The sequence below is a fragment of the Hordeum vulgare genome, chromosome 3H (genome assembly GCF_904849725.1).
Source record: "Hordeum vulgare subsp. vulgare chromosome 3H, MorexV3_pseudomolecules_assembly, whole genome shotgun sequence".
NCBI lineage: Eukaryota > Viridiplantae > Streptophyta > Magnoliopsida > Poales > Poaceae > Hordeum > Hordeum vulgare.
In genome coordinates this window covers 305069887-305141975 of record NC_058520.1, presented here as the reverse complement: position 1 = coordinate 305141975, position 72089 = coordinate 305069887, and the positions used below count along the sequence as shown (strand labels likewise).

Genomic DNA, 72089 nt, shown 5'->3' with positions numbered 1-72089 from the left:
GCTCTCTCCCCCTCTCCCAGTGGCACCGAAATGCCGTCGTGGCCATCATCGTGACATCGATGTACACCAACAACTTCGCCGCCGTCATCACAAACTATCTCCCCCTCTTTGCAGCGGTCTAGCACCCCATCTCCCTGCTGCAATCTCTACTTAAACATGATGCTCAATGCTATATATTATTTCCCAATGATGTATGGTTATCGTATGATGTTTGAGTAGATCCGTTTTGTCCTATGGGTTGATTGATGATCCTGATTGGTTTGAGTTGCATGTTTTATTATTGTTGTTGTCCAATGGGGCTCTCCGTGTCCGCAAGAGTGAAGGATCCCTGCTGTAGGTGTTGGCGTTCTGGGAATGGAGGTACCCAGACCTGCCTCCTTGCGGCACAGGGTTGGCCCGCTTCATCGACCAGAAACCAACAGGCCCGACACCAATCAAGGCAAGGCCCTCGCGAGGGACCAAGCCTGGTGAGGAGGAACAACTTCAAGACCCGCAGGGGACCTCCTCAGGACCCCTCCAGAGCGGCGAATATTCCGAGGCAAGACCCAACCTCAGGAGTCAAGGATGGCGCGGGAAAGGACAGGCGAGCAGCGGACGGCAGGACGAAGCAGTTTCCCCTTTAGTGCAAAAGGGGTAAAGATGTACGCGGGTGCGGAAGGCATCTCCCAAAGGTTCCCATTCTGGTGCAACTAGGCCATCGCCACCTGCCGACAGGACGGACGTCACCCCTGGACCCGTCCCTGCTGCGCTGACGGCCACTTTTGCAAGCGAAGACCACCTTTGGGGGAGGGGAGCATGTTCCCTTGTTCCCCTTCAAAGATTGGGTGTTGTGGGATCCCTTCCCGTTGAAACGATAAGGGAAAAAACCTGATCCGATCCACTCATCCACATACCCACGCCACACAAAGGCCACTAGGCTTCAGAGGCCCTCAAACACTTTATTCGTTCATCCGCCAACCTCCACGAGAGGCAATCCACCAAAGTAGGAGTAGGGTATTACACTTCTCAGCGGCCCGAACCTGGGTAAACTGCCATGCTCTGTGTCTTTCTCACCATCGAGTGAGTTCTTTGCGATGCATAGCGAGTAGCAGGCTAGGCGAGGTGAACCCGAGAGAGATCTTCGTACATGCCCCTGTGTTCGAATCTTAAGGGTTTTGTGGAGCCCGAAATCTGACATTTGGTGCGCCACGTAGGGGCCATGTCAGGGTCTTATCCGAGCCTCATCATGCCCTGCTGCTCCGATGGCCGTCGCCAAACAAGCTTCTTCAAGTCTCGTCGAGCTGGCCTCCAACCGTCATACCACAGGAGCCAGAACCACGTGTACCGGCGTTATGGTACTAGGAGGCTCATACCAGATCGTCAACATCGTCTCCACCACCGCGACCACCAGCGCCGCCAAGGCCCAGGGAGGCTGGGAGGCTCCCCCAATATCCACAACGCGCCACGTCAACTTGGGCGACCTTAGCGTGCATGACGTGTTGCAGATGGCGACTGAGATGCTCTGATAGCGACCAACGCAACGAGGATTCGACGCGTGGGCAGACCACATCATGGAGCTGATCGCCATCGCTCAGAAGGCCATCCGACCCTACTCTTCATGGCCGCAAGCGGCAGGGACCCTCCTACGTGGGATGGGGCCGAGAGAGACGCTTCGCATGCTGCCCTCCTCCTCGTCCAGATTCCGGCGGCCAGCCTCAAGGTGCAGCATGCGTGTAAGCACCAGAGGTGCGACGAGAACGGCAGGATGTTCGATGCACACGCCGGCGCGCATCAGCAAGAACAGGTTAGCCCCCGACAACCCGGAGCGGCCAGACGGGAGCGTTGCCTCAGGCGCAACCAGCAGCGGGCGACGGAGGCATCGGGCGGGAGAACCACGGTGATGGAGACACGCCAGAAAAACAAGGAAGGAGTCTGCACCGAGCAATGCCAGGGCCACCCAACGGCGGCAACATGAACAAGCGACTTCGCATGGAGGCCCATTGCAGGAAGAACTTTGAGCAACACGACCGGGGGACCTCCCCTGCTGCCGAGAGGGACCGCCACCGTCGCGCTGCTGAACGGCTTTGGAGGTCGATCGAACGTCTACACGGAGCCTTGCGTACCATATTATGTGACACCACTTGACCCTCCCGACGAGGAAGAGCCTCACGCGTCGACCCTGGACGGCAGTCCTCCTAAGGAGTAAGGGACGCCTTGGGGGTTCCCCCTGAGCCACACCCTAGAGATCCCGATGGCGGAGTACGGGGCCCAAGTGGCGCTGGCAAGGAGGCACCCCCAAGCCACGGGGCATGACACCAGCCGCTGCCCGCATGGAGGAACTGCAGAGGACCGGAACCCTGCCCTCACGAGGAAGAGTTGGAGAAAGCATCGAGACACAAGTGGCGCGGCTTGCCCGAGGCGACTATGGTGCTGGTGTGGGCGCCAAGGGCCGGGCCTCACGAGGCGCCCCTCAAGGGCGAAGAAGCTATGCGACGTAATTTTTTGGTTCACTACTCTAGGGAGCGTCTGCTGCCCACATGAACTTCAAGTGTTCAGGGCACGCCTCTGCCCATCATATCATTTACGCGTGCTTTTGTAACTTCTGTGCCATCCACTTCGTGATCTGACATCTTTCCTTGCTTCCATCTTTGGGCGATCTACCCCCTCCCCGCTCGTGGGCTCCTGCCGGTGCGCGTCGCCCCGTCGCGGGAACTGGGGATGCCCTGTGGATCCCCAGGGCCACAATCAACAAGATGAAATGGGGGCCGCTTGAGCGTCAAAGGGGGCTCCTGAGCATCGAGCCTTAGGGGCCTTCCCGTTCACAAGGCCACCTGCCACCCTTGATATCGTCCATGGACATTCTGTCATTATCAGGGGTGGCAGGGCTTGACCCCATAGCTCAGATCGTCCATTCGATCGCAAGCAACAACGGTTGGGAAATGTGCGGGACCGGGTATTGGCGACGCAGACTCGCTCGAACGTGAAAGGGGGCTCCTGAGCATCGTGCCTCAGGAGCCTTACCGGTCACAAAGCCACTTGACCACCCTGGTGCCGTCCAGGCACATTCGGTCGGTATCGGGGGGTGTCGGAGGCGCCTCACGATGGCAGGGAAATGTGCGGGACTAGGACCTGCCGACGTAGACTAGTAGAAAAGCCCTCAACCAGCCTCAGGAGAAGGAGGAAACATTGCGAAGCCGGAGCACCTTCGCGTTCGCCTACAACCCCCACGGGACCTACACCAACTCGCGACACCTCTGCATCGTCCTTCAATCCTTCCGGAACCTACTTCATCCCGTGACACTCTCACGTAATAATGAGCCGAGGCTGTATAGGCCTCCCTCCCCCCCGAGAATGCGGAAGGGGCCCACCCCACGCCTAGTGGAAGACCTATGCTCTGCGCTGGGTGTAGATGGGGGCAATCAAAACATCCCACCAATGACTTTCGAAATCAAGCGCCTATGCCTCGGGGGTAGGGACACTCGTGAGGCCAAAGCTTTCTCGCGACCTCCATATATACACTCCCACTGTGAGACTCTCATGTAATAACGAGCCGTGGCTGTATACGCCCAGGGCTCCCAGGACGCGGAAGGGGTCCATCCCATGCCTAGTGGAATCCCTATGCTCTGCGCTGGGGAGAAGACGTAGGCAATCAACTCAGTCCACCAATGACTATGCTCGCAACTGGCTAGGAAATCAACAAAGTCCGTGAATGACTATGCCAGCCTAGGTGCCACACGCGGCGTTTGCTTGCTTCTTCCTGCATTTCGAACTATCTTCTGCCCGACTTAAATCTGTCAATTTTAAGAGTTGATGTTTGAAAAACGAAAAAGGGGGGGAACTTTCTCTTGCGCTTTCTCGTTTCGCAAGTTTTGAAGCCTCTTTTTCTGGATGACATTTTCTGAGGAGCAAAACGCTCCACACTGCGCCTAGGGGCCAAGGAGCGAAAGCAAGGACTTGCCGTCCGAGGGGCAAACATTTTTCTGCGGTCTACCCCCGCTCGGGGGCTCGGCTCAAAGGAAGATACCACCACAAAGAGTCTCAGGGGGCCTCATGGCGCCCTGGGGCGATGACCAAGGGGTCTCCACCCTGCCCCACCGACCAAGCAGGGGCTACTCACGAGGAGCTATGGAACAGACCGGCGCCAACTCACGAGCTAAGCACCCTACTATCTCAGACAGAGACCATGTGGTTTTGCGATGAACCAAGAACGAATTAAAAGCATGCGTACTAACGAGAAAATGCAGGGCCTAAGGTCTAAGCTGCGGGAAAGAACGAGGCCACCGACCAAGCGTGCAGCGACACAATCGTTGCCTCGGGAGGATGGGACCTCCTGAGGACAAAGGCTGCCGTTGCCCTGGAGCAACGACAGGATCATCAATGGGCCCTATGAAAGGAAGCTGAGCCGCAACGACTACCAGTGAGCAAGCTGCCGATTTGAGAGCGAAAGGAAAAAGGGAGAACGACGAAGGTAACACGCAAAAGTGTAATGCCCACCAGGGCAAGGTTCATGGTTCACTATTACAGGGACAGGAGGACAAAAGCGAGGGGACACCTAGAGGGAGAAGTCGCTGGCGCCGCCCTTCGCGCTGGCAGGCTCCACGTCGGAGCCCTCATCCTCACTGGAGACACGCACCTGGACGTAGCGCTCCACCATGGCGTCCATGCGCGGGCGGACTTTGTCCCGGAGAATTAGCCAGGACTCAACAGGCACCGGCTCGATCAAACATTGGGGATCAAGCTCCAGGACGAGGCATCGCAGGTTGGAGAAGACGAGCGTCAAGGCAAGGCCCATGAGCTCGCTCACATTGGACGCGTTGTCCTTCTCCATGTGGGAGACGCTAGCCTCTAGCATCTCCACCACCTTCTGGAAGAAGGCGAGGTAGCCCCCGTCGTGTCTCATGTTCGGCAGTGCAGGGCATCTCCCTCGAACCGGCGTGTCGCGCCTGCCGCCCGGCCGGCGATACCCTCGAACTGTTTGGCGTGCTAGGACGCCAACATCCGAGAGTACGCCGCCTCGCCCTGGGTGACCTGAATGGCGTTGGCCGCCTCCTGAACCTGCCTCTGCAGCGACACTAACTCCTCCTTGGCCTCCGCTTCGCCCTGGCAGGCGACCTCGACGCTCTCGAGCTGGGCCCGCAGCCCTTCCACCTCTTCCTGAAGCTTGCCAAGCTTGGGCTTCTTGGCGGCGGGCTCTCTGGACAGAAGGGAAGATCAACCATCAAGTCGTAGATGGGACAACAAGGAAAGGGAGTGCAAGCGAGGAACTTACTCATCAGCCAGAGTCCAACAGCGGAGGACGCGCGGCTACCCCGAGGGTCCTTTGCCACTGCTCCCGAGGGCTGACGAGGGCGCGAGCAAAGCCGCGCGCTTTCCCCGGCCAGAATCACTTCCTGGAGACGCCATGGAAGACGACGAAGTGAAGGCGAGGAGAGTTTTTTCTCAACGGAGCAAGGGAGAAGAGAGCAAGCTCAAGATCACATTGCCTCCCCCATGCCAGGGGCGAGGCTAATTTATAGGCGAGCTGCGACCACCAACCGTCGGGGGAGCGCGAGCGTCGCATGCCCCTCGAGGGCCGCGAGGTGGGCCGACGAGAGCGTTGTTGCCCATGTTGCTTCACCCGTCAACCAAGTGGTCATGTCCGCGAGGGCCGTTGGGTGTGGCCAGGCCGCATCAGTACCATTCAATGAGAATAATGCTGGCCTGCACGGTTCTTGGAGATCGCGCCATCATGGCCTGGTGCGCCTCGGACGCCTCGAGGAGTGAGAGGGTCGCCGCATGACGACTGGACACGTCTGCCGCCTGGCTCGTAGGCAATAAGGCCCCGCGACGCTTCAGGCCACCCTCAAGGCTTCACTGAGAAGCCATCCCAGGCGCCCCTTGGGCCCGGGGGCTACTGTTGGTAATCTGGGAATGGGGGTACCCAGACCTTCCTGCCTGCGGCCCAGGGATGGCCCACTTCGTCGACCAGAAACCAACAGGCCCGACACCAATCAAGGCAAGGCCCTCGCGAGGGACCAAGCCTCATGAGGAGGAACAACTTCAAGACCCGTAGGGGGCCTCTTCAGGACCCCTCCGGAGCGGCGGAGATTCCGAGGCAAGACCCAGCCTTAGGAGTCAAGGATGACGCGGGAAATGACAGACGAGCAGCGAACGGTAGGACGGAGCAGTTTTGCCTTTAGTGCAAAAGGGGCAAGGACGTACGCGGGTGCCGAAGGCATCTACCAAAGGTTCCCATTCTGGTGTAACAAGGCCATCGCCGCCCGCCGACAGGACAGACGTCACCGTAGACCCGTCCCTGCTGCGCTGACAGCCACTTTTCCAGGCGAAGACCACCTTTGGGGTAGGGTAGCATGTTCCCCTGTTCCCCTTCAAAGATTGTCCATTGTGGGATCCCTTCCCGCCGAAATGATAAGGGAAGAGGACACGGGCCGCTGCTATATATAGAGGATAGGCTACTTCATAGAGAAAAAACCCGATCCGATCCATTCATCCACATACCCACACCACACAAAGGCCACTAGCCTCCGGAGGCCCTCAAACACTGTACTGGTTCATCCGCCAACCTCCACGAGAGGCAATCCACCAAAGCAGGAGTAGGGTACTACACTTCTTAGCGGCCCGAACCTAGGTAAACTGATGTGCTCTATGTCTTTCTCACCATCGAGAGAGTTCTTTGCCATCCACAGCGAGTAGCGGGTTAGGCGAGGTGAACCCGAGAGAGATCTTCGCACACGCCCCTGTGTTCGAATCTTAAGGGTTTTGCGGACCCCGAAATCAGATAGTATGGTGTTGCAATGTGTTCATGATTTGCCTATGGTGGGTTTCTTGAGTGACAGAAGCATAAACCCGAGTAGGTGGGTTGTTGCATATGGGAGTAAAGAGGACTTGATACCTTATAATGCTATGGCTGGGTTTTACCTTAATGATCTTTAGTAGTTGCGGATTCTTGCTAGAGTTCCAATTATAAGTGCATATGATCCACATAGAGAAAGTATGTTAGCTTATGCGTCACCCTCATATGAAATTGCAATAATGATTAGCGGTCTAGTTATCGATTGCCTAGGGACAAATAACCTTCTTGTGACAAAAAGATCTCTACTAAGACTAACTTAGTTGTTTCTTTATCTAAGAAGCCCCTAGTTTTATTTACATATTCTTTATTTTCTTGCAAACCTATCCTATCACGCGTACAAAGTACTTCTAGTTTCATACTTGTTCTAGGTAAAGCGAACGTTTAGCCTGCGTAGAGTTGTATCGGTGGTCGATAAAACTTGAGGGAATATTTGTTCTACCTTTAGCTCCTCGTTGGGTTCGACACTCTTACTTATCGAGAAAGGCTAAAATTGATCCCCTATACTTGTGGGTTATCAAGGCGCTGGTCATGCCCATCGTTGACAAGGTAAGCCAAGTCAAGAGGGTCGAAGGCCAACGGAGGGACTAGTTGCTCCATTTCTTCTTGCTGCTGCTTATCCATGTAAAAGACAATTTTATCGTAAGTGAGGATCGTGACAAGCGACCATCTATGTAATATAACTCGTTATGTTTTGAATGTATGTATGCTATTTCCCTTGTCTGATTTCTTTCCATATGGTTTACACCCTACACTGTGTTGGAAACTTGCCGGTGTGCACAACCCCATCGCGAGCGCTTTGAGGAACGGGTCCTTAGTAGCTTGCCGGAGGTGCCGCTGCCGGCAAGATACATTGGCACAATCAACATTGCCGATGCATGCAGCCTTGCCGCGAGCGCTTCAAGGAAATGGTTCTGTAGTAGCCTGCTGGAGGTGTAGCTGTCGGCAAGGTGTCTTGGTGCAATCAGCGCGACACCTTAAGTTGTTGAGCGGACTCGAAACAAAGCAAGGGCGCAACTGATCATGGCAAGGTTCCTTCGCGTGCAGGTTTTCCATACAAAAGTCGAAATTGTCTAAGGAAAATAACCTTACGGCTCAAAATACTTAGAGTTTCTGCAACTTAGCTTTTCATTGCTATACTCCTTTCTATTGAGCACGACTTGATCATCGCTTTGTGGTGTCCATACCATCACGCCCAACAAACTTGTACGCGAGGGAACCTTCTATCCTTTGAGAAAAGAAAGAATAGAAATAGAGGCATGGAACCTTGGCAGTTCGTTAGTTCTTGCTGGGAGTAAGCGTAACACAAAATCTTAGACAAGCATGCATATAAATGAACATGGAAACCGACAAGAATTGTGAACCACTAAGCTTTATTGAACTACGCACAGGGTCTGTGCCTGGCTTTGTACAAAAGATTACATGCCTTGCCGACAAGACTTGTACATAAGGTGGTTGACGGGGGCCCTTGGCAACCGCGGCTTATGGCTTGAACTTACGAAGATACTCGATGTTCCAGGAGTTGCTCACCGAAATGACATCCTCGGTCTCCAGGCGGACTGGGCGAGTCCTGGTGACTCGTACTACCCGATAAGTGCCTCCCCACTTCAGCGTCAACTTTTGGAATTCTTGGCCGACTGAACGTGCCGGAACAAGGTCGCCTTCCTCAAGACTTCGGGCTTGAACCTTGCGGCTATGGTAGCGGCGCAAGGCTTGCTGGTACCGAGCGGCTCGCACAGCAGCCTGAAGACGATCTTCCTCAAGGAGCGTTGCGTCATCTTGCCGCAGCTGCTCTTGCTGAAGCTCATCATAAGCGAGCACTCGAGGTGATCCGTATATGAATTCTATGGGGAGAACCGCCTCCGCCCCATAGATTAGGGACAAGGGTGTCTGGCCGGTGGCTCGATTTGGTGTCGTTCTGATTGACCAAAGAATCGCCGACAGCTCATCAAACCAGTGTCTTCCGCACTTGCGCAGCTTGTTGAAAGTTCTTGTCTTGAGGCCTCGCAACACTTCATCATTTTCCCTTTCCGCTTGTCCATTGCTTCTTGGATGAGCGACAAAGGAAAAGTAGATCTTTCCGCCAAGGTCTTGGACGTATTGCATGAAGGTGCGACTCGTGAACTGTGTTCCATTGTCGGTGATGATCCTGTTTGGAACACCAAAGCGACAAACTAGTCCCTTGAAGAACTTGACGGCTGATTGTGCTGTCACCTTCCTCACTGGCTCCACTTCTGACCACTTTGTGAACTTGTCGATTGCAACGTACAAGTACTCAAAGCCCCCGACAGCACGGGGGAAGGGGCCGAGGATGTCGAGCCCCCAAACCAAAAATGGCCAGGAGAGAGGGGTTGTTTGAAGAGCTTGGGCTGGTTGATGCAATTTCTTTGAATGGAACTGGCATGCTTCACACTTGGTTACTAGTGCTGTTACATCCTGGAGGGTTGTGGGCCAAAAGAAACCTTGCCGGAGTGCCTCGCCGGCAAGGGCTCTTGACCCTATGTGAGAGCCACATATGCCTCCATGTATCTCTACCAACAACTCTAGTCCATCCTCCCAAGGAATGCACTTCAATTTCACTCTGTTTGGTCGCTTCCTGTATAGGATGTTGTCCACAAACTGGTACATGTTGGAGTGAGGGCTACTTTGTCCGCTTATTCCTGCTCTTCGAGGAGCTCCCCTATCTGGAGGAACTTGACGATGTGTTATGCCCATGCCAGAGCATGAGGCTCGACGACAAGGACTAAAGGAATGTCCTTTGCTGCGTGAGCATTGGGCTCTACGGCAAGGACAGAGGCCCTACCGGAGCCTCTTGCTCCTCGGCAGGCTTGGCGCTGTCCCCGGCAACTTCTTTGCCAACAAGATTCTTGTCGACGACTTCTGGCAGCTCTCTGCAGGAAAGTATTGGCCGGAGTTCAGCTTCCCACTCTTGTCTGGCCTTGTTGATGGTGCTACGGATGGTTGAGTCAGGAGGAGCACAAAAGTCCCTGATTCCAAAGGTCACTTGAGGGTAGCACGCTTTGATAGGTCATCGTCAATGGTATTTTTAGCACGTGGGACGTGCTTTGTTTGGAGACCATCAAAGTGCTCCGCCATCTTCCTCACTTCATCTACGTAGGCTTCCATCAGTGGGCTCTATCGGCGTTCTGGGAACGGGGGTACCCAGACGTGCCTGCGTGCAGCCCAGGGCTGGCTCACTCCATCAACACAAGTTCCATAGGGAACATCGCCACCTCGAACAAGGCCCTCGTGAGGGGCCAATCCTCACGAGGAGGAGCAACGTCAAGACCCGTAGGGGGGCCTCCTCAGGACCCAACCAGAGCGACGGATATTCCAAGGTAAGGCTGGGCCTCAGGAGTCAAGGGTGACGCCAGGAAGGGGCAGGCGATTAGAAGATGGCAGGATAGGACTGATTCCCCTTTTGGTGCAAAGAAGGCATGAGCAAAGCGGGACCCGAGAGACATCTTCTAAAGGTTTCCCTTCTGGTGCAACAAGAACCTGGTCGCCCGCCGACAGGGGACGTCATCCCTGCGCTCACCTCCGCGGTGCTGGCAGCGGCTTTGCAGGTGAAGACCACTTTTGACATGGAGGGCATGGTCCCTTGTTTCCCGCCGAAACTGGCCGTTATGGAATCCCTTCCCACCTATGATAAGGGAAGAGGACCCTGGCCTCCACTATAAATAGAGAGGAGAGGATACCTGAGAGAGGGAGAGATCATCAGAACCCTAGAACAACTCACCAAGCCAGTTGGCCTCCGGAGACACACAAGCATTGTACTATCTCGTTCCTCAACCTCCAAGAGAGGTAATCCACCAAAGAAGGAGTAGGGTTTGACGCCTCATAGCGGCCCGAACCTGGGTAAATTGTTGTGTTCTGGGTTCTCCACACCTTTGAGTGAGTTCTTTGTCGTTCCATATAGTAGCAGGCTAGGCGGGGTGAAGCAGGGAGGAATCTATGCACACGCCCGTGTGTTCAAATCCTTAGGGTTTTGCGGAGCCTGAAAACCGACATTTGGCGCGCCATGTAGGGGGCGTGTGAAGGCTTTATTCCAGCATCCTCCGTCCCAGACCGCTGCACCGATGGCCGGCGACCAACCGACTTCTCCGAGCCTCGTCGAGCTGATCTCCGACCACCACGTCGCAGTGGCTGGAGGCTCGCGTACCAGCGTCGCGTGACCAGGCGGCTTGTACCAGGCCGTCAACATCGTCTCCACCGTGACGGCCACCCGTGGCACCCACGCGCATGGGGGCTGGGCGGTGGCCCGGGCACCCGCGATGCACCACATTTTCTTGGGGGACCTCAGCGCACATGACGCGTTGCTGATGGCGACAGAGCTTCTCCGCCAACAACCGACTCCAGGGGGCTTCGACGCTTGGGCGGACCACGTCATGGAGCTAATCGCCATCGCCTAGAAGACCATCTAGCACAGTACATCATCAAGGCTACACACGCCGAGCGCCAGCGGCTCACACCGCATGCCGCCCCCCGAACCTGCAAGCTTTGGGGCCATGCCCGCTCTGGCGGGACCGAGATAGACGCTCTCCGTGCTGCCCTCCACATCCTCTAGGCCGCAGCAACCTGCCCTGAAGCGCACCACACCGACAACCACCGGGGACGAGAAGCCAACGGCGAGACGATCGATGCGCATGCTAGCACGCATCACCAAGACCAGGTCGTCCCTCGAGAGCCTGCGGAGGATAGACAGGAACGCTCCCTTCGGCGCAGCTAGCAAAGGGCGGAGGCGATGGCACAGGCAAATTACGACAACGGAGACACGAAGGGACATCAAGGAGGGAACCAACATCGGACGTCGCTAGGGCCAGCCCACGGCGGAAACAGGAACCAGCGACTCCGCGCGAAGGCTTCTCGTAGGAAGATCTCCGAGCAGCGTGGCACGGGGGATCCCCCTCCATCGCCAAGAGGAATCGCCACCGTCGCACTGATGGCTGGACGCGGGGGATGGGCGAGCGCCTACATGGAGCCGTATGTTCCAGAGTACGCGGTACTGCCTGATGCCCCTGACAAGGAAGAGCTTCTGGCGTCCCCCCGGGGCGTCTACCCACCTCAGGAGTGAAGGGTGTAGGGGGTCTCCACCCTGGACCGGGCCTAGAAGGGGTCCGGATAGGGGGGCACCCTCAAGCCGCAGGGCGTGGCACCAGCCATCTTCCCCGCGGGAGGACTACGTGAGGCCGAACTCACGGGCTTTGGGAGGGCGAATCGAACACCCCCACGGGACTCTAGCCGCACGGGTCATCCGCGACGACTAAGATTCAGGTGCGGGCGTCGGGGATCAGGCCTCATGAGGCATTCCTGAAGCACAAGGGGGCTTCAACTATTCGGCGAGGTAATTTTTTGGATCTACTGCCTTAAGGAGTGTCTGCTTACCGCAGGGACTCCAACTACCTAGGTCATACTCCTGCAAGTTGCTTCGTTTTCAATTTCCATACAACCACTTGGCAACCTAACCCACTGCTCTGCTAGCGCTGCGGCAACCGCCCTACCACAACGCACCGCCCCATCGCGGGAACTAGGGAGCCGTGTGGCCCCTCAGGATCGTGGTCAATAGGATAAACTTAGAGTCCCTTGAGCGTCCAAGGGGGCTTCAGAGCATGGTGCTCTAGGAGCCTTATCGGTCACAAGCCACCTGCCACCCTTGATATCGTCCTCGGACATTCTGTCGTTATCACGGGCGGTAGTGCTTGACCCCGTAGCTACGGCCGTTCAGTCGGTCACATGCAACGACGGTCCGGAAATGTGCGGGACCGGCTTCTCGTGACGCAAAGTTGCTTCAGCGTCAAAGAGGGGCCCCCGAGCATCGCGCCTCAGGGGCCTTACCGGTCACAAGGCCACCTGCCACCCTTGATATCATCCACGGTCATTCGGTCGTTATCAGGGGTGGTAGGGCTTGAACCCCGTAGCTACATCCATTCAATCGGTCACACTCAATGGCGGTTCGGAAATGTGCGGGACTCGGTCTCAGAGACGTAGAGCCGCTTGAACGTTAAAGGGAGCTCCTGAGCATCGCGCCTCAGGAGCCTTACCGATCACAAAGCCACTTGACCGCCCTAGTGCCACCTAGTCTCGGTCGGCATCAGGGGGTGTCGAGGCCTTGCCTTGTGAGGCGCCTCAAGACGGCAGGGATATGCGCGAGACTGGGACCTATCGACGTAGAGTCATAAAATCCCTATAATAGGCCTCCCGGGAAGAAGCGCAACCAAGCAAGATCCGCACCGACCCATCTCACCTCTACATCGTCCTTCAATCCTTTCGGAACCTACTTCATCCCGTGACACTTTCACGTAATAACGAGCCAAGGTTGTATACGCCCAGGGCCACCCGAAGACGCGGAAGGGGTCCACCCCATGCCTAGTGGAAGACCTTTGCTCCACACTGGGTACAACAAAGTCCCCAATTACTCTAGAAGCTCAGGCCCCAATGCCTCGGGGGTAGGGACACTCGCGAGGCCAAAGCGTCCTTGCGACCTCCCACATACACCCCCACCGTGACACTCTCACGTAATAACGAGCCGAGGATGTATACGCCCAAGGCCCCACAGAGGACGCGGAAGGGATCCAACCCACGCCTAGTGGAAGAGCTTAGCTCTGCGCTGGGTACAGAGACAAAGGCAATCGGCATGGCCTGCCAATGACCATTCATGCAGCTCGCAAGGAAACCCATATAGTCCACCAAGGACTATGCCAACTTTAAATGCCGGACGCGACACTTGCTTTCTTTTGGATTCGGACAATTTTTCACTAAGTTTGAGATTGCTAATTCCTTAAGTTGGTTTTCTTCTGGTCTTAATGCCCGATGTTGAAAAACAAAAAGGGGGAAATCTTTTTCTGGCATTTCTTATTTCACTAGATTTGAAACCTCCCGTGTGGAGGGAATGTTTGGAGACAACCACTCCGCGTCGCCTCAAGAATTCAAAGAGAATTAATGCAACGACTTGGCACCTCAGGGGCAACGTTTTTCAGTGGTCAACCCCCGCTCGGGGGTCCGGACCAAAGCTTGATATCATCACAAAGAGTCTCAGGAGGCCTGAGGCCCCCCTCGGGACAATGACCAAGGGGACGAGGTGCGGAATCGCTCGGGCGCCAGAAAGGGGGTTCCTGGGCGCGCCTCAGGAGCCTACCAATCATCAAGACTGGGGCCTGGCCACGCAGAGCGGCTTGAGTGTCAAAGCGGGCTCCTGAGCAGTGCACCTCATGAGCCTTACCGGTTGCAAGGCCACCTGGCCTTCGGGTCAGGGCTTTTCCCCGCGAGGAGCAACCTTGGTAACGGGTTGCGCCTTACGGGGGCAGGGAAATGTGCGGGACCAGGACCTGCAGACATAGAGTACCAAAAGGGTCTCCACCCCTTTCCACCTACGAAAGAGTAGCCCCTGAGGAGGGACTACGCAAGCAACCGACACAAACCCACAAGCTAAATGCCTCACATGCCCTAACCCGGACCCTCTCGCTTTTCGATAAACTAACGATGAATTGAAATATGTGCGCTAACGAAAGATGCAGGGCCTAAGGATTCGGCGGCAGCAAGGAGCGAGTCTAGCACTCAAGCATGCGGCGACACGAGGGGTGCCTCAGGGAGGAGGAACCCCCGGAAGGTCACGCCACCCTCGCTATGGTATTTGCGGTGACGGCCCCTAAGCTTCGCAGCCCCGCTACAACGACCACCATCACGCAAGCCATCACCTGAAAAGCGAAAGAAAAAAGGAGAGCCGCAAAGGTAATAATAGCAAAATCTTAACGCCCAGCAGGGCAGAGTTCTTGGTTCACCATTACAGGAGAGCATCAAAGGAGCTTGGGCCACCAAAGGGAGGGGCTGCCGGCATCACCCATGGCGTCGGCCGGCCCAGCGTCAGGACCACCCTCCTCACTCGAAGTGGGTACCTGGACGTACCGCCCCACTAGGGCGTCGACATGCGGAAAGACATCATCCCGGGGAAGGCGGTGAGGCTCAGTGGGCGCCAGCTCCACGATACGCCGGAGGTCGAGCTCCGGGGCAAGGAGAGACACGTTGGTGAAGACGAGCGTCAGGGCAAGGCCCAGAGGCTCGAGCGCGCTGGACATGCTATTCTCCTCCACGCGGTGGATGCTGACCTCCAGTGCCTCCACAACCTCCTGGAAGAAGACGAGGTAGCCCCCGTCGCTCCTCACGATGGGCAGCGCTAGGGCCCTCCCCGCAAACCGACGCGTCGCGGCTACCGCCTGGTCGGCGATGTCGGCGAACTATAGGGCGCGCTGGGACGCCATCAGCCTGACATATGATGCCTCGTCCTGAGCAACCTGCATGGTGTCGGCCACCTCCCGGACATGCACGTGCAGCAATGCTAGCTCCTCCTTGGCCTCTGCCTCGCCCCGGCGAGCGGCATCGAGGGGGCCGGAACTCTCTCAAGCCTGGCCGGGAGCTCTACCACCTCCTCCTGGAGCCCATCGATTTTCGGCTTCTTGGAGGAGGGCGTGGTGAAGAAGAAGGAAGATCAACCCTAGGACATCAAACGGAGCAACAAACAAAGTAAAGACAACGAATGACTTACTCTTTAGCCATCACCCTGCGGGAGCGGAAGCACGAAGGTCCTGGAGGCCCTCCGCCGCTGCCCTCGGCAGCGGACGAGGGCGCAGGAGGCACCACACGCTTTCCCTGGCCAGAGCCATCTCCGGGGATGCCGTGAAGATGAAGAGTGAAGAAGGGGAAGAAGTCTCCTTGCGTCAGATGGGTGAAGCAGAGGAGGAGCCCAAGTTTGCGGTGCCTTCCCCCACAGCAGGGAGGGTGTAATTATGGGCGAGCCCTAGTCACCAACCGTCATGGGAGCGTGGGCGTCGCACGCGTGGCAAGGGCCATGAGGTGGGCTGATGGAAGCGATGCCACTCACGTCGCTTCACCTATCCATCGATCGGTCACATCCGTTGGGGCCGTTGGGTGCGGTCGCATTCAATGGGAAAAATGATGGCCTACGCGACTCTCGGGAATCGCACCGTCGTGGCATGGCACCACTGGGCACCTCGAGGAGCGAGAGCATCGCCGCACAGCTTCGGGACACGTGGGTCGCCATAACCGCAGGAAAATGGGGCCCACTACATTTCAGGCCATCTTCAAGGCTTCACCAGGAAGCCAACCCAGCGCGCCTTGGGCCCGGGGGCTACTGTCGGAGTTCTGTGAAGGGGGGGTACCTAGACCTGCCTGCCAGCTGTTGGGGAACTTCGCATGGGAAACAAAATTTTTCCTACGCGCACGAAGACCTATCATGGTGCTGTCCATCTACGAGAGGGGATTTCCGATCTACGTACCCTTGTAGATCGCACAGCAGAAGCGTTAGTGAACGCGGTTGATGTAGTGGAACGTCCTCACGTCCTTCGGTCCGCCCCGCGAGCCGTCCCACGAACCGTCCCGCGATCCGTCCCACGATCTAGTGCTGAACGGACGGCACCTCCGCGTTCAGCACACGTACAGCTCGACGATGATCTCGGCCTTCTTGATCCAGCAAGAGAGATGGAGAGGTAGATGAGTTCTCCGGCAACGTGACGGCGCTCCGGAGGTTGGTGGTGATGTAATCTCGGCAGGGCTACGCCCGAGCTCCGCAGAAATGCGATCTAGAGGTTAAACCGTGGAGTTATGTGGTCGGGCTGCCTTGGAAAAGTTGTCTCAAATCAGCCCTAATTGCTCCATATATATAGGAGGAGGGAGGGGAGGCTTGCCTTGAGGCTCAAGGAGCCCCAAGGGCTGCGCCACCAAGGGAGGAGGAGTCCTCCTCCAATCCTAGTCCAACTAGGATTGGAAAGTGGAGTCCTTCTCTCCTTTCCCACCTCCTTTTTTCTTTCTCTTTTGATTTTCTATCCATGGCGCATAGGGCCTTCTTGGGCTGTCCCACCAGCACACCAAGGGCTGGTGCGCCACCCCCAAGGCCTATGGGCTTCCCCGGGGTGGGCTGCCCCCCCCGGTGAACACCCGGAACCCATTCGTCATTCCCGGTAACTCCGAAAACCTTTCGGTAATCAAATGAGGTCATCCTATATATCAATCTTCGTTTCCGGACCATTCCGTAAACCCTCGTGACGTCCGTGATATCATCCGGGACTCCGAACAACATTCAGTAACCAACCATATAACTCAAATATGCATAAAACAACGTCGAACCTTAAGTGTGCAGACCCTGCGGGTTCTAGAACTATGTAGACATGACCCGAGTGACTCCTCGGTCAATATCCAATAGCGGGACCTGGATGCCCATATTGGATCCTACATATTCTACGAAGATCTTATCGTTTGAACCTCAGTGCCAAGGATTCATATAATCCCGTATGTCATTCCCTTTGTCCTTCGGTATGTTACTTGCCCGAGATTCAACCGTCAGTATCCGCATACCTATTTCAATCTCGTTTGCCGGCAAGTCTCTTTACTCATTCCGTAATACAAGATCCCGGAACTTACACTAAGTCACATTGCTTGCAAGGCTTGTGTGTGATGTTGTATTACCGAGTGGGCCCCGAGATACCTCTCCGTCACACAGAGTGACAAATTCCAGTCTCGATCCATACTAACTCAACGAACACCTTCGGAGATACCTGTAGAGCATCTTTATAGTCACCCAATTACGTTGTGATGTTTGATACACACAAAGCATTCCTCTGGTGTCAGTGAGTTATATGATCTCATGGTCATAGGAATAAATACTTGACACGCAGAAAACAGTAGAAACAAAATGACACGATCAACATGCTACGTCTATTAGTTTGGGTCTAGTCCATCACGTGATTCTCGTAATGACGTGATCCAGTTATCAAGCAACAACACCTTGTACATAATCAGAAGACCCTGACTATCTTTGATCAACTGGCTAGCCAACTAGAGGCTTGCTAGAGACAGTGTTTTGTCTATGTATCCACACATGTATATAAGTCTTCATTCAATACAATTATAGCATGGATAATAAACTATTATCTTGATACAGGAATTATAATAATAACTATATTTATTATTGCCTCTAGGGCATAATTCCAACACCTCCGGCCCAGGGCTGGCCCACTCCATCGACACAAGTTCGGCAGGGAACAACACCACCTCAAACAAGGCCCTCGTGAGGGGCCAAGCCTCACAAGGAGGAGCAGCGTCAAGACCTGTAGGGGGGCCTCCTCAAGACCCCACCGGAGCGGCGGATATTGCAAGGAAAGGCTGGGCCTCAGGAGTCAAGGGTGACGCCAGGAAGGGGCATGCGATCATAAGATGGCAGGATAGGACAGCTTCCCCTTTTGGTGCAAAGAAGGCGGGAGCGAATCAGGACCCGAGAGGCATCTTATAAAGGTTTCCCTTCCGGTGCAACAAGACCCTGGTCGCCCGCCGGCAGGATGGACGTCATCCTTGTGCTCACCTCTGCGGTGCTGGTAGCGGCTTTGCAGGCGAAGACCACTTTTGACAGGGAGGACATGTTCCCTTGTCTCCCGCCGAAACTGGCCGTTGTGGGATCCCTTCTCACCAACGATTAGGGAAGAGGACCCTGACGTCCACTATAAATAGAGAGGATAGGATACCTGAGAGAGGGAGAGATCATCAGAACTCTAGAACAACTCACCAAGCCACTTGGCCTCCGGAGACACACAAGCACTGTACTATCTAGTTCCTCAACCTCCGAGAGAGGTAATCCACCAAAGCATGAGTAGGGTTTTATGCTTCACAGTGGCCGAACCTGGGTAAATTGTTGTGTTCTGTGTTCTCCTCACCTTTGAGTGAGTTCTTTGCCGGTCCCATCTAGTAGTAGGCTAGGCGGGGTGAAGTAGGGAGGAATCTATGCACACGCCCCTGTGTTCGAATCCTTACGGTTTTGCGGAGCCCGAAATCCGACAGGCCTTGGTAGTCTTTGTTAACTTGCCGGACAACAAGCTACGAATTGCCTCTAACGATGAGCTTCTTGATTTCGTGGTCTGCCGCGATCCTGAGACCGGAAGCAGCCCTTCATACTCGGTAGTGTTGTTTGTTGACTTCTCCTAGGGAAAGTGCATCTAGATTAGTACTTGAGGTGCTCTCCGGTGGGTGCGACAAGCAGTACGCCAACAGTAGCACCTTGCAGTGAGGAAGCTCCATCAAATTACATGACCCATGCTTGACTCATTTCTTTGCTGGGGAGAGTCGTTTCTTGAACTTCTTCTCTGGCATTGGGGTCCATTCTGCAATGAACTCCGCCAAGGCTCTTCTCTGGATAGCTGCAGTGCTTTCAAATCTGAGATCAAAGCTTGATAGCTCCATAGCCCACTCTACAACCCTGCCGGTTGCTTCTCGATTTCGCAAGATCCGTTGCAGTAGGAAGTGAGTAACTATGATGATCTCATGTGCCTGGAAGTAATGGTGCAACTTCCTTGAGTCCATAAGGAGGCCAAAGAGCAACTTCTATACGCCAGAGTATCTTGACCTAGCCCCCTGTAGAAGGGAGCTGAAAAAATAAACTAGGCGCTGCACCATCTTGTTCTTCTGCATCGCTTCACTTTGTGGCTTAGACTGTGCCTTGCTGGCTTCTAACTCTACCGAGGAGTGTCGTGGCTTGCCGCTCAGCGGCCCTACGCTTGACTATGATGCCTCTGCCGCTACTTCTTCGCCTTCTTGTCTCTGTGCCACCAACACAACACTAACCACTTGATTCGTTGCCGCCAAGTATAGCAGCAACGACTCTTGTGGCTTACGTGCAACAAGTGTTGGCGCAGAGGATAGGTACTTCTTCAAATCTTGCAGCGCTGCCTCCGCTTCCAGAGTCCACTTCATGGGTTGTGTCTTTTTCAAGATCTTGAAAAAGGGCAGGGCACGTGTGGGGACCCCGACTTACGAGTCGAGATCGCCGAATGAACGTGCTTAGTGATCCCAGAGATCAATGCTCGTCGGACACACAGATGGTGAATATTAAGAGTCTTACATCTATCATACCGAAATATTACAACACATGATCAGTAAGGTCAAGTTCACATAGGTAGGGCCTATAAGGCCAAAACACACTAATACATCTAATAGCGGAAATCTCGGGGTTCACCCGATATGCCAAGGCAGCAAACTTGGTCATATCAAATATTTCTGGTAACTCCTTGAACACACACACACACACACACACACACACACACACACTTGGTTTATGCGGAAACAACTGGACGCAGTTTAAGCAGGATTACCCAACTGTCCTTGACCGTGGACACGGCTATTCGAATAGTTTTACACTCTGCAGAGGTTGTACGCTGTACCCACGAGATCACGTGGTATATAACATACCCGAGGTAAGTACCCGATCGATGCCTTTCCCCTGACGATACTAGACAAAGAGATCCACTCGATTGGTACCCAACCCACATGATGTACGTATTACGAGCACTAACTCTGGACAGTATCATCCATGCGGGGACCAATGTTGTGCCTGGAACACATAAAAACGGCATAGTCGCCCTATCTGGCACGACCCCGTCACGAGAGTGACCACACATCACTCCCGCCACGAGTAATGTGGCTCTTTGCTAGCACCGACCAAAGTAATCAGCAAAGCCCCATCCCATAAAGGGGTAACGTGGTCGGACATGTAAGGTTGGGATGGTCGACACATCATAAATATAATCCCATTTCTGAAACCATCACACCAAAATACACCCGGTGCACCACTTCTTCAAAATTGGTCACCTATCTCATCATCACCCTCGAGCATTAGTGGCACCCGACGGGGTTTTCATAAACCTTTGATTTATACCATCATCATGCTCATGCTTTTACTATGCTTAGCTCTACTTGTCAACATGATATTAGCGTGACCCTCATAGGTGGTAGGATCATGCTCAAAATGCAAGTGCTCCGGAGGAGCCATTGGTAACACCACATTGATGATTTACCGAATATTTATGATCACATGAAATGGAAATATTTGCTCTTCTAGCATGCAATATAATATTTTCTCAAACATGATCAAAGGGCTACTTGCATTTATCAACTAAGTATCCGGGGTCTTCGAGTGCAATTCCTTTGTCAAACCTGGTATCTATGGTCGTAGTAAATAATAAATAATAAGTAGCTCACTCACAAACACAACACAATCTCACTTTAAAAGTGTTTCTTTATTCTGATAAATCCTTATTATCATTTAAAAAATATTTGTCTCTCCTTTTGATGAAGGAATCATTTTAAAATTCAATTTAACAGGAGGTATAATATTCAAAATAGCCTTTTTATTTTTTCCTAAATAGAAAAGTTGTCTTAAAAATTTGTGCTAAGGCTCTATTAAATTCTACTCGTTTTTATAAGAATTATGGTGGAAAATAATAAAAATATATTGGAAAACAAATTTTATAAAAATCCTTTAAAACTGGAATAAACAGAAAAAGAAAAAGAGGCTAAGGCTTAGGCCTGTGGCTTGGACTGGCCCAGCTAGCCAGCCAGCCAGCCGAGGCGCGCGCACGGCCAGGTTCAAACCTGATGTGCGTGCCCCTGCGGTCAGCGGCAGAGAGGAGAGAGGGGAGAGAGATGATCCATCGACAGGTGAGCTCCACCTGTCGGGGTCGTCTTCCACCTCGGGACAGAGAGGAGGGGAGGCACGCCATCGATGCTACCAATGTCCTCGAGCCCAACTGATGGCAGAAATGGAACCAGCTCACCATCGCCTACCTGCTGGTGGTCGAGGGGTCGACAGGGAGGCCCTGGTTCACAAACGATGAGGTGGCTGCGGCGGAGCCGATTCGGGAGGTTGATGAACTATGTGCTACGGGCGTGGATTATATCGGGTAGGTGATGGGGAAGCTCCCTGAGGCTGTTAGGGTCACGGAGAAGGTGAGAGGAGCGTCGGAGCTGGCTCATAGCCCGAGATCGATGGAGCTCTAAACCGGTGGGGCCTCGGTCAATCTCGAGCACAGGAGCTCGCTCTGCTCAAATTGAGTGGCTAAGGGTGTAATTTAGGCTCTGGCGGAGTGGGATGGGGGTGCTAGAGCGAGGGGGAAGGCCTATTTATAGGCTCCCAATGGTGCACCGAGCCGGTGGCGCCGGTGGTTTCAGCACAACTCGCAGGAGGGGCAATGAGTGCTTGGGGTCGAAACCACGGTATGCAGATGTGGTTTAGGACCTGCATGACCCACTGAGAGGGAGAGAGAGCGAGGAGGAGTGTGCATGCATGGCCATGGTCTTCCCACTGGAGCTGGCGCACGCTGGCACGCATCGCTTTGGTCAACAGAGCGAGGGAGGAGGGGCCCTGGGGCTTCCGTGATATAGAGAGGTTGTCGGGGACACAAATGGGCAATGTGGGGAGGCTCAAACTGATCAGGGCTGGCCACCATTGCCTCAGGTGCACCCAGCAACCTGCCCAGAGCACAGTTTTGGCATGCCACGGCATGCTGGCGCGCTTTGGGGTGCTTTGGTCGTGTCTGAGGTGTCCTGGGGCTGGGTCTGGAGATGCCTAGCAATTTGAGAGCCGAGAGACTCTCTCTCGGCCATGGGGTGTGATTAAAGGAGGGATGCTAGCTTTGAACCAGAACTTAGAATGAGGTTTTTGGCTCTACTGCTTGGATTCAAAGAGGGGCACTCTATTGCAGTTGGGGAGTGGTGCTGGCTGTTTGGTCAAAGAGTTTGGAGGAAAGTGCATGGGTGTGGAGTGAGGTAGGAGCTGATTTACTAATATGTCAGAAGGTGTTTGACAGGGGTTTGGGATAGCAACACATCACCAATGGTGATGAGAGTTAACATGATTAAGTTTGATGCTAAAATAGGATACTCCGCCAAATTTGAGCTTCATTGGACAAGTTTGGCAATGCAAACTTGAAATCACAAATCTGTCCCTTCCAAAGGGAATGTGGGTAGATTACCCCCTGCGAATCCCATTTTTGGTAGAGACTCCTTATTTGAGGTGTTGAACACTCCCACAAAGTTTCAAGCCATTTGGATAAACTTTGCAATGTAGAGATGATTCAACTTGGTTCTGGACACAGAGGGTTTTAGGATCATTTAGTGAACCAAATCACCTTGGAATGAGGTGAAACTTGGTGTGGTCACCAAATATAGCTTGGCAAGGTTGCTGGAATTTTCTCGGATTTTATTGGTTCAAAAGATCAAAACAAATAGAATAGGTTTTCAAGGATTTTCTCAAATATTTTGAATATAAAAAGGGGTTGAAAATCTTATGTATGGAAAATATATGTCATGTGAGTATTTCCAAATTTTCATAGATTTTTCTAAGGCAGAAAAGTAATTTTCCATATAGAAATATCATTTCTGGCCTCAGAAATGGACATGCATTTAAAATAGGAAAATCACTTATCAAATAATTATTTTATGATTTTGGAGGGTTAAAATAGTTTTAAAACCGGATTACCATCTTTGGGTAAAGGCACTCCTCTGTCATCAAGGACTTGTAGTGTAACCCAAAGCTAAGTTTTGAAATAGTCAAAAATAAGAAAAAGAATACTTTTGGGAAATATCTTGTTATGAAAATATGGTTTTTGATCCCACCCATCAAGCATTCAAACACACAATGACAATCATGGAACTCACAACATTGGTTTTTGATTTTTTTAATAAACTCAAATTTTGATACTATAGTGGAAGTGAGGTAAAAACAGGGTGTCACAGACCTATCGCCCTTACAAGAATCTCGTCCGTGAGATTCCTAAGCTAGGTGCTAAAAAGGTTCCGAAATTCGGATTGGAGGTAGTGTTCACGCTCCCATGTTGCCTCTGCTTCGGTGTGGTTGCTCCACTGAACCTTGAAGTACTTGATGGTGCAGCTTCTGGTGCAGCGCTCTGCTTCATCCATGATGCACATCGGCCTCTCTCGATAAGTGAGATCTGGTTGGAGGTCGACGGCTTGATGGTTAATGTCCTTATGAAGATCTAGACGGTTTGGCGTTTGCAGACACTTCCAAAGTTGTGACACTTGGAAGACATTGTGCACACCCGAAAGTTCCGGAGGTAACTCCAATTGGTAAGCAATTTCACCCGAAAGTTTCCCTTTGACGTGGAAATGCTTGGTTTCCTTGAGAGGTATGATGCGGAGGTACACCTTGTCTCCGGGAAAGAACTCCACTTCTCTGTGATGGGAGTCCGTATAGCTCTTCTGTCGCAACTTGGCCGTCTTCAAGTTTTCCCGGACAAGTTGCACCTTGTCTTCTGCCTCTTGCAGAACTTCCGGCCTAAAAATCAATCCTTCACCAGTTTCGGACCAGTTGACGGGGTGCGGCACTTCCGTCCGTATAGCACTTCAAATGGGTCCATCTGGAGACTGGACTGGTAGTTGTTGTTGTATGAGAACTCAGCGAGCGGCAGACAATATTCCCATTTGGTCCCATGTGCCAAGACACAAGCGTGGAGCATATCTTCAAGTATCTGATTCACTCTCTCCATCTGTCAGCCCGTCTACGGGTGGAAGGCGGTGTTGAAAGAGAGCTTGGTTCCGAGAGCTTCTTGGAACTTCTTCCACAATCCTGAGGTGAACTACATGCCTCGGTCAGACATGATCTCCTTGGGAAGTCCATGGAGGCTCACAATCCGCTCAATGTAGAGACAAGCCAGCTTGTCACCACCATAGGTGGTACTGACCAGAATGAAGTGAGACACCTTGGTCAGATGGTCGACGATGACCCATATAGATTCATTGCCTCTGCTAGACGTGGGTAGGCCGGTGACGAAGTCCATGCTGACTTGATCCCACTTCAATGCGGGCACTTGGAGGGGCTGTAGCAATCCGGCAGGTCGTTGGTGCTTAGCCTTGACTCACTGGCACACGTCGTACTTGGCAATATATGACGCTATTTCGCTCTTCATGTCGTGCCACAAGAATATTTCCCGGAGGTCCTGATACATCTTGGTGCCACCGGGGTGAATAGAGTTGGGTGTGTCATGAGCTTCCTCTAGGATCAAGTCCTTGAGTTCTGCCTTGTTGGGCATGCATAAACATTTCCCAAACCACACTACTCCTTGCTCATCCATCGAGAATTCTAGGGCTTTGCCTTCCTGGATCTTCTTCTTGATGCCTGCGATGCTCTTGTGCCCCTTCTGGGCCTCCTTGATGTCGTCTTCCAGTGTGGGTTTGACTTCGAGGTTAGCTAGGAATCCGGGTTCAACTAGCTCCAACCCGAAGCTTTCCATCTCTTCATATAAGGTCGGTGGCCTTTCCTTGAGCATAACATTCAAGGCGTTGGCTTTCCGTCTTAAGGCATCAGCCACCACATTGGCCTTACCGGGGTGGTATTGAATGCTGAGGTCCTAGTATTTGATTAACTCCAACCATCTTCGCTGCCTCATATTCAATTCCCTTTGCGTAAAGATATACTTCAGACTCTTGTGGTCGGTGTATATTTCACATCGCTTTCCCAGAAGGTAATGTCGCCATGTCTTCAGGGCATGCACTACGGCTGCCAACTCAAGATCATGGGTGGTGTAGTTCTCCTCATGCCGACGCAATTGCCATGACAGGTATGCCACGACCCTGTCGTCTTGCATTACGACTCCACTGAGCCCAGCTCTGGATGCATCACAATATATCACAAACTCCTTGCTGATATCTGGAGTAGCCAATACTGGGGCGGTAGTCAATGTCTTCTTCAACTCTTGGAAGCTTGCTTCAGACTCTGGCTTCCATTCAAACTTCTTTCCTTTCTTCAAGAGCTGAGTCATCGGTCGGGCGATGCGGGAGAATCCTTCTATGAACTCGCGGTAGTATCCCGCAAGTCTGAGGAAGCTTCTGACTTCCTTCACATCGATTGGCGACTCCTAGTTGGTTACCGTGGTAATCTTGGAAGGATTGACCGCTAATCCGCTTGCCGTCATGGTATGACCCAAGAATCCAACTTCGTGAAGCCAGAATTGACATTTGCTAAATTTGGCATAAAGCTGGTGCTCTCGAAGCTTTTCCAACAGTAACCTCAAGTGTTGCTCATGCTCTTCTTCGGATTTGGAGAAGATTAATATGTCATTGATGATAACGACAAGAAACTTGTCCAGGTATTCCTTGAAGACCTTGTTCATGAGGTACATGAAGTAGGATGGGGCATTGGTCAACCCAAATGACATGATAGTGCACTCGTATAGACCGTATCGGGTCACGAATGAAGTCTTGGGTATGTCTTCGGGTCGGATCTTTAGCTGGTAATATCCAGATCGGAGATCAATCTTGGAAAATACCTTGGCTCCATTTAGCTGGTCAAATAAGTCTTCAATCTTGGGGAGTGGGTACTTGTTCTTGATCATGACTTCATTGAGAGAACGGTAATCGACACAGAGTCTGATAGTCCCATCCTTCTTAGACACGAACAAAACAAGTGATCCCCAATGTGATGCACTCGGACGGATGAATCCTTTCCTAAGTTTCTCATCCATATGCTTCTTCAACTCTGCTAGAGCTTCGTATTCCATCCTGTAAGGCTTCTTATAGATAGGCCTTGACCCAAGCATGAGCTCAATGATGAACTCGATGTCTCAGTCAGGAGGCATCCATGGCGGCTCATCAGGAAAGACGTCCGCGTATTCACAAACTATCGTCACTCGACACAGCTCTTCTCCCGATAGGAAATTTACCCGCGAGACTTGAGTGGATGTAGGCTCAGGGACATACTTGACTTTGACCCTTGGTCGCTTATCTTGGTAATAGTCCTATTGGCACAGTCCAAGATGCTCTGGTGCTTGGCCAACCAATCCATCCCAAGGATCACTTCTAAGCCTTAGGACTTAATGACGATGAGATCCGCTGAGAAGCTTATCCCATTAATATTGATCTCGACACCTCTACATCCTAGGTTGGTCCTTAGCACTGCTCCTAGGGTATGTACTGCCATTTTCCCATTAAATAGGGTAGGCTTCAAACCATATTTTTCCACAAACTTCTGAGTAACAAAAGAATGCGAAGCACCACAATCGAACAATACTGTTGCTGGGGTGGAGTTGACGAGGAACGTACCCATAATGCAGTCCAGGTCTTCCTGTGCTTCTTCTGCACAAATGTGATTAATACGTCCCATGCTGCGGTACTGCTAATTGCGGGGAGCTCGTACTGCTGATTGCAGGGATCTTGGTTCCTGCCTGGCACTTCTTGATCTTGTCCTTGATTTGGCGCATTGGGACGCGGTGCATCGGGCTTCTTGTTGGGGCACGATACTTCTCAAACGTATCTATAATTTTTGATGGTTTCATGCTGTTATCTTGTCAACTTTGGATGTTTTATTTACCTTTTGTATCTTTTTTGGGACTAACTTATTAATTCAGTGCCAAGTGCCAGTTCCTGTTTTTTCTGTGTTTTTGACTCTTTTCAGATCTGATTTTGGAACGGAGTCCAAACGGAATAAAATCCCCGAAATGAATTTTTCCAGAACAGAAGAAGATCGGGGGACTTGAGGGCCAAGGCAGGAGGCCCACAGGGAGCCCACAAGCCCTGTAGCTGCGACCAGGGGGAGCCCACGGCTACCAGGCTTGTGGCCTCCGTGGAGCTCCCCTGCCCTAGCTCTTTTGCCTATATATTCCCTAAATCCCAGAAAAAATAAGGGCGTCCACGAAGACACTTTTCCGCCGCCGCAAGTTTCCGTATCCGTGAGATCTCATCTGGAGACAAACATAAAGAGCTTTCATTGATGTCTATGCCATGCTAGATCATTGTCACGGTACACTACCGAAGGCATTTCATATAGAGTCATCATTGCTCTAAGTTTTGAGTTGTAAGTGTGATGATCATCATTGATGGAGTATTGTCCCATGTGAGGAAATAAAAGAGGCCAGCGAAGCCCATTTACAAAAAGAGGCCAAATATGCCCACCAAAAAAAGAGGCCAAAGGGCCCACCAAAAAAAATGGGAAAAGAATAGAGAAGGGACAATGCTACTATCTCCTTTCCACACTTGTGCTTCATATTAAGCACCACGATCTTCATGATTGAGAGTCTCTCGTTTTGTCACCACCATATAGCTAGTGGGAAATTTTCATTATATAACTTGGCTTGTATATTCCAATGACGGGCTTCCTCAAAATTGCCTTAGGTCTTCGTGAGCAAGCAAGTTGGAAGCACACCCACTAGTTTTCTTTAAAGAGCTTTCACATACTCTTAGCTCTAGTGCATCATTTGTATGGCAATCCCTACTCATTCACATTGATAACTATTGATGAGCATCTCCATAGCTCATTGATATGCCTAGTCAATGTGACCATCTTCTCATTATTTGCCTTGCATCCTCCACCACACTCCATTCCACTTTTAGTGCTAAAACCATGGCTCACGCTCATGTATTGCATGAGAGTTGAAAAAGTTTGAGAAACTAAAGGTGTGAAAACAATTACTTGGCCAATACCGAGGTTGTGCATGATTTAAATTCGTTGTGCAAGGATGATAGAGCATAGCCAGACTATATGATTTTGTAGGGATAACTTTCTTTTGGCCTGGTTATTTTGAAAGTTCATGATTACCTTGCTAGTTTGCTTGAAGTATTATTGTCTCCACATCAATAGCAAACTATTGTTTGGAATCTAATGGATCTGAACATTCATGTCACATAAGAGGATTTACAAAGGACATCTATGCAAGGTAGCATGAAAGCATCAAAAATTCATTCTTTATCACTTCCCTACTCGAGGACGAGCAGGAGTTAAGCTTGGGGATGCTTGATACGTCTCAAACGTATCTATAATTTTTGATGGTTTCATGCTGTTATCTTGTCAACTTTGGATGTTTTATGTACCTTTTATATCTTTTTTGGGACTAACTTATTAATTCAGCTCCAAGTGCCAGTTCCTGTTTTTTCTGTGTTTTTGCCTCTTTTCAGATCTAATTTTGGAACGGAGTGCAAACGGAATAAAATCCCCGAAATGAATTTTTCCAGAACAAAATAAGATCGGGGGACTTGAGGGCCAATGCAGGAGGCCCACAGGGAGCCCACAAGCCGTGTAGCCACGGCCAGGGGGGCCCGCGGCTACGAGGCTTGTGGCCTCCCTGGAGTTCCCCTGCCCTAGCTCTTTCGCCTATATGTTTCCTAAAATCCCAGAAAAATAAGGGCGTCCACGAAACCACTTTTCGGCTGCCGCAAGCTTCCTTTTCCGCGAGATCTCATCTGGAGACCCTTCCCGGTGCCCTGCCGGAGGGGACTTTGGAGCTGGAGGGCTTCTACATCAACATCATTGCCTCTTCAATGACTCGTGAGTAGTCTACTTCAGACCTACGGGTCCGTAGTTAGTATCTAGATGGCTTCTTCTCTCTCTTGGATCTTCAATACAAAGTTCTCCTTGATCTTCATGGAGATCTATCCGATGTAATCCTCTTTGGTGGTGTGTTTGTCCAGATCCAATGAATTGTGGATTTGTGATCAGATTATCTATGAATTATATTTGAGTCTTTGCTGATTTCTTATATGCAGGATTTGATATCCTTGTAAGTCTCTCCGAGTCTTGGGTTTTGTTTGGCCAACTAGATCTATGATTCTTGCAATGGGAGAAGTGCTTGGTTCTGGGTTCATACCATGCGGTGACCTTTCTCAGTGACAGAAGGGGCAGCAAGGCACACATCGTGTTGTTGCCATCAAGGGTAACAAGATGGGCTTTCATCATAGATTGAGATTGTCCATCTACATCATGTCATCTTGCTTAAGGCGTTACTCTGTTCTTATGAACTCAATACACTAGACGCATGCTGGATAGCGGTCGACGTGTGGAGTAATAGTAGTAGATGTAGAAAGTATCGGTCTACTTGTTTTGGACGTGATGCCTATATGTATGATCATTGCCATAGATAACGTCATGACTTTGCGCGGTTCTATCAATTGCTCGACAGTAATTCGTTCACCCACCGTGTACTTGCTTTCATGAGAGAAGCCACTAGTGAACACTACGGCCCCCTGGTCTATTCACAACTATCATCTCCTCTTTTACTTTTACTTCACTTTGTTTACTTTTTGCTTTCAGTTCTCACTTTGCAAACAATCTATAAGGGATTGACAACCCCTTCATAGCGTTGGGTGCAAGCTCTTTGTGTTTGTGCAGGTACTCGTGACTTGACGCGATTCTCCTACTGGATTGATACCTTGGTTCTCAAACTGAGGGAAATACTTACCGCCGCTATGCTACATCACCCTTTCCTCTTCAAGGGAACACCAACGCAAGGCTCCGAGGCCGCGGGGGAATACTTTGCATATTTGCCAAGGAAATCCCTATAGGCGTAGCCAGCAGGAGGGCACTGCCTGGAGTATTGCCCAGTTTGTCCACAGCGAAAGCAGGTAACCTGCCCTGGGATGTTGGGCTTGACTCCACTGGTATTGGGCGGGTTGATTGCTCTCTTGGTGTTGACTTGCTGCTAGGGCTAGTAGTTCTGGCGGAATGTTGGTGCCTTGTACTGCTGTTGCTGATAGCTGGGTCTTGCTGGGGCTGACTGCCATGGGCGTGTGTTCGGGTTACTGGGTCCTCCACAACCCATCAGCTTGCACTTACGGGTGTTGTCCATTGCATGATGCTTATCCTCCAACATGAGGGCCTTGTTAACCAGATCGCAGAAGGTCCGACATTCACAAACAACCAGTTGATATTGGAGTGACTGCTGCAGTCCTTCCACAAAGCGTTCCACCTTTGCGGCCTCAGTGTTGACATCTTCCGGTGCATATCTCGACAGGAGGTTAAACTTCTGCAGATACTCCTTGACGGTTCCACTACCTTGCCTCAATGCTCGGAATTCCCGCGTCTTAATGGTCATCATTCCATGGGGAATGTGAGTAGCGCGGAATCCTTCCTTGAATACTACTCAAGTGATAGCTTGCCCTTCTCGCATGATCTGGAACCCGTCCCACCAAGCTCTGGCCGTGCCTCCAAGATAGTGAGAAGCATAAAGGACTTTCTCACAATCACCGGTGCACTTGACCAGCGCGAGGAGGTCTTCGATAGTGCGGATCCAGTCATCGGCATCCAATGGTTCAGTTGTCTCCGTGAATATAGAAGGCGTAGTCCGCATAAACTCAGACAGAGTAGAGCGGCCATTGCCATTTCCGTTTGCGGAGGATTGTTCACTAAGACTTGAGGCAGGTGTTGGATGGCGGCATTGTTGGCTTGACGTTCCTCTCGGAAAGCTTGGAGGAACTGAGCCACAGTCAGGCTCTCTGCAGGAGGCGGCGACGGAGGAATATCACCTTGCTGCTGCTCGTGGTGATCTCCAGCTTGAGCGTTCCCACCGGTTCCCTGGTGCTGGCCAGAGGTGGCAGAGCTGGGGTTGCCGAAGGTGCTGGTGCATGTTGAAATCACCATCCTGTCAGGGGAGTAGACATGTCAACATGCCGAATTGGCCAGGAATCATAAGGGATGATGCTCCGAAATAAGGGGGGGGGTTGGTATTGTGCTAGTGTGAGAGTTTAGACAAAGGTTTTTAGGAAATCTAATGCATTGAATTAAAACAAGTGATGTAGTCTCTTACAAACTTCCTAAGGCAGAAATGCGGCTTGCATCATACATGTCCTACAACACTCATGGTTCACATGAACCGATACACAGACTGAGCTACGCATGGGGAAGACTCCTAATTGCCTATGACGTCCTTCTAAGTGGCAAACTGGTCGGTCTTGTACGCTGGCTCAGCAGGATCCTCGTCTTCATCCTCATCGGTATCTTCCTTCAGAGGTGTGGAAGAGGGGAGTGGTCCATCACGGCGTCTCTTAGTTGGTGAAGCAGTGAGGAGCTCAGTATATTTTTCCGCGGTCAGACGGCGACTCTCGATAGGAGTGGCCTCGAGCGGTGGTACTCCTCGGAAGGCATTGGTTGACTGCCCTCCGAGTTGTCCTTCCTTCTTGACCTTGCGGGTCTTCATCTTCTCTAGGCGAAGTAGGTCCTTGACTTGGTGTAGCTTTTGACAAAGCATCACAGATTCCTTGATCAGAAGGTGAGTTAGGGTGTCAGCGGAGAGGCTGAAGTAGGTCTGAAACCTGAGTGGCGTTCCGTCCTCCGAGGATGGGTTAAGCGTCCAACTCCCGTCAAATCCGTCCTTAATAAAAGGTAGGTGACGAGTAGCCGTCTCATTAGCCATCTCGGGAAGGAGGTTGCGGAGACGCACGAGCGCCTCTCGTGCGGCTGTCTCCACTGCCAACATCAGATCTTCCATCTGTGGTCCTACAAAGAACCAATTAGTTGGGGAGTCGTTGGCCTTGACTATCACGTCCACGTGATATTCTTTTGTGTCGGTGTTGACCTAGTGCTCGTGGTAGAGGAAGATGGGCGTGCGGCGTACTTGACACTTCTCGAGGCTATCTGCCAAAAGTAGGGGAAAGCCCGTCTTCAGAAGCATCTTAGGTACGACGTCCATCTACAAGGTTGTAGGAGAGGGTTACAAATTTCCGGTGGGTGCAGAAAATCTCAAGTGCAAGGGCTGAGTGCACTACTCATCTCGGCTATCATCCATGCTACCTAAGGCTTCCTACAGTCAGGATGGCTCTGATACCAGCTCTGTGGGGACCCCGACTTACGAGTCGAGATCGCCGGATGAACATGCTAAGTGATCCCAGAGATCAATGCTCACCGAACACACATATGCTGAATATTAAGAGTCTTACATCCATCAAAACAAAATATTACAACACATGACCAGTAAGGTCAAGTTCAAATAGGTAGGGCCTATAAGGCCAAAACACACTGATACATCTAATAGCGGAAATCTCGGGGCTAAGCGGGTGCCCATGCCATCAGCCTACACCAACAGGCATTCTGACTCGGAAGCGTCCTAGTTTGCAAGTCCGTCTCCGATGACATACTCTTCTCCAAGCTCCGGTCCTTCCATGTCTGGTCAATAACATAACTAGTGGCAAGCCAGTGAGTACTTTGAATGTACTCGCAAACAACCCATGATATGGATAATGCTTTTGGTAGTATAACAAGTAATATGTAGTATTGGTGGATAGCAGCTTAATTGTAAATAAACATGATCATGGTTGTGCAACATAAGCTATATGGTATTTAGATGAACAGGTCACACATATCATCATATCTATTAAGGGCTGAACACTTCGGGTTCACCCGATTTTCCAAGTCACCAAACTTGGTTATATCAACTCTTTCAGGTAACTCCTTAAACACACACACCGTTATGCTATAGCCCGAGATCGATGGAGCTCCGAAGCGGCCGGGCCTCGGTCGATCTCGAGCATAGGAGATCGCTGTGCTCAAATGGAGTGGCTAGGGGTGGAATTTAGGCCCTGGAGGAGTGGGATGGGGGTGCTGGAGCAAGGGGGGAGGCCTATTTATAAGCCCCCGATGGTGCATCGAGCTGGTGGCGCCGGTGGTTTCACCGCAGCTCGCGGGAGGGGCAGTGAGTACTCGGGGTCGAAACCACGGTATGCGGACGTGGTTTAGGACCTGCATGACCCACTAAGAGGGAGAGAGAGCGAGGATGAGCGTGCATGTGTGGCCATGGTCTTCTAGCTGGATCTAGCGTGCGCCGGCACACATCGCTCCTGTCAATAGAGAGAGGGAGGAGGGGCCCTGGGTATGCCCTGATACACAGAGGTTGGCGGGGACACGAATGGGCAATGGGGCGAGGCTCGAACTGGCCGGGGCTGGTCACCTTTGCTTCGGGTGCGCCCAATAGCGTGCCCAAAGCGCAGTTTTGGCATGCTGGCGTGCTCTAGGGCACTTTGGCCATGTCTGAGGTGTCCTGGGGGTGGGTCTGGAAATGCCTAGCCATTTGAGAGCTAAGAGACTCTCTTTAGGCCATGGGGTGTGATTAAAGGAGGGATGCCAGCTTTGAACGAGAACTTAGAATGAGTTTTTTGGCTCTACTGCTTGGATTCAAAGAGGGGCCACTCTCGTGCAGGTGGAGAGTGGTGTTGGCTGCTTGGTCAAAGAGTTTGGAGGAAAGTGCATGGGTGTGGAGTGAGGTAGGAGCTGATTTACTAATATGACAGAAGGTGTTTGATAGGGGTTTGGGATAGCAACACTTCACCACTGGTGATGAGCGTTAACATGATTAAGTTTGATGCAAAAATAGGATACTCCACCAAATTTGAGCTTCATTGGACAAGTTTGGCAATGCAAACTTGAATTCACCCTCAAATCGACAAATTTGTCCCTTCCAAAGGGAATGTGGGTAGATTACGCCGTGCAAATCCCATTTTTGGCAGAGACTCCTTATTTGAGGTGTTGAACTGATGGGGAACGTCGCATGGGAAACAAAAATTTTCCTACGCGCACGAAGACCTATCTTGGTGATGTCCATCTACGAGAGGGGATGTGTGATCTATGTACCCTTGTAGACCGTACATCAGAAGCGTTAGTGAACGCGGTTGATGTAGTGGAACGTCCTCACGTCCCTCGATCTGCCCCGCGAACTATCCCGCGATCAGTCCCACGATCTAGTGCCGAACGGACGGCACCTCCGCGTTCAGCACACGTACAGCTCGACGATGATCTCGGCCTTCTTGATCCAGCAAGAGAGACGGAGAGGTAGAAGAGTTCTCCGGCAGCGTGACAGCGCTCCGGAGGTTGGTGATGATCTCCTCTCAGCAGGGCTCTGCCCGAGCTCCGCAGAAACGCGAGAACTGGGTGTTCTACGAGGATTATGACCCGAGAGAACTATGTAGACATGACCCGAGAGACTCCTCGGTCATTATCCAACAGCGGGAACTGGATGCCCATATTGGATCCTACATATTCTACGAGGATCTTATCGTTTGAACCTCAGTGCCAAGGATTCATATAATCCCGTATGTGATTCCCTTTGTCCTTCGGTATGTTACTTGCCCGAGATTCGATCGTCAGTATCCGTATACCTATTTAAATCTCGTTTACCGGCAAGTCTCTTTACTCGTTCCGTAATACAAGATCTCGTAACTTACACTAAGTCACATTGCTTGCAAGGCTTGTGTGTGATGTTGTATTACCGAGTGGGCCCCGAGATACCTCTCCGTCACACGGAGTGACAAATCCTGGTCTCGATCCATACTAACTCAACTAATACCTTCGGAGATACCTGTAGAGCATCTTTATAGTCACCCAGTTACGTTGCGACGTTTGATACACACAAAGCATTCCTCCGGTGTTAGTGAGTTATATGATCTCATGTTCATAGGAACAAATACTTGACACGTAGAAAACAGTAGCAACAATATGACACGATCAACATGCTACGTCTATTAGTTTGGGTCTAGTCCATCACATGATTCTCCTAATGATGTGATCCCGTTATCAAGTGACAACACTTGCCTATGGGCAGGAAACCTTGACCATCTTTGATCAACGAGCTAGTCAACTAGAGGCTTACTAGGGACAGTGTTTTGTCTATGTATCCACACAAGTATTGTGTTTCCAATCAATACAATTATAGCATGGATAATAAACGATTATCATGAACTAAGAAATATAATAATAACTAATTTATTATTGCCTCTAGGGCATATTTCCAACAGTCTCCCACTTGCACTAGAGTCAATAATCTAGTTCACATCACCATGTGATTCCAACGAATCCAACACCCATATAGTCATGGGGTCTGATCACGTCTTGCTCGTGAGAGAGGTTTTAGTCAACGGTTCTGAAACTTTCAGATCCGTGCGTTCTTTACAAATCTTTATGTGATCTTATAGATGCTGCTACTACGAGCTATTTGGAAATGCTCCAAATATCTACTCTACTATACGAATCCGTTTCACTACTCATAGTTATTAGGATTAGTGTCAAAGCTTGCATCGACGTAACCCTTTACGACGAACTCTTTAACCACCTCCATAATCGAGAAAAACTCCTTAGTCCATTAGTTACTAAGGATAAATTTTGACCGCTGCTAGTTATTCAACCATGGATCACTCTGTGTACCTCTCAACAGACTTTGAGTCAAGGCACACATCAGGTGCGGTACACAGCATGGCATACTTTAGATTCTACAGCTAAGGCATAGAAGACGACCTTCGTCTATTCTCTTTATTCTGCCGGGGTCGGGTTTTGAGTCTTACTCAAATTCACACCTTACAACGCAACCAAGAACTCCTTCCTTGCTGATCTATTTTGAACTCCTTCAAAAAACTTGTCAAGGCATGCATCTTGTTGAAACTTCCATTAAGCGCTTTCGATCTATCTCCATAGATCTTTGATGCTCAACGTTCAAGTAGCTCAATCCAGGTATTCCTCTGAAAAACCCTTTCAAACAACCTTGTATGCTTTATAGAAATTCTACATTACTTCTGATCCACAATATGTCAACCACATATACTTATCAGAAATTCTATAGTGCTCCCACTCACTTCTTTGGAAATACAAGTTTCTCATAAACCTTGTACAGACCCAAATCTTTGATCATCTCATCAAAGTGTATATTCCAACTCCGAGATGCTTGCACCAGTCCATTGAAGGATCACTGGAGCTTGCATACTTGCTAGTATCTTTAGGATCGACAAAACCTTCTGGTTGTATCACATACAATGTTTGCTCAAGGAAACCGTTGAGAAAACAATGTTTTCACATACTATGTGCAATATTTCATAAATAATGCATCAACAACTAACATAATTCTAACAGACTTTTAGCATCGCTACGAGTGAGAAAGTCTCATCATAGTCAACTGTTTGATCTTGTCGAAAACATCTTTGCGACAAGTCGAGCTTTTCTTAATAGTGACTTATCGCCATCATCGTCAGTCTTCCTTTTAAAGATCCATCTTTACTCAATAGTCCTATGACCATCAAGTAGTTCTTCCAAAGTCTACACTTTGTTTTCATACATGGATCCTCTCTCGGATTTCATGGCTTCGAGCCATTTGTCGGAATCTGGGCCCACCATCGCTTTCTCCATAACTCGTAGGTTCACTGTTGCTCAACAACATGACCTCCAAGACAGGGTTACCGTACCACTTTGTAGTAGTACGCGACCTTCTCAACCTATGAGGCTTGTAGTAACTTGATCCGATGCTTGATGATCACCATCATCAGCTTCCACTTCAATTGGTGTAGGCGCCACAGGAACAACTTCCTGCGCCCTGCTACACACTGGTTGAAGTGATGGTTCAATAACCTCATCAAGTTCTACTACCCTCCCACTCAATTCTTTCGAGAGAAACCTTTCCTCGAGAAAGGATCCGTTTCTAGAAACAAACACTTAGCTTTCGGATCTGAGATAGGATATGTACCCAACTGTTTTGGATATCCTACGAAGATGCACTTATCCGCTTGGGTTCAAGCTTATCAGACTGAAACTTTTTCACATAAGTGTCGAAGCCCCAAACTTTCAAGAAACGACAGTTTAGATTTCTCTAAACCTCAGTCTATACTATGTCATCTCAACGGAAACATGCGGTGCCTATTTAAAGTGCATGCGGTTGTCTCTAATGCATAACCCATAAACAATAGTGGTAATTCGATAAGAGACATCATAGCATGCACCATACCAAATAGTGCGTGGCTATGACGTTCAGACACATCATCACACTATGATGTTCTAGGTGGCCTGAACTGCGAAACAATTTCCACATTGTCTTAACTGCGTACCAAAACTCGTAACTCAGATATTCATTTCTATGATCATATCGTAGACAGTTTATCCTCTTGTTACGATGAACTTCACTCCGAAACAGAATTGAACTTTTCAATATTTCAGACTTGTGATTCATTAAGTAAATACTCTAGTATCTACTCAAATCGTTATTGAAGTAAGAACATAATGATATCCACTGCGTGCCTTAGCACCCATTGGATTGCATATATCAAAATGTATCACTTCCAACAATTTACTATCTCGCTTCATCTCAATGAAAACAAGGCCTTGCTCATGTAGTATGATTTGCATGTCACTAGTGATTCAAAATCAAGTGAGTATAAAGATCCATCAGCATGGAGCCTCTTCATGCAATTTATACCAACATGACTCAAGCGGCAGTGCCACAAGTAAGTGGTACTATCATCATTACCTCGTATCTTTTGGCACCAGTATCATGAACATGTGTAACACTACGATCGAGATTCAATAAACCATTGAAGGTGATTATTCAAGAAAATAGAGTAACCATTATTCTCTTTAAATGAATAATCGTATTGCAATAAACACGATCCAATCATGTTCATGCTTAACGCAAGCACCAAATAACAATTATTTAGGTTTAACACCAATCCCGATGGTAGAGGGAGCGTGCGACGTTTGATCATATCAAGCTTGGAAACACTTCCAACACATATCGTCACCTCGCCTTTAGCTAGTCTCCGTTTATGTCGTACCTTCCATTTCATGTTAGTAATCACTTAGCAACCGAACCGGTATCCAATACCCTCATGTTACTAGGAGTACTAGTAAAGTACACATCAACATCATGTATATCAAATATACTTCTTTCGACTTTTTGCCAGCCTTCTTATCTACCAAGTATCTAGAGTTGCTCTACCTCAGTGAATGTTCCCCTCATTACAGAAGCACTTAGTCTCGGGTTTGGGTTTAATCTTGGGTCTCTTCATTAGTGCAGCAACTGTTTTGCCGTTTCACGAAGTATCCCTTCTAGCCCTCGCCTTTCTTGAAACTTAGTGGTTTTACTAACCATCAACTATTGATGCTCCTTCTTGATTTCTACTTTCGCAGTGTCAAACATCGCGAATCACTCAAGGATCATTGTATTTATCCTTGATACGTTATAGTTCATCACGAAGCTCTCACAGTATGGTGGCAGTGATTTTGGAGAACCATCACTATCTCATCTGGAAGATTAACTCCCACTTGATTCAAGCGATTGTCGTACTCAAACAATCTGAGCACACGCTCAACGATTGAGCTTTTCTCCTTTACTTTGTGGACAAAGAATCTTGTCGGATGTCTCGTACCTCTTAACAAGGGCACAAGCATGAAATCAAAATTTCATCTCTTTAGAACATCACTTATGTTCCGTGACGTTTCAAAACGTTTTCGGCGCCTTGCTTCTAAGCCATTAAGTATTTTGCACTGAACTATCGTGTACTCATCAGAAACGTGTATGTCGGATGTTCACAGCATCCACAGACGACGCTCGAGGTGCAGCACACCGAGTGGTGCATTAAGGACATAAGCCTTCTGCGTAGCAACGAGGACAATCCTCGGTTTTACAGACTTAGTCTGCAAAGTTTGCTACTATCAACTTTCAACTAAATTTTCTCTAGGAACATATAAAAATAGTAGAGCTATAACGCAAGCTACATCGTAATTCGCAAAGACCATTAGACTATGTTCATGACAATTAGTTCAATTAATCATATTACTTAAGAACTCCCACTCAAAAAGTACATCTCTCTAGTCATTTGAGTGGTACATGATCCAAATCCACTATCTCAAGTCCGATCATCACGTAAGTCGAGAATAGTTTCAGTGGTAAGCATCTCTATGCTAATCATATCAACTATACGATTCATGCTCGACCTTTCGGTCTCATGTGTTCCGAGGCCATGTCTGCACATGCTAGGCTCGTCAAGCTTAACCCGAGTGTTCCGCGTGTGCAACTTTTTTGCACCCGTTGTATGTGAACGTTGAGTCTATGACACCCGATCATCACGTGGTGTCTCAAAACGAAGAACTGTCGCAACGGTGCACAGTTGGGGAGAACACAATTTCATCTTGAAATTTTAGTGAGAGATCACCTCATAATGCTACCATCATTCTAAGCAAGATAAGGTGCATAAAAGGATTAACATCACATGCAATTCATAAGTGACATGATATGGCCATCATCATGTGCTTCTTGGTCTCCATCACCAAAGCACCGGCACGATCTTCTTGTCACCGGCGTCACACCATTATCTCCATCATCATGATCTCCATCAACGTGTCGCCATCGGGGTTGTCGTGCTACTCATGCTGTTACTACTAAAGCTACATCCTAGCAAAATAGTAAACGCATCTGCAAGCACAAATGTTAGTTTAAAGACAACCCTGTGGCTCCTGCCGGTTGCCGTACCATCGACGTGCAAGTCAATATTAACTATTACAACATGATCATCTCATACATCCAATATATCACATCACATCGTTGGCCATATCACATCACAAGCATACCCTGCAAAAACAACTTAGACGTCCTCTAATTTTGTTGTTGCATGTTTTACGTGGTGACCATGGGTATCTAGTAGGATCGCATCTTACTTACGCAAACACCACAACGGAGATATATGAGTTGCTATTTAACCTCATCCAAGGACCTCCTCGGTCAATTCCGATTCAACTAAAGTTGGAGAAACTGACACCCGCCAGTCATCTTTGAGCAACGGAGTTACTCGTAGCGATGAAACCAGTCTCTCGTAAGCGTACGAGTAATGTCGGTCCAAGCCGCTTCGATCCAACAATACCGCGGAATCAAGAAAAGACTAAGGTGGGCAGCAAAACGCACATCACCGCCCACAAAAACTTTTGTGTTCTACTCGAGAAGACATCTACGCATGAACCTAGCTCATGATGCCACTGATGGGGAACATCGCATGGGAAACAAAAATTTTCCTACGCGCACGAAGACCTATCATGGTGATGTCCATCTACAAGAGGGGATGTGTGATCTACGTACCCTTGTAGACCGTACATCAGAAGCGTTAGTGAACACGGTTGATGTAGTGGAACGTCCTCACGTCCCTCGATCCGCCCCGCGAACTATCCCGCGATCAGCCCCACGATCTAGTGCCGAACGGATGGCACCTCCGCGTTCAGCACACGTACAGCTCGACGATGATCTCGGCCTTCTTGATCCAGCAAGAGAGACGGAGAGGTAGAAGAGTTCTCCAGCAGCGTGACGGTGCTCCGTAGGTTGGTGATGATCTCATCTCAGCAGGGCTCCGCCCGAGCTCCGCAGAAACGCGATCTAGAGGTAAAACCGTGGAGATATGTGGTCGGACTGCCGTGGCAAAGTTGTCTCAAATCAGCCCCAAAACCCCACTATATATAGGCGGGAGAGGGGGAGCCTTTCCTTGGGGTCCAAGAACCCCCAAGGGGTCGGCCGAGCCAAGGGGGGAAGGATTCCCCTCCCAAACCGAGTCCTACTTGGTTTGGAAGGTGGAGTCCTTCTCCCCTTTCCCACCTCCTCCTTTTTTCTCTTTTTCTCTTTGATTTTCTTCCCAATGCGCATAGGCCCTTTTTGGGCTGTCCCACCAGCCCACTAAGGCTGGTGCGGAACCCCCAATACCTATGGGCTTCCCCGGGGTGGGTGGCCCCCCCGGTGAACTCCCGGAACCCATTCGTCATTCCCGGTACATTCCCGGTAACTCCGAAAACCTTCCGGTAATCAAATGAGGTCATCCTATATATCAATCTTCGTTTGCGGACCATTCCGGAAACCCTCGTGACGTCCGTGATCTCATCCGGGACTCCGAACAACATTCGGTAACCAACCATATAACTCAAATACACATAAAACAACGTCGAACCTTAAGTGTGCAGACCCTGCGGGTTCGAGAACTATGTAGACATGACCCGAGAGACTCCTCGGTCAATATACAACAGCGGGACCTGGATGCCCATATTGGATCCTACATATTCTACGAAGATCTTATCGTTTGAACCTCAGTGCCAAGGATTCATATAATCCCGTATGTCATTCCCTTTGTCCTTCGGTATGTTACTTGCCCGAGATTCGATCGTCAGTATCCGTATACCTATTTCAACCTCGTTTACCGGCAAGTCTCTTTACTCGTTCCGTAATACAAGATCCCGTAACTTACACTAAGTCACATTGCTTGCAAGGCTTGTGTGTGATGTTGTATTACCGAGTGGGCCCCGAGATACCTCTCCGTCACACGGAGTGACAAATCCCAGTCTCGATCCATACTAACTCAACTAATACCTTCGGAGATACTTGTAGAGCATCTTTATAGTCACCCAGTTACGTTGCGACGTTTGATACACACAAAGCATTCCTCCGGTGTCAGTGAGTTATATGATCTCATGGTCATAGGAACAAATACTTGACACGCAGAAAACAGTAGCAACAAAATGACACGATCACATGCTACGTCTATTAGTTTGGGCTAGTCCATCACATGATTCTCCTACTGATGTGATCCCGTTATCAAGTGACAACACTTGCCTATGGCCAAGAAACCTTGACCATCTTTGATCAACGAGCTAGTCAACTAGAGGCTTACTAGGGACAGTGTTTTGTCTATGTATCCACACAAGTATTGTGTTTCCTATCAATACAATTATAGCATGGATAATAAACGATTATCATGAACTAAGAAATATAATAATAACTAATTTATTATTGCCTCTAGGGCATATTTCCAACATGAACACTCCTGCAAAGTTTCAAGCCATTTGGATAAACTTTGCAATGTAGATATGATTCAACTTGGTTCTGGACAGAGAGGGTTTTAGGATCATTTAGTGAACTAAATCACATTGGAATGAGGTGAAACTTGGCGTCGCCACCAAATATAGCTTGGGAAGGTTTCTGGAATTTCCTGTTTTTTTATTCGAAATATTTCCTTTGGAACTATGTCAAAAGATCAAAACAGATAGAATAGGTTTTCAAGTATTTGCTCAAATATTTTGAATATAAAAGGGGTTGAAAAACTTATGTATGAAAAATATATGTCCTGTGAGTATCTCCAAATTTTCTCAGATTTTTCTAAGGCATAAAAGTAATTTTCCATATAGAAATATCATTTCTCGCCTCAAAAATGGACATGCATTTGAAATAGGAAAATAACTTATAAAATAATTATTTTATGATTTTGGAGTGCTAAAATAGTTTTAAAACCAGATTACCATCTTTGGGTAAAGGCACTCCTCTGTCATCAAGGACTTGCAGTGCAACCCAAAGCTTAGTTTGGAAATAGTCAAAAATAAGAAAAAAAATACTTTTGGGAAATGTCATGTTATGAAAATATGGTTTTTGATCCCACTCATCAAGCATTCAAACACACAATGACAATCATGCACTCACAACATGGTTTTTGATTTTTTTAATAAACTCATATTTTGATACTAGAGTGGAAGTGAGGTAAAAACAGGGTGTGACAGCACGCTCATCAGACTTGGCGATGAACCTTCTTAGAGCAACAACGCAGCCAACAAGGCGGCACACATCCTTGACGCGCTTCTGTGCTTGATCAGCTCCATGGCCTTGATCTTGTCAGGATTGGCCTCAATCCCACGCCGAGACACGAAGAACCCAAGAAGCTTGTCGAATGGGACACCAAACACACACTTCTCTGGATTGAGCTTCAAGTTGATCTTGCGCAGATTTGCAAATGTTTCTTCTAGGTCTTGTATGAGGGTTGCCATGTCCTTGGTTTTCACCACTATGTCATCCATGTAGGCTTCCATATGTCTATGGACCTGTGGTTGAAAACCAATTTGGTTTGTTGTGGCAAACGTGGAGCCGGCATTCTTCAACCCGAAAGGCATGCGTACAAAGCAGTACGTGCCGCAAGGGGTGATGAACATGTTGTTTTCTTCATCTTCTTTGGCGATGAAGAGCTGGTGATACCCTGAATAGGCATCAAGGAACGATAGCAGGTCACAACCGGCAATGGAGTCCACAGTCTGGTCGATGTGCGGCAAGGGAAAAGGATCTTTGGGACACACTTTATTGACGTCAGTAAATTCGATACATAACCTCCATTTTCCATTTGCCTTGTGCACTACAACTGGATTGGCCAACCATGTAGGATGGATGACTCCTCCAAACCAAGCCTGCCGCCTCCAACTTCTTGATCTCTTCGGCAATGAACTCTTGCAGCTCCAAAGCTTGCTTCCTGGCCTTTTGCTTGACGGACCGCGCGTGAGGGCAGACAAAAAGGTGGTACTCAGGCACCTTCCTGGGAACACCGGGGATATCATATGGCCGCCATGCAAACACATCGACATTCGCCCAGAGGAAGGCAACAAGCGTGTTTTCCTATTTGTTGTCGAGGGTGGAACTTATGGTGAAAGTTCCACCCATGTCACCCTCCTTGGCGGGCACCTTCTTGGTCTTTGGCGGAGCTGCCTTGGACTTCCTGCTCCTAGCGTTGGAGCTCTCCGGCACATCGTCAACAGCTACGCATCACTCCGAGGAGGTGCGTTTGCAGGAGGGTGTGCAAGAGGTCTTCTTACCGGCCATGTAGGATGGATGACTCCTATAACCAAGCCTGTCGCCTCCAACTTCTTGATCTCTTCGGCAATGAAATCTTGCTGCTCCAAAGCTTGCTTCCTGACCTTCTGCTTGACGGGCCGCGCGTGAGGGCAGACGGCAAGGTGGTGCTCAATCACCTTCCGGGGAACGCCGGGGATGTTAGATGGTTGCCATGCAAACACATCGACATTCGCCCGCAGGAAGGCAACGAGCATGCTTTTCTATTTGCTGTCGAGGGTGGAACTTATGGTGAAAGTTCCACCCGTGCCATCCTCCTTGGCGGGCACCTTCTTGGTTTCTAGAGGAGCTTCCTTGGACTTATTGCTCCTGGCGTTGGAGCTCTCTAGCACATCGTCAACAGCTACGCAGCACTCCGAGGAGGTGCATTTGCCGGACGGTGTGCAAGAGGTCTTCTTGCCAGCCTTCTTCTTCCCCCAGCTCGAGCGGCAGGATCGGGTGCCTTGGCGGCAGGCGCCGTAACTACTTGCCAGTAGAGCTGGTTGGTGCAGATGAGCACATCCTTCTTGTCGGAGTTGATGACAATGATGCTCATTGGCCCGACCATCTTCAATGTGTTGTAGGCATAGTATGATGCCGCCATGAACTTGGCCAGCACTGGGCGGCCAAGGATCCCATTATATCCCAATGGAATCTCGACAACGTCGAAGACGACCTTCTCCATCTTGTAGTTCAGGTCGTTGTCAAATGTCACCTGCATGTAACCTTTCCTTTCGGCTGGATCTTCCCGGGGCCGATCCCTTCCCTTGAAACATGCCCGTTTCTTTGAGATCTTCATTAGGAATCTGAAGCCTCTTGATCATGTTCATGCTGGCCCCACCGTCAACCAACATCTTTGTCACCTTGAGGTTGCGGATTGTTGGCAAAACCAACAACGGCAAACACCCGACCGCAGTTGGGCGATGAGGGTGATCCTCAGCGTCAAAGATGATGGGCGTGTGGGACCACTTCAGTGGCTTGCGGGCATCGACAGATGGCTCTGCCACATTCACTTGACGTGCCCACTTCTCAAGCCGGCTATGGGAAGAATGCAGCGAGGCGCCCCCATCAACGCACATCATGTCCGTAGCTTTTTGGAACTCCCTTGTCGCGGCCTCGGACAGGCTTCCGTTTCTTCTACTTGGCCTTGCCGCGGCGACCGCCATGTTTCCTGCTAGACCTATCAACACCTTCCTGGGCCTTCTCATTGTTCCGCTTCTTGTATTCAGCTTTTTGCTTCTCGACAAGCTGCTCAACTCGAGGTCGTGGCCCTTGGTGCGATGTATCTTGCAGTATTGCTTGTTGGAGCCTTCGGCTTGTTGGCAGCCGCCAAGGCCTGGCAGGGTGCCCACCCAGCAACGTCCTTGTCGGGGACATCGTCCCTGGCCTTCTTGGCGGTGTCGGGGTTGTCGGATCCCTCGATAGAAAACACAACTTTGATCTTGCGCTTCTTGCGTCGGCTCTTCTTTGCGGGGGTGGCAGCGCCATCTTCTTCAGAGTTGGTCTCTGTGCCAGCCTCCTCGCTGGGAAGCCTTCACCCTTCTTCACCCTCGTACACTTGTCAGCCAGAGCATAGAGCTTGGCGACATCCCTGATCTTGTTCATTGCCAGCTCTTCTCGGATCTCGCGGTTCTGCACGTTTCGGTGGAACGCGCTGATGAGAGCGGCAGGATGAATGTCTTGGATGTTGTGCCGAATGCGGCTGAACCTCTGGATATACTTGCGCAAGGTCTCGCCTTCCTTCTAGGGAATGAGGTGGAGGTCACTTTCCTGGCCAGGAGCTCGGTGGCCATCAGTAAAGGCACCAACGAAGTCTTGGCACAGGTCTGCACAAGAAGAAATGGAGTTTTTGGGAAAATGCATCAACCACGACCTGACCTTGGGCTTGAGCACCAACAGGAAGTAGTTGGCGACTATCTTGTCGTCGCGACCCCTGGCAGCCTACACTGCAATGGTGTAGATGCTTAGGAACTCCGACGGGTGGTTCTTGCAATCGTAATTTTCCAGGATCTCCATCTTGAACATGCGGGAGCTGGGCCACTGTACTCACCGCAGTTCACAAGTAAACGCTGGAAAACCCACCTCGTAAGGTAGGTAGCCAGGATACCCTGGCACAGACTCATCGGCAATGCACCCTGCACTTATCAGATTGATGGCACGCTTCCTGTCGTCGTTCAATTCTGGTACGGGTGTCCTCCTTGCATCGTTCCTTAAGAACTTGACGCTGACCGCAGCGCGTCCGTGTGTCAGACGACACCGTCAAATCATTCGAGACGTTGATCCGTGGAGGTGGCAAACATCGCTGTTGTCGTGGAGGAGAGTGCACTATGGTTGCACCACCCCCAGCCTTCTCGCCATGGGAGAGAGTTTGCCTGGTAGGCGGTTGCTTCGATGGCCCCGCCTGTCGCTGTCCATCACCGTCAGCATGGGCGATGATGCTCTGGATCATAGTCCTCCATTCCTCCCATTTCTCCGCTACAGGAGGTTAGTCTAGGAGCATCTTTGCTCACGCCAGTGCTTCTCCTGGCGTAGGCATCGGCATGAGATGTGAGGAACGTGAGGTGCTCTTGCTTCTAACCGTGTTAGGAACACCATCACAGTCCCGTGACTTCATGCCGCTTCTGCCAGCTTCTCGACGTGCATGGCGGCCCTGTGCTTCCTGAGAATGATGGTCAGGTGTCCTTGCATAGGGACGCTGGGAACCGCCATCATTGCGGCCCCGTTCATCGCGCGCGGCCTGGGAGGACCGCAGCGTGTGGGCCGGTGTGGGTGCCTTGGAAAGTGCCTCTCCGTCTTGGGAGTTTGCCACACCGCCTGTGGGTCGTGTAGCCCCGCCCCTAGACCTATCGGCGTGCGGGTCACTGCTCGCCTGGATTGGGTTCCCAACATGTCGTGGAGGCTCAGGACCTCCACCTCTTCCGCCCGCTTCTCTGTCGTCGCCAGCGTGCATGGCTGCTGGCATATCGGACGCAGATGGGTCGACCACCGTTGGACCCCTTCTCTTGGGAGCCATGGCGACGATGACGACGAAACTGATGCACTCACTGCTGGCTCAGGTTAATGCACCCTCTTCCCCCTACCTGGCGCGCCAAAGATGTCGGCGCAACGAATGCACAAGACACCTATGGGACCGAAAGGATCCCTTTATGGTTCGGCGGGGGAGAGAGTTGCACCAAGAGCAAAACAAGCAGCCAAGCACAATGAGAGATTTACCCAGGTTCGGGTCGATCGGGAGCGTAACACCCTACTCCTACCATGTGTATATTTTGTGTTCAAGGGTTCGAGCTACAGGAGCACTTTGGCATGTACAACTGCTATGTACTGAGGCACTGAGCCCTAGAGATTGTGTATGGGGAGCTATGCCAGTTTGGGAGTGGCTAGCTGCGGAATGTCTAAGTGTTCCATGACCCCTAAGTCCATGCCCTGGGCCTCCTTTTATAGGTTAAAGGGGTCACCAACAATGGCAGAAAAGGACACCCACAGGGTGCACAGTCAACAGTGCACGCACGGGGTGTATAGGGATCACTACATTACTGTCGTGTTAAGGCAGACACATTGAATGCTTCGTCACGCGTCCCAGACCCTGAGCGCTACGGGGCAGGGACGCGTGCTATCTGCACTATACTTCCCCAGATGTCGCTCGACGCGTATCCTGATGGGTCGACATATATCGAGGACAACTTGTCACTGGTGCTGCAGTGGGATCCTGCCGGGACTGTGTCTTGTCACGGCTTCTGCCTTCGTTCTTCTGTCCTCAGTCTTTTGGACTTGAATGCCTCTGGGTTTGTCTTCTGCAGCCTCCCGGCAAGCCTTGCCGCGGGTGTGGCTGCAACTGCCCGTGCACAAGTAAGGGGCACTAAAAGCCCAAAATTTAGTGCACCGACACCATGATCCCATCTCGAGACCTTTTTCCGATGCCCTGTCGGAGGGGGAGTCGATCACGGAGGCCATCTAGATTAACGGGTCCATAGCTAGTACCTAGATGGATTCTTCACTCTCTTTAATCTTACATACAAAGTTCACCGCAGTTCCTACGGTGATCTATCCGATGTTATCCTCTTTTGTGGTGTGTTTGTTGGGATCCGATGAATTGTGGGTTTATGATCAGATTATTCATGAATATACCTTGAGACTTCTCTGAATTCTTTTATGCATGATTGTTATAGCTTTGTATTTCTCTCCCATCTATCCGTTTGCTTTGGCTAATTAGATTGATTCATCTTCAGTGGGAATTGTCCATTGTGATGGGTTCAATCTTCTTGCGGTGCTCAATCCAAGTGATAGAAAGGGAGATGACACGTATTTTTGTTGTTGCCATTAAGGACAAATCGATGGGGTCTGAACATATTGCTTCTCTTACTTTGTCAACATCATGTCACCTTCCTCCAAGCATTACTCTATTTTACACTTAATACTCTAGAAGCATACTGGATAACTGTGGATGAGTGGAGCAATAGTAGTAGTTGCAGGGAGAGTCGGCATACTTGTATATGGACGTGATGCCTATATACATGTGATACATGTGATCTGCATTGGGTTTTCCACGAAGAGGAACAGGTTATCGCAACACAATGTGGGTAAGTATTTCCCTCAGTTATGAAACCAAGGCCTATCTAACCAATAGGAATATCAACCAGAACCGTTTTCAGTGGCTGCACACAAACGAACAAACAACTTGCACCCATCACGCGCAAGAGGGTTGCCAATCCTCTTGTCTTGTTAATTGCAAGCAAGTGAGGTGTGTATATAATTGTAGGTAGAAGGATAAAAAAGAGTAAATAACAACAAGGTAATGAAGGTTTTTATCAATATGTTGTGAATAGACCCGGGGCCATAGCTTTCCCTAATGGCATCTCTCTTGAAAAATAGCATACGATGGGTAAACAAATTACTGTTGGGCAATTGACAGAAAAGCGGATATCTATGTGATATTCACGACAATGATCATGTCTACATAGGGATCATTTCCATAAATAAATAGGCCGACTCCTGCCTTCACCTATTACTATTACTCAACTCATCAACCGCTATCCAACATCATTTAGAGTATTAAGTAAAATAAAGTAATGCATGGAGAACAATGACATGTCGTAGACAAAGTAAACTGAAGCAATATAAATAAACCCCATCGTTTATCCTTAGTAGCAGCAACAGAAAGGTGCATCTTGTCCGCTTCTCGCACTGGGATATAGAAATTTGCCAGGTTGAACCTACCACAATGCACCTCGCTCACCGAAGCAATATTGATCTAGTTGGCCAAATTATTTGAATAGATCGGAGAGAATTACGAAGCTATCATAATCATGCACGTAAGAATCATATAAGTATCTAGAGGAGTGATGCCAACTGTTCTTCCCCTTTTCAATGGCACCAGAAGAATGCTGCTAGCACTCCCCGACAATCGAAACTAGAAGAATGTTGTTGACGGCCCACAAGCGCATGGGATCGCAGCAGTTTTCGAGGGTAGAGTATTTGACCCAAATTTGATGATTCGCACGACGGGAGGTGAGAGAATACTCTCAAGTATTAGCAGTTGAATTGTCAGATTCAACCACACCTGAAAGATTAGTATCTACAAGCAAAGTAGTAACAGCAAAGTAGCGAGTAACGGCGGTGTAATGGGCAATAGCAGCGACAAGGAAAAGCAGTAGTGACAGCAGTAGCAAGTAGCAACAGTAGCAAGCGACAATAGTAGCAACAGTAGCAGAAGAGCAAGACAAGTAACAGCAGTAGCAATAGTAGTAGCAGCAGCAGAGCAAGACAAGTAACAGCAGCAACAACAGTAATAGCAGCATCACAGCAAGACAAGTAACAGTAGTAGCAGCAGGAGTAGGACAAACTCGTAGGCAATGGGTCGGTGATTTGTTTGGATGATATTCATCATGCAACAGTTATAACACGGAGAGATATGTGGCTAGCTCCCGTTCGTCAATGTGATGTAGGCATGCATTCCGTGTGTCATCATACGTGCTTAGGGAAAAGAACTTGCATGACATCTATTGTCCATCCCTCCCGTGGCGTCGGGGTCCAAAAGGAAACTACGGGATATTAAGGTTCTACTTTTAATAAAGAATCGGACCAACACATTAGCACTTGGTGAACACATGAACTCCTCAAACTATGGTCATCACCGGGAGTGGTTCCGGTTATTGTCACTCCGGGGTTGCTGGATCATAACACATAGTAGGTAACTACAACTTGCAAGATTGGATCTAAAACACACATATATTGGTGACAACATAATAATTTAAGATCTGAAATCATGGCACTCGGGCCCTAGTGACAAGCATTAAACATGGAAAAGTAGTAGCAACATCAATCTCAGAACATAGTGGATACTAGGGATCAATCCCCATCGAAACTAACTCGATTACATGATAGATCTCATCCTACTCATCACCGCACAGCGAGCCTATGAATAGATTACTCACGAACGATGAAGAGCTTCATGGAATTGGAGAGGGAAGAAGGTTGATGATGGCGATGGCGACGATTTCACCTCTCTAGAGCCCAAGATGGACTCCAGATCTGCCCTCCAGATGAAGAACAGGTGGTGGCGGCGCCTCCGTATCGTAAACGCGATGAAAACTTCTCTCTTTATTTTTTCTGGGACGAAAGGGGACTTATAGACCTGAGGTTGGGGGCGGCAGAGCCGTGTGGGCCCCACAAGCCTGCCCACTGCCACAAGGGGGGTGGTGGCGGAGCCAGGGCTTGTGGCCCACTAGCCCATCCCCTCAGGTGGAACTTGGCGCAGATATTTTTTATATTTTCCAAAAGCGCACCCTGTAAATTTTCAGGACGTTTGGAGAACTTTGATTTCTGCACGAAAATAACACCAAGGCAATTCTGCCGAAAACAGCGTTAGTCCAGGTTAGTTCCATTCAAATCATGCAAATTAGAGTCCAAAACAAGGGCAAAAGAGTTTGGAAAAGTAGATACGATGGAGACGTATCAACTCCCCCAAGCTTAAAACCTTGCTTGTCCTCAAGCAACTCAGTTGAGAAACTGAGAGAGAAAGAAAAACTTTGACAAACTCTGTTTGATCTTGTTGTTGCAACTATGTCTAACTCACAACCAAAATTTCAGCAAGATCACAAGTTAACCACATAAGCAAATGACACAAAGGTCTCACGATAAACTAATATCAATGGCATAATCAGCTAACGAGCAAATAATAATGAGTCTCAAATACCAACACTTCAATCAAAACAAGCATGAAGCAATATGAATAGGTGGTATCTCGCTAGCTCTTTCTGAGACCGCAAAACATAAATGCAGAGCACTTTCAAAGATCAAGGGCTGACTAAACATTGTAATTCATAGCAACGAAGATCCAGTCATAGTCATACTCAATATCAATCAAAAGCAAAGCATAAAAATGATAGAGGTGCTCTCTAATTAGTGCTTTATAAGAAGAGGATGACTCGACAAGAAAATAAATAGATAGGCCCTTCGCAGAGGGAAGCATTGATTTGCAGAGGTGCCAGAGCTCAAGCTTTGAAAATAGAGATAATAATTTTTGGTGGCATGCTTTCATTGTCAACGCAATGACCAAGAGTTCCCAATATCTTCCATGCTACTCATGCTATAGGCGTTTCCCAAACAGAAAAGTAAAGTTTTAACTCCCCCACCACCAATCAATCACACTCCACGGCTAGCCGAATCCTCGGGTACCATCCATACTAACATCAATGCGGGGGGGGGGGAGTCTTGTTTTATAGTTATGTTTTGATTTAAGCGTGGAACTGGGCATTCCAATTACCGGCCTCTTTCTCGTGAATGACAGTGAATAAACACATGGTAAGGATAACACTCCTAGCATGGAAGATACCAATAGCCCCCTGTCACCACATGAGCGGTTCGGGTATGAAAAACAGTTGATTTCTTGAAGGTTTAGAGAATGGCACATGCAAATTTTCTTGGAACAGCAGGTAGATACCGCAAATAGGTAGGTATGGTGGACTCTCATGGAAATATTTTTGGGTTTATGATAGTGGATGCACAAGCAGTATTCCCGCTTAGTACAAGTGAAGGCTAGCAAAAGACTGGGAAGCGACCAACTAGAGAGCGACAAGAGTCATCAAGATGCAATGAGTTTGACTAACATTGAATGCAAGCATGAACATGATATAAATCACCATGAACACGAACATCATAGAGGCTATGTTGATTTTGTTTCAACTACATGCATGAACATGCGCCAAGTCAAGCCACTTGAAACATTCAAAGGAGAATACCATCCTATCATACTACATCATAGTCATCTCAAAATCTATGTTGGCATTCAAGACAAACCATTATAAGCTCTCAGCTAAATAAGCATGGCATCAGAAACTATGATCTCTAAGTTTTCATTGCAAACATGGTTCTCTCAAAACAAAGCTAAATCTGGGTCGACAAGCTAGTCATATTTACAAAAACAAAATAGATAGACTTCATACCAGCTTTTCAGTCTCAGTCACTTCATCATATATCATCGTTGTTGCCTTTCATTTGCATTGGACTAAGCTAAATCTGCAGGCAAACATAAATGAGAAGACAAAATAATATGGCTCTTTGATAGCTAAACAGGTAAGCATGTAAGAACCAATAAATATTGTAACCAATATCTTCTACCTTGACACAAAGAAAAAGAAAACTATTTACATGGGAAAGCTCCCAACAAGCAAAAGAAGAAAGAAAAATATTTTTGGGTTTTCTCAAAAGGACACAAAACAAGAAAACAAGAAAACGAAAATAAACTAGCATGGATAATACAGTGGCAAAGTGTAAACACCGGCTAACAAAGTGAAAGCATAAGCATGAATGTAAAGTCGGTGAGAACACGTATTCCCCCAAGCTTAGGCTTTTGGCCTAGCTTGGTCTACTCCCAAGGATGATCCTGGCGGAACCCAAAATCATAATGGGTGTTATACGGGATCGCTGCAGCCACTGCCTGAATAGCTACCTCACGAAGTCGAGCAGCAGTCGCCTCCCTCTCATACTCCTCTGCCTCTCCTATGGTTATGTAGTATCTTCGTTTTACCTGAAAGTCAAAGAAAGCAGCAGCAGGAAGGGTAATATGGAAAACGCGCTGCCGGTTAAATATCAAGCGGTATAGGAGGGATCCATGATCTCTCTCAAGGAACTGGTAGCGTGTTAGAGCGACACGATCAACGTAGGCTGTACGGAGAGGAGGGTCTTCTAGACGGATGGATACTCCAAGAAAATTTGCTAAGCGTGTAGCATAAACTCCACCAAACAAACCCCCCTCGCTGGCATTTTTATTCAGCCTCCTCGCTATTATAGCTCCCATATTGAAGCTCCTGTCACCCGTTACTGTGCTATTAAGTATACTAAGGTCGGAAGCGCATAGGTGACAATGTGCACCCTTACCATTAATGCACCTACCTATGAAGAGGGCAAGGTAGTGCAAGGCAGGGAAATGGATGCTTCCTATGGTGGCTTGCGTGATATCTCTGGTTTCTCCAACAGTTATACTGGAGACAAAGTCTCTGACCGAAGACTTATGAGGATCATTAATACTACCCCATCGGGTATGTTGCAAATCCTATTGAAATCCTCCAAGTCCATGGTATAGGATTTATCGTACAGATCAAACAGTATGGATGAGTCACGGCCAACTAAAAATTTAAATCTACGCACGAAAGAGGCAGTGAGCATAGCATACTGTTCACATTTATCTGAGAGGAATTCTTCTAACCCGGCATTGCGGACAAGTGTATCAAACTCATCCTTGAAACCTGCTTCGATCATGAACTCATCGAAAGGCCATTCACATGGTTGTACCGGTGCGTCCCTTAGTTGAAAAGGTTCGGGCTCCCGAAAGGAAAGACGAGGACCCTTCTTACTTGAGGAACCACCATGAAACTTCCTCCTGAACCTAATTTCCTTTTGCTGAAATTTTTGAAGTTCAAGAGAATAAGTGAATAAAGACCAACCACACCTTGTAGAAACTACTCCTACTAGTGCCTAGAGACCGTATCACGCGCTAAAACTACTTGGAACCAGCTAAAATCAACATTTCTAGCTCAAAAATAGGGTCACCAAGGTAGCAAGAATTCGCGAAGGATAAAGCACTAGAGAAAAAACTAATTGGACCAATGGAGGAGTCACTTACCAAGGAGTAATTTACCCAAAACGGTTCGGAGAATGGTGCTTTGAGAAAGGAGATTGAAAATCACAGCCAAATGAGCAAGAACACGGGTTTGAGCTGCAAAACAATTTTTTCTGGAGGTGGAAGAAGAGGCTGAGAGCTGGAATGAGTGGAGGGGGTGCCTGTGGGCTCCACAAGCTTGCACTCCTCCACCAGGGGGGTGGGTGGCGGTGGCAGGGCTTGTGGCCCACTGGTCTGGCCCCCGGGCCAGCTCTGAGGCCTAGAAATTTTCAAAAATTCCAGAAAAAATCATACTAAATTTTCAGAACCATTGGAGAACTTTTATTTTCGAGGTATTTTTCTCCGGGACGCTAAAACAGGAAACAGAAAAAGCTAAACTAATTCTGTCATTTTTCTTCTAAGAAAAAGAAAATGAAAGCTTTAAAACAGAGTTGTGTGACTCTTTGATTCATCCGTTTCATGGTCATCGAAAGAAATCCGTCAATGGGGTTGATCAAGTCCTTATGAAAAAACCTTCTCGAATTGCATGAGAGAACGGCGAATTTTCTAATAGCCACTAAGTCACCTCAATGGGGATATGTATCTCCCCAACAAGCAAATCATACTTCATCTTGACACGAGGAATAGGGCATTCAAAGCTCCCAATGAGAATCGATGAAGTCTTTTTGATATCATTGATGCAATGTACTTGATATCGTTTCTTCAGAAAGTGCACCGTGTTCTCATTACTTTTGACATGGAAAGTGACATTGCCTTTGTTGCAATCTAGAACAGCCCCTGCAGTGTTTAAAAAGGGTCTTCCGAGGATGACAGCCATGGCATCATCCTCAGGAATATCCAAGATAACAAAGTCTGTTAAGATAGTGGTGTTAGCAACCACAACAGGCACATCCTCGCAAATGCCGATAGGGAAAGCAGTTGATTTGTCGGCCATTTGCAGAGAAATTTCAGTGGGTGTCAACTTATCCAATTCTAGTCTACGATAAAGAGAGAGCGGCATGACACTAACACCGGCTCCAAGGTAACATAAGGCAGTTCTTACGGAGTTTCCTTTAATTGAGCAAGGTATAGTGGGCACTCCGGGATCACCAAGTTTCTTAGGAGTTCCACCTTTGAAAGTGTAGTTGGCAAGCATGATGGAGATCTCAAGATCTGGTATCTTCCGTTTATTGGTCACGATATCTTTCATGTACTTGGCATACAGAGACATCTTGAGGATATCAGTTAACCGCATCTGCACAAAGACGAGTCTTATCATCTCAACGAAGCGCTCAAAATGCTCATCGTCCTTTTTCTTGGATGGCTTAGGAGGAAAGGGCATAGGTCTCTGAACCCATGGCTCCCTTTCTTTACCATGCTTCCTAGCAGTGAAGTCATTCTTATCGTATCTCTTAGGTTGTGGGTTATCAGGATTAATCGTAGGTTCAATCTCCACATCCTCATCATTGCTAGGTTGAGCATCATTATGTACATCGCTGTCCATATTGCCACCAGATTCATGTTCATCACCAGATTGTGTTTCGGCATCAGACGCAGAAATATCATTAGGTTCTTCAGGTGTGATTGTATTTGATGAACTGGTGTGTAGGCTTCTATCATCCTTCTTCTTCTCCTTAGGATGATTAGGTCTATCAGCATTGATTCCTTGAGAATCTTGATCAATTCTCTTAGATGACCTTCAGGATACAAAGGTTCCTGAGTCATTTTGCCTCCTCTAGTAATGACTCTAACAGAGTTGTCATTTAATTCATTGAGCAGGTCATTCTGAGCTTTAAGTACTTGTTCTACCTGAGTAGTAATCATAGAGGCATGTTTACTCAGAAGCTTCAGATCATTGACATTTCTGTCTACACAAGCAATTAAATGGCTAAGCATACGAGTACTTTGTTCCAAATGTCTGCTAACATAATCATTGAAACTCTGTTGTTTGGCAACAAAGTTGTCAAATTCGTCAAAGCCTAGGCTAGCAGGTTTATCAAAAGGAATATCACTCTCATCAAACCTTCGCAGAGAATTCACTTCTACTACCTGTATCGGGTTATCGAGACCATGGATCTCTTCGATAGGTGGTAGATTTTTGACATCTTCAGATCTAGTGCCTTTCTCATGCATAGATTTCTTGGCTTCTTGCATATCTTCGGGACTGAGGAATAGAATACCTCTTTTCTTCGGAGTTGTCTTAGGAGGTGGTTCGGGAATAGTCCAAGCATTATCGTTGATCACGATGTTATTCAGCAGGGTCTCAGCTTGTTCTACAGTTCGTTCCCTAAAAACACAACCGGCACAACTATCTAGGTGGTCTCTAGAGGCATCGGTAAGTCCGTTATAGAGGATATCAAGTATCTTGTTCTTCTTAAGAGGGTGATCAGGCAAAGCATTCTGTAGCTGGACGAGCCTCCCCCAAGCTTGTGGAAGACTCTCTTCTTGGAGTTGAGCAAAGTTGTATATTTCCTGCAAGGCAGCTTGCTTCTTATGGGTTAGGGAAATATTTCTCACAGAAGTAATAGACCATCTCCTGGGGACCACGCACACATCCAGGAGCAAGAGAGGTGAACCAGGCTTTAGCATCATCCTTTAGAGAGAAAGGAAACAACTTAAGGATATAGTAGTGGCGGATCTTCTCCTCATTAGTGAAAAGGTTGGCTATATCGTGTAGTTTGGCAAGATGGGCTATGACCGTCTCAGACTCATAACCGTGAAAAGGATCAGATTCGACTAGAGAGATTATCTCAGGATCGACAAAGAATTCATAATCCTTATCGGTGATAAAGATAGGTGAAGTGGCAAACTTCGGGTCACATTTCATCCTAGCTTCCCGAGATTTCTCCTTCCACTTGAGAAGTAATTTCTCAGCGTCATAGGCATCCTTACACGCAAGAAAATCCTTAGCTATCTCTCCCTCCATAACGTAACCCTCAGGTATATCAGACAATTCATATTTAGGAGAGCTAGATCTAGCAGGAGCAAAAGCAGGTTCTATCTCAATAGTATCGGAAGTATCAGAAGCATCACGAGCATTGGCAATAACTCTAGCAATATGAGGATCAAGGAACACTCCTAGTGGAACATCAGGCAAAGTAACATCTCTAGCAGTATCAAGCATAGCATGATCAGGAAAAATAGCATCTCTAGCATCATCAGGCAAAGCAGTATCAAGCATAGTATCTCTAGCAGTATCAAGCATAGCATCTCTAGCAGTATCAGGCATAGTATCAAGCATAGTATCATCAGGCATAGTATCAGGCATAGCATCTCTAGCAGTACCATCATAAGCATCATCAAGCAAAGGCGACATATCAAGATTTCTAGCAGAAGGTGATATCGCAAACTTACTCATAACTGAAGGTGAATCAAGTGCAGAGCTAGATGGCAAATCCTTACCTCCCCTCGTAGTTGAGGGCAAGACTTTGGTCTTCGGATCCTTCAGATTCTTCATAGTGGTCAGCAGATATAAATTCCAAGTGACTCAGAGAATATAGAAATACCTCCCCGGCAACGGCGCCAGAAAAATGCCTGATGCCAACTGTTCTTCCCCTTTGCAACGGCCCTAGAAGAATGCTGCTAGCACTCCCCGGCAATCGAAACTAGAAGAATGTTGTTGACGGCCCACAAGCACATGGGATCGCAGCAGTTTTCGAGGGTAGAGTATTCGACCCAAATTTGTTGATTCGCACGACGGGAGGTGAGAGAATACTCTCAAGTATTAGCAGTTGAATTGTCACATTCAACCACACCTGAAATATTAGTATCTGCAAGCAAAGTAGTAACAGCAAAGTAGCGAGTAACGGCGGTGTAACGGGCAATAGCAGCGGCAAGGAAAAGCAGTAGTGACAGCAGTTGCAAGTAGCAACAGTAGCAAGTGACAGTAGTAGCAACAGTAGTAGCACAGCAAGACAAGTAACAGCAGTAGCAACAGTAGTAGCAGCAGCAGAGCAAGACAAGTAACAGCAGCAGGAATAGTAGTAGCAGCACCAGAGCAAGACAAGTAACAGTAGTAGCAACAGTAGTAGCAGCAGTAGTAGGACAAACTCGTAGGCAATGGGTTGGTTATTTGTTTTGATGATATTCATCATGCAACAGTTATAACACGGAGAGATATGTGGCTAGCTCCCGTTCGTCAATGTGATGTAGGCATGCATTCCGTGTGTCGTCATACGTGCTTAGGGAAAAGAACTTGCATGACATCTATTGTCCATCCCTCCCATGGCAGCGGTGTCCAAAAGGAAACTACGGGATATTATGGTTCTCCTTTTAATAAAGAACCGGACCAACGCATTAACACTTGGTGAACACATGAACTCCTCAAACTATGGTCATCACCGGGAGTGGTTCCGGTTATTGTCACTCCGGGGTTGCTGGATCATAACACATAGTAGGTAACTACAACTTGCAAGATCGGATCTAAAACACACATATATTGGTGACAACATAATAATTTAAGATCTGAAATCATGGCACTCGGGCCCTAGTGACAATCATTAAGAATGGCAAAGTAGTAGCAACATCAATCTCAGAACATAGTGGATACTAGGGATCAATCCCCATCAAAACTAACTCGATTACATGATAGATCTCATCCTACTCATCACCGCCCAGCGACCCTACAAATAGATTACTCACGAACGACGAAGAGCTTCATGGAATTGGAGAGGGAAGAAGGATGATAATGAGGATGGCGACGATTTCCCCTCTCCGGAGCCCAAGACGGACTCCAGATCTGCCCTCCAGATGAAGAACAGGTGGTGGCGGCGCCTCCGTATCGTAAACGCGATGAAAAAGTTCTCTCTTTATTTTTTCTGGGACGAAAGGGGACTTATAGACCTGAGGTTGGGGGCGGCAGAGCCGTGTGGGCCCCACAAGCCTGCCCACCGCCACCAGGGGGGTGGTGGCGGAGCCAGGGCTTGTAGCCCACTGGCCCACTTCCTTAGGTGGAACTTGGCGCGGATATTTTTTATATTTTCCAAAACTTCTCCCCGTAAATTTTCAGGACATTTGGAGAACTTTGATTCTGCACAAAAATAACACCAAGGCAATTCTGCTGAAAACAGCGTCAGTCCAGGTTAGTTCCATTCAAATCATGCAAATTAGAGTCCAAAACAAGGGCAAAAGAGTTTGGAAAACTAGATACGATAGAGGTGTATCAAGGAGACTCAAATATTTATCATGAATAATGTGAACACAAACCCATAGTTCATTAGATCCCAACAAACACATTGCACAAAAGGAATTACATCATATGAATCAAAGAGGAGATGTGATGATTATTGTATTGTAGATCAAAGAGAGAGAGAGAGATTGCCATCTAGGTACTGGCCATGGACCCGTAGGTCTATGGTGCACTACTCACACATCATCGTGAGGGTAACATGGTTGATGAAGAGGCCCTCCATGATCGATCCCCCCTCCGACAAGGTGCCGAAATAGATCTCCAGATGGCCTCCCGTCGGAACACAGACTTGACGCAGTGTAAAAAGTGTTTCAGGACTCCTTCTTGTGTTTTTAGGGTAGATTAGAATTTATAAGCCAAAGAACGGAGTCAGGAGGGTGATGACAGATGCAAAAGCCATCAGGGCGCCCCCAGGCCATGCCCTGTTTGCTTATGGGCCCCTCCTGAGGCCTCTGACCTTCTTCTGATGCTCGCTGGTCTTCTTTTTGTCCAGAAAAAATAACGAATTTTTTCAGGGCAATTGGACTTCGTTTGGTATGGAAAACCTGAAAAGTGAAAAACACATAGAAAACAACAACTCACATTGGGCACTGGGTCATTAGGTTAGTGCTCAAGAATAATATAAATTGGTAAACAAATACCCCAAAAGTATTCTAGAATGATAATATATTAGCATGGAACAATAAAAAATTACACGTACATTTGAAACGCATCAAGCATCCCCAAGCTTAATTCCCGCTCGTCCTTGATACGTCTCCATCGTATCTACTTTTCCAAACTATTTTGCCCTTGTTTTGGACTCTAATTTGCATGATTTGAATGGAACTAACCCGGACTAACGCTGTTTTCACCAGAATTGCCATGGTGTTGTTTTTGCGCAGAAATAAAAGTTCTCGGAATGACATGGAAATTGAAGAGGATTTTTTGTGGAATATATAAAAATACTGGCGCAAGAATCAACAGGAGGAGTGGAGCGAGGAGCCCACAAGCCCACCAGGTGCGCCCCCTGGCCGCGCCTAGCAGGCTTGTGGGGCCCTCGAAGCTCCGCCGCCTCCAACTCCAGCTCTATTTAGTCCCTTTCGTCCGGAAAAATATCAAGGAGAAGATTTCATCGCGTTTTATGATACGGAGGCGCCGCCACCACCTATTCTTCCTCTGGAGGGAAGATCTGGAGTCCATTCTGGGCTTCAGAGAGGGAAGATCGTCGCTATCGTCATCACCAACCTTCCTTCATCGCCAATTCCATGATGCTCTTCACCGTTCATGAGTAATCTCATCATAGGCTTGCTGGACGGTGATGGGTTGGATGAGATCTATGATGTAATCGAGTTAGTTTTGATGGGGATTGATCCCTAGTATCCACTATGTTCTGAGATTGATGTTGCTACTACTTTGCCTTGCTTAATGCTTGTCACTAGGGCCCGAGTGCCATGATTTCAGATCTGAACCTATTATGTTCTTGTCAATATAGGTGTGTTCTTGATCCTATCTTGCAAGTTGTATTCACCCACTATGTGTTTTGACCCGGCAACCCCGGAGCGACAATAGCCGGAACCTCTCCCGGAGATGACCATAGTATGAGGAGTTCATGTATTCACTAAGTGTTAATGCTTTGTTCCGGTTCTCTATTAAAAGGAGAACCTTAATATCCCGTAGTTTCCATTAGGACCCCGCTGCCACGGGAGGGATGGACAATAGATGTCATGCAAGTTCTTTTCCCTAAGCACGTATGACTATATTACATTACATTGACGAACTGGAGCTAGATACTTATCTCCCCGTGTTGTAACTGTTGCATGATGAATGCCATCCGACATAATTATCCATCACCGATCCAATGCCTACGAATCTTTTCTACTGGTCCTTGCTACGTGACTTTGCCGCTACTGCTGTCACTACTGCTACTGTTATTCTGTCGCTACTGCTGTCACTGCTGCTACTATTACCATTTCTACTATTGCTATCACACCACTTTGCTACTGATACTTTGCTGCAGATACTAGGTCTTTCAGGTGTGGCTGAATTGACAACTCAACTGCTAATACTCGATAATATTCTTTGGCTTGCCCTTGTGCCGGATCAACAAATTTGGGTTGAATACTCTACCCTCGAAAACTGTTGCGATCCCCTATACTTGTGGATTATCAAGACTATTTTCTCGTGCCGTTGCCAGGGAGGCATAACTCTATTCTCTGAGTCACTTGGGATTTACGTCTGCTGATCACTATGAGGAATCCAAGAGATCCAAAAACTAAAGTCTTGCCCTCAACTACGAGGATAGGTAAGGAACTGCCATCTAGCTCTGCACTTGATTCACCTTCAGTTATGAGTAAGTTTGCGACACCACCTCCTGCTAGAAATTTTGATGTGTCGCCTGTGCTTGGTGATGCTACTTCTGCTGTCCATGATGCTTGTGATGATGCTTTTCTTGATACTGCTTTTCCACTAGGTGCATTCCTAGATGCACAAATAGCTAGAGTTGCTGCTAGATGTGATGATACTTCTGAAACTGCTGAGATTATTGAAGTAGAACCTGCTATGTCGCCTGTTAGAACTAGCTCTCCTAGATATGAATTGCCTAATATGCCTGAGGGTTATGTTATGGAGGGAGAGATAGCTCAGGACTTTCTTGCTTGTCAGGATAGCTATGTGTGGGAACCTCGATCCTAAGTTATAGGAATCCAGCCTGTAACACATCGCATCTCTTTGCAGTCTCACGCACGGTTAACCCCACGGCTGCAGCCTTACCTTAGCCGGGACCGTTTGCGCCTTTTGACTCGCGTATGCAATTGTGTCGCTAGCAATCCAATGACAAAGAACCCGAATCGACATGTCTAGTCATAAACCAAAGTGGCAGTTCCGCACAGGGACAAGCATACATGACCGCAAAGAAGGTGTCGGTCACCAGCGAATGTAGACGAGACATAGCAAGCTACAAGGACTCCATTACATCGCGTGACATTTCCCCAAAGGGGACAAACACAACAACTAAGAAGGACACACGCCGGTCAACCAATGTGTCGGGAGAAGTAGTGAGCTACCATGGCTCGTTGGATCACAAAGGGGCATTTCCCTGTAAAGAATGCTACTAAAGTCTACGACTAGGTAATCGAACCCCATACATATCAAGTACGACACACGTACGCATGGCATACCGATATGTATAGATACATCGATGGCATCACAACATAACCATAAACATACAAGCTTTATTTAAAAGGCTCGGAAGAGCCACACACATAATATTACACAGTAGGGGTCTCACGACCCATCATAATAGTCATTCAAGTTACAAGCCAGCAGAAGTAGATAAGCTGTCTGAGTACAGACAGATGAAACTACATGGCACATGGCCTGACTATACTACAGACCCACCCTACGGCTAGATCGTAGTTGGGATACCAGCTACTCGTTGTCGTCGATGTCTAGGAAGAACCCTCCATTAGGGTCATTAACAACCTCTGCAACAAATATGAAGCAAACATGAGTACAGAGGTACTCAGCAAGACTTTAGGATAACTATCTACTCATGCAATGTATCAATAAGGAATTGTGGGGTTTCATGCGGAAAGCCAGCATTTGACTCGTGGCTAGACAACTTCCATTTTTAAATATTTTTTGACAACTTGATTTCTCGCACACGAGTCCACTAACACCACAACAATACTCTGTCGTGGAATCATTCCGTCTCCATGCGGAAATGCCGTCCACGACACTCACGCTTAACTTGACAATTTTATGAGTAGCCATTGAAGTTATCTATGAACAACATATGTCTCCAAGTAGTCCATATCCGCGGACGCGGCTATTCGAAGAGATAATAACCCTGCAGGGGTGTACCTCGTCACACACGCTCTTGCCACTTATCACCATGTGCACGTCATGCACCTCGGCAACCTTCAAGCGGAAGCCCAGCGAGGGAGTCGGCCACGACCGTTAACCACGCTAATACTTGGTCCAGGTCTATCGCCTATCTGAGGCTAACCCGCACGGAAGTCCGGCCAAGGTTTTCGCCACGGCCCCAAACGATGTGCGCAGGGTTCCCAAGCCCACCATCCGGGTGCCACTTGGTACACCGTGCCACTGCCTACCGCATCACAACCCACCTCTCAGGTCAGCGCTATGCACGGGCTCCAGCATGACTATAAACACCAGAAACTACTTGCAACTCCTGGACCGAGTACTAAGCGATTAATAATTCGAGAGTTTCAATTAAGTATCCCAACGTGTGGTCGTATCTAGTCTTGGATTACATACACAGAACTCAGTTCCTAAGGACCGTTCCAATGAAACAACCCGCCATGTACTCCTACATAGCCTTTCACCGGAACCTTTACCAAATCAGATTCAACACACCACCTTTACTTACTGAACACATTCTCACAATTCTCTTCATCTCCCAGATGACAGACCATACAAAACTCTAAGCATAGCATGCATAGCAGGATAAGGCACTTCATGGCTCAAGCATCTACCAGGTATGCTAGGTTGCAAGGTCCAGCTATCTACTGTGACAAAGACAGGTCATGCAAAGGAAGTGGGTTCAACTATCGTGGCAAAAGCATTTGAAGCATTTGATCCTAATGCAATAAGTAAGTGCAGGAGCGAGAACATGGGATTTATCGGGATGATCAAAATGGTTTCTTGCCTTGTTGCTCAGAAGAGGGACAATATCCTTCAGTCGGATATTCAGTGGAATCCGAAGGAGCGGAGCCTACCGAAGGAAATGACAACAATCAATAACAATCATATGCAACAAGATGATGCATGAGCATGGCATGAGGATGCAAGGTGGTATGCTATTATGGCTAACATTTATTAGGTTTGAAGTTGATTTGAATCAGATTCAAATGTCACTTCAAACGAGGTATTCTCGAATACAAATTTAATTGATTCGACCTGATGCTCAGATCAACTTGTTTTTAACATGCATGGAGATGATATGTTAAGTTGCTGGTTGTGATTGAGCAATGTTTGATCATAGCATTTGAAGTGGAATTCAAATGATTTTCAAATTCCATCTCCAAAGCATTTATAAAATTTAACTTATTCATTATTCTACATGTTTGGTCCAGTAACATGTTTGAAAATGACATATTCAAATTCCTTGGATTTTTCTGATACTTATACATATATAAATTATTTTCATTGGAGTTACAGGTTAATTTCTATGATTTTTAGAAGTTTTGGCATTTTTCTGGAATTCTTTTAAATCAGAAAATCTTTACTGCATCAGCATGACATCAGCAGGGCCAACTGTCCGTTGAAAGTCAAACCTGACCAGTGGGACCCACTGGTGAGTGACTCTCGTCAGTTTTAGATTAGTTTTAAACTTAATTAGCTAATTATTAGTACTGGACCCACATGTCAGTGACTTATTAGATTAATTAACTTTATTTTTATTAATCCAAATTATCCATAGGCTTACCCCACGCGTCAGTGGCTCAGGCCAGCTAAGATCCACTGGCGGCGAGGTCGTCCTCGCCGGCGGGGAGCCTCCAGTGACCACCAGAATGGCGGAGGGCATCGGAAACTCGTCTCCGACGACCAAACGCATGGCAGAAACCACAGGGAGATCGACCACTTGACCGCGCGCACGATGGGGCAAACCCCACGGGTTGGGGTGGCCGGAATCGAAGCCGGCGACGAGCTGCAGCGGCGACCAAGTTCGGCCATCGTCGAGGTCATCGGAAACAGGGTCAAAATGCGCGGGGCTGGGCTCCTAAAGCATCTACGCGACGGCCTGAAGCTGCTGGTGGCCTCAGATGGACCAACCGTTCACCGGAGGGCTATCGGCGACGAGCTCCCGCGGCGGATCTCGTCGGGCTCTGGTGAAATCAAGGCTAGAGGAAGGGATCGAAGTGGGAAACTTGGGGGAAAGCTGCACAAGCTCACGAGGAGTGCAGAGGTGGCGCTAGCTTTCTCGGGGAGGCGCTTTAGGCGTTAAATCGATCGGAGCTCGCCGGCGGCCGAAGCTTGAAGATGATTGTGCCGTGGGTGTTGCAGGGCTTGGGGGACCTTCGGCTACTGCAGGGAGGACCAGCTCGTCGAGGCGGAGCGAATGGGGCACTCGGGGGAGAGAACTAGTCGCCAGAGGAACGGGCAGCTCGAGCTCGAGCTCCTGACAATGGCGGCAGAAGGGGGAAGGAAAGAACTGAGAGGAGAGGGGGAATGGTGCACGGGAATGGATAGGCCAGAGCTCGGGGAGGTTATCCCCGCGCGCGCGAGCGCGAAGCGGCGGCCAGGCAGGCAGGGAGCTGCGTGGAGGTGCACGGCGTCGCGGTGGCCACCTCCTGCTCCTACTGGCGAGGAGGAAGACGACACTGGGACTGGGCCTGGGCCAGGTGAGTGTCACGTAAGTGTTTCTTCCTTCCTTTCTTGTTTTTTTTTCTGTTTTACTAATAGTTTTGGTTTGCTATTTATTTCAGCTCCAAAATAGTTAACCAAAAATATTTTGAGCACACCAGAATATTTGTTGGAATATATCCAACCATTTGTGAATTTTTCAACATTTTTGAAAACTTAAAGTGTTTGAATTCAAATTTTAAACTTGAAACCAGTAGCCTTTTGCATTTATTTAAAATGCCAAATGTGTTATGAAAATAGTTTTCTTCACTACTTATTTGCTTTCATGAATTATCAGAAAAGTTGAACTCTTCTTGGGGCCATTTTGGGTTCATTGATTTGAACAAGTTAAGAATTTCTTTGAATTTTAGAAGTGGCTAGGGTTGTTAAGTTTTACTTCACCACTTGCTTTGATATTGTTGCAATTTTCTTGGATGCAATGCAAAGAAGATATGAGCACAGTGCTATACTTGTCTAGGTTCCAGGGATGTGACACTATGATCTTGAGAAATTACTACGCAAGTGGAAAGAAAAATCTTTGAACGCTAGGATGAAATACGACCCGAAGTTTGCTACTTCGCCTATCTTTGTGACCGATAAGTATTATGAATTCTCTGTCGACCCTGAGTTTATCACTCTGGTCGAATCTGATCCTTTTCACGGTTATGAGTCTGAAACGGTTGTAGCACATCTTACTAAGCTGCACGATATAGCCACCTTATTTACGAGTGAGGAAAAGATCCGCCACTACTATATCCTTAAGCTGTTTCCTTTCTCGCTAAAGGATGATGCTAAGACTTGGTTCACTTCTCTTGCTCCTGGTTGTGTGCGTAGTCCCCAGGATATGATCTACTACTTCTCTGAGAAATATTTTCCTACCCATAAGAAGCAAGCTGCCTTGCAGGAAATATACAATTTTGCGTAAGTTGAAGAAGAGATTCTCCCACAAGCTTGGGGGAGGCTCGTCCTGCTACTGAATGGTTTGCTCGATCACCCTCTTGAGAAGAATGAAATACTTGATATCTTCTATAATGGACTAACCGATGCTTCTAAGGACCACCTAGATAGTTGTGTTGGTTGTGTTTTCAGGGAACGAACTATAGAACAAGCTGAGATTCTATTGAATAGTATCTTGTGCAATGAGAATGCTTGGACAATTCCCGAACCACCTCCGAAGCCGACTCCTAAGGAAATAGGTATTCTATTCCTCAGTCCTGAAGATATGCAAGAAGCTAAGAAATCTATGAAAGAGAAAGGCATTAAATCTGAAGATATTAAAAATCTACCACCTATCAAAGAGATCCATGGTCTTGATAACCTGACACAGGTAGTAGAGGTAAATTCTCTTCGTAGGTTCAACGAGAGTGGTATTCCTTTTGATAAACCTTCTACCTTATGACTGGATGAATTTGATAACTTTGTTGCCAAACAACAAAGTATCAATGGTTATGTTTGTAGACAATTGGAACAGAATGCTCGCATGGTTAGTCATTTAAGTGCTTGTGTGGATAGAAATGCCATTGATCTTAAGCTTTTGACTAAACGTGCCTCTATGGTTATTACTCAAGTAGAACAAGTACTTAAGGCTCAAAATGACTTGCTCAATGAGATGAATGACAATTTTGTTAGAGTCGTCACTAGAGGCTGTAGACTGACCCAGGAACCTTTGTATCCTGAGGGTCATCCTAAGAGAATTGAACAAGATTCTCAAGGAGTTAGCACCGGGGTACCTAGTCATCCTAGAAAGAAAAGGAAAGATGATAGGAATTGGCATGCTAGCAACCCTGTTGCTGTTACACCCAACAGTCCAAACGATGTCTCTGTTTCTGATGCTGAAACGCAATCTGGTGATGAACACGAGCCTACTGATAATATCGATAGTGATGTTCATGTTGATGCTGAACCTAGCAATGATAAGGATGTGGAGCTTGAACTCGTTGATCTTGATAACCCACAACCTAAGAATAGGAGATACGATAAGAACGATTTCATTTCTAGGAAGCATGGTAAAAAAGGGAACCATTGGTTCAGAAACCCATGCCCTTTCCTCCCAAACCATCCAAGAAAAAGGATGATGAGGATTTTGAGCGATTTGTTGAAATGATTAGACCTGTCTTTCTGCAAATGCGTTTGAGAGATATGCTCAAAATGTCTCCCTATGCCAAGTACATGAAAGATATTGTGACTAATATGAGGAGGATACCTGAGGTTGAGATTTCCACTATGCTCGCTAATTATACCTTCAAGGGTGGAACTCCTAAGAAACTAGGTGATCCCCGAGTGCCCACTATACCTTGCTCCATTAAAGGAAACTACGTTAGAACTGCTTTATTCGACCTTGGAGCTGGTGTTAGTGTTATGCCTCTCTCTCTCTTTATCGTAGACTTGAACTGGATAAGTTGACGCCCACTGAAATATCTTTGCAAATGTCCGACAAATCAATTGCTTTCCTTATCGGCATTTGCGAGGATGTGCCTGTTGTGGTTGCCAATGTTACTATCTTAACAGACTTTTTTATTCTAGATATTCCCGAGGATGATGCCATGGCGGTCATCCTTGGAAGACCCTTTTTAAACACGTCAAGGGCTGTTATTGATTGCAACAAAGGCAATGTCACTTTCCATGTCAATGGTAATGAGCATACGGTGCACTTTCCGAAGAAACAATATCGACTACATTGCATCAATGCTATTGAAAAAACTTCATCGATTCTTATTGGGAGCTTTGAATGCCCTATACCTACTGTTAAGATGAAGTATGATTTGCTTGTTGGGGATATGCACATCCCCATTGAGGCAACTTAGTAACTATTAGAAAATTCTCGGTTTTTACGCGATTCGAAAAAAGTTTGTCAAGGAGACTTGATCAACCTCATTGACGGATTTCTTTTGATGACCATGAGATGGATGAATCTGAGAGTCACAACCCTCTGTTCCAAACCTTTACCTTCGGTTGCTTAGAAGAAAAATGATAGATTTAGCTTTAGTTTCTCCTGTTTTCTGCTTTTTGCGTCCCACAGAAAAGTGTCCTGAAAATAAAAGTTCTCCGAAGGCCATGAAAATCAAGTATGATTTTTTCTGGATTTTCGAAAAATTCTGAGACGGAGAGCTAGTCAGGGGGATGAACTAGTGGGCCACAAGCCCAGGAGGCGCGGGCACCCCCTGGCCGCGCCAACCAGGCCTGTGGGGCCCATGTGTCCCCCTCCACTTATTCCAGCTCCCATCTCCTTCTCCTACCCCTAGAAAAATTCATTCTACAGTTTAAACCCGTGTTCTTGCTGTTCTTGCTGTGATTTTCGATCTCCTTGTGCAAAGCCTCATTCACTAAACTGTTTTGGGGGAATTGTTCCTTGGTATGTGACTCCTCCATTGGTCCAATTAGTTTTTGCTCTAGTGCCTTATTCGTTGCGTATTTTTGCTGCCTTGGTGACCCTATTGTTGAGCTTTGCATGCTAACTTTAGCTGGTCCCAAGTAGTTTTGATGCGTGATATGGCCTCTAGGCACTTGTAGGAGTAGTTGCTACGAGTTTCGTTGGGCCTTGTTCACTTTTCCTTAGAGTCATTAAAAATTTCAGAAATTTTGAGAGAAATAAAAAGGAAAAGATGAGGAGGTTCCTAAGAGGCTCTTCAAGCCATGACCCCAAGGATGATGAAAATGAGAAGAAGAAACCCAAGCATCCGGTCCCCCGAGTTGCAGAAGTTCGGGCGTGCGAGTGGCCAAGCGATGGGTTCTTACGCGCCGCCGGACTTTATGAGGACTTTTACTACTTGGTGGAGAACTCTTGCCTTACCGCCTTCGTTGAAGATAAGTGTCGTGCAAATATTTAATTTCTATCCAAGGAAGAGTCCTCCTATGGTTGAGTTCAAGTTATATGATATCCCCCAGCGCATGTCACTTCAGGATTTTTGCAATGTTTGCAAATTACCTTATGTTGGGGATATTCATGAACCTCGTCCACGTGAGTTGGAGGGTTTCATAGATACTATTGCTATAGGAGAGGAGAGAGGAGTGTCTTGCGCTAGAGATGCTAGCATACATTTTCCCGTGCTTCGGTATTCCTCATTATTCGTGGGAAAATGTTTGATTGGCCATGGGAAAGCTGGGGCCCTTAGCCCCCCAGATCTTGCGGTTTTGTGCGAAGCCCTTTACAATGATAAAACTTATAGCTTGGGCGCTATAGTAGCTCAACGGTTGAACACAAACCGTTCTAAAGGGGTTGTTTATGGAGGTATCTATGCTACCCGTCTTACTAGACATTTTGAGATACCTATTAGACTGCACGAGGGAGAAGAGATGCTTCTTCTTGAGAGATATCTAGATTGTGATAGCTTTGTTCGCCATGACTTTCTTGATGAAGATATAAATAAGAGGATGCTTTATAACCTAGTATTTAGTCAGGGTACTCGTGAGACTATTACTTTGCCTGCTCCTTCTTTGTTCAATCTTCATCTAGGCAGGTACATTATTATGCCTTCGGACATCTACGCATATTGGGGCATAGCACCACCACAAGCGCCCGTGCCCGAGCTACCAGTCGAGTACCACACGCCAGTTTATCAGTGGGAGCCAGAGGAGCTCACACAGCAGTGGCACCCTCAGTATACTCCGGAGTACCCCAGAGATGGTTATTTCCCTCCATGGGAGTAGACCAACTTAGGCCAAAAGCCTAAGCTTGGGGGAGTACGTGTTTCTCACCGACTTTATATTCTTGCTCACGCTTTCACTTTATTAGTCGGTGTTCACACCTTGCCACTGTATCATCCATGCTAGTTTATTTCTTTTTCTCGCTTTCTTCTCGTGTATTTGTCTAGTTTGAGAAAACCCAAAAAGATTTCCCGTTCTTCTTTTGCTTGTTGGATGCTTTCCCGTGTAAATAGTTTTCTTTTTCTTTGGGTCAAGGTAGAAGACCATGGTTACAATGTTTGGTGGCTCTCGCATGCATATCTATTTATCTGTCAAAGAGCCATATTACTTTGTCTTCTCATTTGTGTTTTCTTGCAGATTCCAGCGTAGTCCAATGCACGAACACTCTTATTATTGTTCACATCATTCGGTCGTGCGAGTGAAAGGCAATAATGACGATATATGATGAAGAGACTGAGCCTGGAAAAGCTGGTATGAACTCGATCTATTTTGCTTTTCTAAATATGACTAGTTCATCGTTCCTAATTCAGCTTTGTTGTGAGAGAAACATGTTTGCAATGGCAACTTAGAGATCATAGTTTCTGATGCCATGCTAAATTAGCTAGGAGCTTATAATGGTTTGTCTTGGATGCCAACATGAATTTTGAGATGATTATGATGTAGTATGATAGGATTGTATTCTCCTTTGAATGATTCAAGTGGCTTGACTTGGCACTTGTTTAGGCATGTAGTTGAAACAAAATCAACATAGCCTCTATGATATTCATGTTCATGGTGATTTATGTCCTACTCATGCTTGCACTCAATGTTGGTTAATCTCAATGCATTTTGATGACTGTTGTCGCTCTCTAGTTGGTCGCTTCCCTGTCTTTTCCTAGCCTTCACTTGTACTAAGCGGGAATACTGCTTGTGCATCCACTTCCATAAACCCAAAGTTGTTCCATATGAGTCCACCATACCTACCTATATGCGGTATCTACGTGCCGTTCCAAGTAAATTTGCATGTGCCACTCTCTAAACCTTCAAGTAATAATGTATTTTGCAAACCCGAACCGCTCATGTGGTGACAAGGAGCGATCAGTATCTTCCATGCTAGGCGTGTTATCCTCGATATGTGTTTACTCACTATCATTCACGAGAAAGGGGCCGGTAATTGGAATGCCCAGTTCCATGCTCAAATCGAAAAGATAATTGCAAACAAAACTCCCCCTGGATTGTTGTTGGTATGGACGGCACCCGAGTATTCGGCTAGTCGTGGAGTGTGATATATCGGTGGTGGGGGAGTCAAAACATTACTTTTCTGTTTGGGAACTGCCTATAGTATGTGTAGCATGGAGGATGGTGAAAACTCTTGGTCATTGCGTTGACAATGAAAGCATGCCACCCAAAATTATTTATCTCTGTCTTCAAAGCTTGAGCTCTGGCACCTCTTCAAATCAATGCTTCCCTCTACGAAGGGCCTATCTATTTCTGTTTCTGTTGAGTCATCCTCTTCTTATAAAAGCACCAATTAGAGAGCACCTCTGTCATTTTTATGCTTTGCTTTTAATTGTTATTGAGTATGACCGTGACTGGATCTTCTTTTCCATGAATTACATTGTTCAGTCAGCCCTTGGTCTTTGAAGGTGCTCTGTATTTATGTTTTGCGGTCTCCGAATGAGCTAGCGAGATAACATCTATTCATATTGCTTCGTGATTGTCTTGATTGAAGTGTTGACGTTTGAAACTTATTATTATTGCTCGCTAGTTCATTATGCCAGTGATATAAGTTCCTCTTGAGACCTAAATGTCATTGCTTACGTGGTTAGCTTGTGATCTTGCTGAAAATCTGAATATGAGTTAGACATAATGGCAACAACAAGATCAAACAGAGTTCGTAAAAGTTTTTCTTTTGTCTCTTTCAGTTTGTCAACTGAATTGCTTGAGGACAAGCAAGGCTTTAAGCTTGGGGGATTTGATACGTCTCCATCGTATCTACTTTTCCAAACTCTTTTGCCCTTGTTTTGGACTCTAATT

General features: G+C 48.1%; 1 pseudogene; it reads left to right on the top strand.

Annotated features, from left to right (window-relative positions):
• The first annotated feature begins 293 nt into the window (after positions 1–293).
• Positions 294–806, top strand: LOC123441718 (annotated as a pseudogene).
• Positions 807–72089: the final 71283 nt, after the last annotated feature.